At 35.1% G+C, this 70,732-nt stretch overlaps 8 protein-coding genes across 9 annotated transcripts; 5 read left to right on the forward strand and 3 right to left on the reverse strand.

The window, feature by feature from the left end:
* The first annotated feature begins 8,634 nt into the window (after positions 1–8,634).
* Positions 8,635–11,256, forward strand: LOC106408934 (protein EDS1B). The gene is made up of 4 exons (XM_013849617.3): positions 8,635–8,777; positions 8,893–9,250; positions 9,322–10,071; positions 10,320–11,256. Exons 1-4 carry the CDS (start codon positions 8,650–8,652, stop codon positions 11,052–11,054), a joined length of 1,971 nt encoding a protein of 656 aa, XP_013705071.2. The 5' UTR covers positions 8,635–8,649; the 3' UTR covers positions 11,055–11,256.
* Positions 11,257–13,986: 2,730 nt separating this feature from the next.
* On the reverse strand, positions 13,987–15,583 carry LOC106408935. 2 transcript variants are annotated; one of them, XM_013849618.3, is made up of 3 exons: positions 15,302–15,583; positions 15,162–15,228; positions 13,987–15,089 (listed from the first exon to the last, which is right to left on the reverse strand). In XM_013849618.3, the coding sequence occupies exons 1-3, from the start codon at positions 15,374–15,376 to the stop codon at positions 14,284–14,286; spliced, it is 948 nt and encodes a 315-aa protein (XP_013705072.2). In that variant the 5' UTR covers positions 15,377–15,583; the 3' UTR covers positions 13,987–14,283. The 2 variants fall into 2 exon arrangements, with proteins under 2 accessions (XP_013705072.2, XP_022567820.2); XM_022712099.2 differs by having other exon boundaries at positions 13,987–15,071; positions 15,302–15,562.
* A 5,585-nt stretch (positions 15,584–21,168) lies between these two features.
* Positions 21,169–22,021, reverse strand: LOC106408940. The gene has a single exon (XM_013849622.3). It carries the CDS (start codon positions 22,019–22,021, stop codon positions 21,485–21,487), a length of 537 nt encoding a protein of 178 aa, XP_013705076.2. The 3' UTR covers positions 21,169–21,484.
* A 203-nt stretch (positions 22,022–22,224) lies between these two features.
* On the forward strand, positions 22,225–25,570 carry LOC125610304 (probable cyclic nucleotide-gated ion channel 16). Its single transcript, XM_048782645.1, has 7 exons — positions 22,225–23,032; positions 23,362–23,577; positions 23,652–23,968; positions 24,066–24,177; positions 24,320–24,556; positions 24,641–25,035; positions 25,106–25,570. The coding sequence occupies exons 1-7, from the start codon at positions 22,550–22,552 to the stop codon at positions 25,464–25,466; spliced, it is 2,121 nt and encodes a 706-aa protein (XP_048638602.1). The 5' UTR covers positions 22,225–22,549; the 3' UTR covers positions 25,467–25,570.
* Positions 25,571–26,321: 751 nt separating this feature from the next.
* On the forward strand, positions 26,322–29,451 carry LOC106408937 (aldehyde dehydrogenase family 2 member B4, mitochondrial). The gene is made up of 11 exons (XM_013849620.3): positions 26,322–26,609; positions 26,850–26,987; positions 27,123–27,265; positions 27,348–27,501; positions 27,583–27,812; positions 27,885–27,974; positions 28,055–28,228; positions 28,314–28,451; positions 28,539–28,676; positions 28,764–28,825; positions 29,030–29,451. The coding sequence occupies exons 1-11, from the start codon at positions 26,531–26,533 to the stop codon at positions 29,301–29,303; spliced, it is 1,620 nt and encodes a 539-aa protein (XP_013705074.1). The 5' UTR covers positions 26,322–26,530; the 3' UTR covers positions 29,304–29,451.
* A 371-nt stretch (positions 29,452–29,822) lies between these two features.
* On the forward strand, positions 29,823–32,629 carry LOC106408939 (E3 ubiquitin-protein ligase SIS3). Its single transcript, XM_013849621.3, has 10 exons — positions 29,823–30,070; positions 30,163–30,201; positions 30,458–30,524; positions 30,634–30,707; positions 30,953–31,091; positions 31,176–31,268; positions 31,339–31,404; positions 31,492–31,611; positions 31,810–31,923; positions 32,047–32,629. Exons 1-10 carry the CDS (start codon positions 30,042–30,044, stop codon positions 32,371–32,373), a joined length of 1,068 nt encoding a protein of 355 aa, XP_013705075.2. The 5' UTR covers positions 29,823–30,041; the 3' UTR covers positions 32,374–32,629.
* A 199-nt stretch (positions 32,630–32,828) lies between these two features.
* LOC125610305 lies at positions 32,829–34,797 on the forward strand. The gene is made up of 4 exons (XM_048782646.1): positions 32,829–33,940; positions 34,016–34,106; positions 34,176–34,300; positions 34,363–34,797. Exons 1-4 carry the CDS (start codon positions 33,676–33,678, stop codon positions 34,461–34,463), a joined length of 582 nt encoding a protein of 193 aa, XP_048638603.1. The 5' UTR covers positions 32,829–33,675; the 3' UTR covers positions 34,464–34,797.
* Positions 34,798–37,433: 2,636 nt separating this feature from the next.
* LOC106408581 lies at positions 37,434–40,070 on the reverse strand. The gene is made up of 5 exons (XM_013849323.3): positions 39,631–40,070; positions 38,790–38,923; positions 38,524–38,671; positions 37,589–37,695; positions 37,434–37,475 (listed from the first exon to the last, which is right to left on the reverse strand). Exons 1-5 carry the CDS (start codon positions 39,968–39,970, stop codon positions 37,434–37,436), a joined length of 771 nt encoding a protein of 256 aa, XP_013704777.2. The 5' UTR covers positions 39,971–40,070.
* Positions 40,071–70,732: the final 30,662 nt, after the last annotated feature.

The following is a 70,732-nucleotide window of genomic DNA, read 5'->3' on the forward strand; positions in this document are numbered from 1 at the left end:
TTACTTTGCTTGCAAGCTTAATGGCAAAGGCTTATAAAGAATGATTTCTTCTTTGCATTAGAAGGTTTTCTTTATTACAGTACATGTTATTTATTAATTAGTATTCAATTTTGTACTTTTTTGTTGTTGTACATTTCTTTCATACGGAAGATTCGAGAAATTATTTTTTTATCGAAAATGTACAAATACAATACAAATACAAAATCAAAGTTGCATGATCCGAACAATAATCGAGAGAGATCGTCCTGATACGTTTTCCTATTCGATCTTCTTTTTTCTGCCCTCCCAGAATATCCAAAGATTACTTTCACCACTAAGGATATTATTTGACTATTCTTAGAAAAACAATAATATAAAAACTCAATCACTTTTGATTTTATTTTGCCCGAAAACTTTATTACCAAGGATTTCATTTTATTTTATATATGGTTTTGCCAGATTTGAATATGACTCTTTGGAAACAGAATAAACAAATAATTCTCTACGTACATGCAAAATCTCACAGATATGCAAAGATCTCTCTCGATATCATAATTTCCCTCTCTTTTTTCCTTTTTCCACTCTTCCTTATAAATCCCTAACCTCCACTCCAAATCCTCCATCACGTTTGCAAAATCATATATACACTCATATTCTCTCTCCCTATCCCTTGAGATCCTTTTGTTTCCAGAGATCGTTGATATGGCGGAGGTTATGCGTTCTGAGACGTTAAACATATCCAACAACACTTCCTCCTTAGCATCGCCGGAGCTTCTTCATGTTCTCGCCGTTGACGATAGCATCGTCGATCGGAAGTTCATCGAACGGCTACTCAGAGTCTCTTCGTGTAAAGGTAAACGACATGTTTCGGTTCAACGTTTTCGTTTTGTGGAATCTGTCTGACGTTCAAAATCTGACAGTTTTGATTTTATTATATATTCAGTTACTGTTGTCGATAGTGTTAAACTATATAATCTAATCTCTCCTTGATACATTTACATAAGTTAGTTATTTATGTTATTACACAAAGAGTTGTAACTCTTCAAGTTGTGTCCTTTAGTATAAAGAGTTGTGTCTCTTATACTTGTATTGATTCGATCTCTATATAAAGATCAATCATCTGTTGTAAACTTAATAACCGAATCTCAATAATACAAAAGTATTTTCAGAAAAGTTTATAAGCCTGAAACGTCTATCTTATTCTTTCTCTCGAACTCGTGTGTAACACACTGTGATCGTTGTGTAACACAAGCGGTTGGTAAAAGATTAACATGGTATCAGAGCTTTACGTTTGAGAGGACAAAGGAAAAAGCACTAGTAAGAGAAACACTTGGCGTGGAGAAAAGGAGGCTAGAGGATTTTGTCATACGATTTCGGAATCACTCGAAACGATGAAGAATCAAGTAATCCCCATATTTGATGGAGAGAAGTACGACTTCTGGAGCATCAAGATGACAACCATTCTCAAGACCAGGAAGTTATGGTCTGTGGTTGAAGAAGGCGTAGCAGCCCCACCAGCACAAGTGGATGAAACCCCTGAAACAGCAAGGGCAAGATCGCTTAGAGAAGAAGCGATGATGAACGATACATTGGCTTTGCAAATCTTGCAAACTGCTGTATCGGATCATATATTCTCACGGATTGCAGCAGCATCAACATCCAAAGAGGCGTGGGATGCATTGAAGGAGGAGTATGAAGGCTCTCCTCAAGTTCGTTTGATTAAACTTCAAACATTGCGAAGGGAGTATGAGAATCTGAAGATGTATGAGAATGAAGACATTAAGGTCTTCACAGATAAGATAGTTGAATTGGCAAATCAATTAACTTATCATGGTGAACAGAAGTCAGATGTTCAACTCATACAGAAGATACTCATCTCTCTCCCAGCCAAGTTCGATAGCATAGTCAGTGTGTTGGAGCAAACAAGCGATTTGACTTCAACAAAGATGACAGAGTTGATCGGGATCTTGAAGGCTCATGAAGCAAGGCTGGCTGCAAGAGAAGAAAGCACCAGTGAAGGAGCATTCGATGCTCGTGTTAAACACAAAAATTCTGGTGTTACACAAGACAACTCAAAGCGCCAAGGAGGCAAGAAGTGGTGCGGTTTCTGCAAGAGAAACAACCACAATGAGAGCGAGTGTTGGAGGAAACAGAAGAAGGAAGATCCAAAGAAGGATCACAGAAGTAACAAGGAGTGTTACAATTGTGGCAAGTTAGGCCACTTTGCAAATCAGTGCTACTCAAAGAAGAAAGAGAAGGCACATGTGAGTCTCGAAGAAGATTCAAATGAAGATCACATGTTGTTCAGTGCGAGCGAAGCAGCAACAACAGTGATGGAAGATGTCTGGTTAGTAGACAGTGGAGCAACTAATCATATGACAAAGGAGGAGAGTTACTTCTCAAAGCTTGATAGGAGTATCAAGGTTCCAATAAAGATTGGAAATGGAAGCACAGTCATGACAGCCGGTAAAGGAGACATTACCGTCATGACCAAAGGTGGCAAGAAGACCATCAGAAATGTATTCTTGGTTCCGGGTTTGGCAAAAAATTTGTTGAGTGTTCCACAAATTGTTTCAAGCGGATACCGGGTGAGTTTCCAAGAGAAGAGATGCATCATAGATGATGCAAAAGGAAGGAGGATAATGGATATCCCAATGACTCACAAAAGCTATCGAATCAGGATGAGTTCGGCTCAGGTAGAAGAGGCCTTGAGCGCTAGTGAGCAAGGAAAGATGGAGACATGGCACAAAAGACTTGGTCATGTAGGCGACAAAAGGTTGCAACAAATGCAAGACAAAGACTTGGTAAAGGGATTACCAAAGTTTAAAGTCAAGAAGGAAGCATGTGAGGCGTGTAGACTTGGAAAGCAATCACGCAAAAGCTTCCCAAAGGAATCTCAAACTAAGACAAGAGAGAAGCTTGAGATTGTACATACGGATGTATGTGGGCCGATGCAGCACCAGTCTGTTGATGGAAGCCGATACTTTTTGCTATTCTTGGATGATCATACTCACATGTGTTGGGTATACTTCATGAAGCAAAAGTCAGAGACATTCTCACTGTTCAAGAAGTTCAAAGCAATGGTGGAGAAGCAGTCGGATTGTACCATCAAGACACTGAGATCAGATGGAGGTGGTGAGTTCACTTCACGAGAATTCAACCGGTTCTGTGAAGAAGAAGGAATCAATAAGCAAGTCACCTTGCCTTATTCACCACAACAAAATGGTGCAGCGGAGCGCATGAATAGGACCTTGGTGGAGATGGCTAGATCGATGTTGGCAGAGCAAGACTTACCGCTCAAGTTATGGGCAGAAGCGGTATACACTGCCTCATATCTTCAAAACCGTCTGCCATCAAAGGCAATAGAAGAAGATGTCACTCCTATAGAGAAGTGGTGTGGACACAAGCCAGATGTGTCACACATGAGAATGTTTGGTAGCATATGCTACATACATATCCCAAATCAAAAGAGGAGGAAGCTAGACGTCAAGGCAAAGCGTGGAGTCTTTGTTGGATATAGCAACCAATCCAAAGGCTATAGAGTTCTCATTTTGGAGAATGAGAAGATTGAAGTATCAAGAGATGTCGAGTTTGAAGAAGGAAAGAAGTGGGATTGGAAAAGGCAAGAAGAAGTGAGGAAGACATTGGAGTTGTCTATGGAAGACTCTCACTCGCCTGAGGATCAAACCGAAGGTGCATCCAGTCCTGAGGAACAAACCGAAGGTGCATCCAGTCCTGAGGAACAATTTGGAGGTACTTTCAGTCCTATTTCTTTTCAAAATGATGATCATGATACTAGTAGTGGAGATGAAGAAACTTCTGAGGCACCAAGGAAGTTCAAGTCCATGGTTGATATCATGGAAAGGGCACCGAGAGTAGAGCTTGATGAAGCGGCTCAAGCTATAGAAGCTTGTCTTCATGCAAATGAAGAACCATACACTTATGATGAAGCGTGTGGTACCAAGGAATGGAGAGAAGCAATGAATGAGGAGATAGCCATGATTGAGAAGAACAAGACGTGGGAACTAGTGGACAAGCCAAAGAAGAAGAATGTGATAAGTGTGAAGTGGATCTACAAGATCAAGACCGATGCAAACGGCAATCACATCAAGCACAAGGCGCGGCTAGTTGCAAGAGGGTTCTCTCAAGAGTATGGTGTTGACTACCTTGAGACGTTTGCTCCTGTCTCAAGACATGATACAATACGAGCCATACTTGCCTATGCGGCTCAGATGAAGTGGCGATTGTATCAGATGGATGTGAAGTCAGCCTTTCTCAATGGCGACCTCAAGGAAGAAGTGTATGTCACACAACCGCCTGGGTATGTGACACACGGGAAGGAACACAAGGTGTTAAGGCTACACAAAGCTTTATATGGTTTAAAGCAAGCCCCAAGGGCATGGTATGGAAGGATAGATTCATACTTTCTTCAAAACGGTTTTGAGAGGAGTATGAATGATGCGGCCTTATACATCATGAAGCAAGGAGGAGATGTGTTGATCGTGAGTCTATATGTGGATGATATAATCATCACAGGAAGCAACATTCAGAGCATCAACACATTCAAGGAGAACATGAAGAAAGAATTCGAGATGGTGGATCTTGGATTGTTGAACTACTTTCTTGGAATGGAAGTAATTCAAGACAATGGAGGCATATTTCTTTCACAAGAAAAGTATGCAAACAAACTTGTAGACAAGTTTGGGATGCGAGACAGCAAGAGTGTAAGCAACCCACTTACACCACAAGGAAAAGGAGTTGAGGATGACAAGGAGTATGGAGATCCGACTAAGTATAGAAGCATCATTGGAGGGCTTTTGTACTTGTGTGCATCAAGACCTGATGTGATGTATGCAAGCGCCTATCTCTCAAGATACATGTCATCACCTCGCATGAAGCACTACCAAGAAGCCAAGAGGGTGTTAAGATATGTCAAAGGAACATCAAACTTTGGAGTGTACTTCACAAGCGTGAAAGAACCAAGACTTCTAGGCTACACGGACAGCGATTGGGGTGGTTCTAAGGAAGACAAGAAAAGCACTTCAGGTTATGTGTTTACTCTTGGATCAGCCATGTTTTGTTGGCAGTCAAGCAAGCAACAAACAGTGGCGCAATCAACGGCTGAGGCAGAGTACATAGCCGTGTGTGCAGCAGCAAATCAAGCAGTGTGGTTACAAAGACTATTTGAAGACTTTGGTCAGAAGTTTGAAGGAGGCATTCCGATCTTATGTGACAACAAATCAGCAATAGCAATTGGGAAGAATCCGGTGCAACACAGAAGGACGAAGCACATAGAGATCAAGTACCATTTCGTGAGGGAAGCTGAGCAAAAGGGAATCATTGAACTGAAGTATTGCAAAGGGGATGATCAACTCGCAGACATTCTCACAAAGGCATTGGGTGGTTCAAGATTTGAAGATCTAAGGAAGCAGCTTGGAGTCAAGTCGAGATATGATTAAGGAGGAGTGTTAAACTATATAATCTAATCTCTCCTTGATACATTTACATAAGTTAGTTATTTATGTTATTACACAAAGAGTTGTAACTCTTCAAGTTGTGTCCTTTAGTATAAAGAGTTGTGTCTCTTATACTTGTATTGATTCGATCTCTATATAAAGATCAATCATCTGTTGTAAACTTAATAACCGAATCTCAATAATACAAAAGTATTTTCAGAAAAGTTTATAAGCCTGAAACGTCTATCTTATTCTTTCTCTCGAACTCGTGTGTAACACACTGTGATCGTTGTGTAACACAAGCGGTTGGTAAAAGATTAACAGATAGCGCGACAAGAGCTTTGCAATACCTTGGATTAGATGGAGACAACAACTCGGTTGGATTTGAGGTAATAGATCTGATGATAGCAGTTTTTTTTTTCTTCTTCTTAAAATCTTTTCCGTATTGAAGATTTTCGAAATTTTCAGGATCTCAAGATTAATCTGATAATGACGGATTACTCTATGCCTGGGATGACTGGATATGAACTACTCAAGAAGATCAAAGTATGTTTATCTAATTTGTTTCATTCAATCGATCTCATATCAGCAAATACAATGAAAGTTTTGTACTAATTGGTTTTATGAAATTTGAATTTTTTATAGGAATCATCAGCTTTCAGAGAAATTCCAGTTGTCATTATGTCCTCAGAGAACATCTTGCCTCGTATTGATAGGTATGTTCTGTTTTCCTGTTATCTTAATCACGATCCTTAATCTTTGTTTAAGTTCATAATCATGTAAGATTATGAATTACCAATAATAGTAATTCTATTAGATTTTGTGCATTTATTACTTCAGGAGATTCGGATGATTAAAAGGGTTTTGTTTAGGGTAACTTTTAAGTAATCAAACTACTGTACTCTTTTTTTTTTAATACAGTTAGCCGATATGTATTGACCAAATTACATTGTTTATAATCGTATGAGACTCACTTGCATGATAAAAGTATTACTACTTTGGTGTGGTGGTGATCGAGCTAAGATTTGGTGTTACTTTCGTGGGTCCTTTAACAAAATTTTCTAGAGGATATTAGGAATATATAATAAACCATAAATTGTTTCTTGTGTCCACAAAATAAGTGAAGAATAATCCATCATAAGTTAAGCAATATCTTCTCTTGAGATTTGATTCTGTTGCCGGGGATGTGTTAATAACCCCAAAACTGTATAATACTATGCTTTTGATATGTTTTTTTCGTAATCTTTGGTAGGGTCATTTATAAATCTCATCCTCGTGTTAGACACCCCACATGCTTTTTGCTTATTATTAAAGAACCATCATTTACCAAAAAATAAGTCTAGTAATGTGATTGCCTATTATTATTATGAGCTGGCCATTTTGTGGATCCAAAGCTATCATCTTTGTGGAATAAGATCACTGATATTTGATTCTCTATTTGTGGATTCAGATGTCTTGAAGAAGGTGCTGAAGATTTCTTACTGAAGCCTGTGAAATTGGCTGATGTGAAAAGATTAAGAGATTCTTTGCTGAAAGCTGAGGAAAGAGTTTTCAAGAACATTATGCACAAAAGAGAGCTAGAAGCTAATGATATCTTCTCACAGCTAAAACGCGCAAAGATCTGAGTTTTTCTTTTCATATTCCATGATATGATCTTTAAAAAGCTCCTGTATAAAAAGGCTCAAAACGATTCACACACACTTAAGCATGTTCTGATTCTTTCGGCTTACGTTTTTGGAACTTTTACAGCCTTTTTGCTGATAGAACCAGTGAGGACTGATGAAGGTTTTTCTCTCATCAAATAGAAATGTAAATTTTAGACCGAAGGAAATTGAGATTCATTAGAGATGACATACATTTTTTTTTTGTTTCTTTGCATTAGATATGTACAATGTTGTTAATCGTGGAAATTTACTACTAGAAACTTTGTGCTTTTTGGGCCTTCACTTTACGTGGAAAAAGCGTTATTTACTTATGAGTTATTACTTATTATGACACACCCAAATAAAAATAGAACCATAAAAATGTATGATAATTGTCGAGAAAACTTACAGAAATGATTTAGAAATGGATTAGTACCAACTTGCATTACATAAAGTCAAGATAACCTTTTGTCTAATTAAATTAAGCTGTAAACATGGTACGAGTCCAGCGAGATCAATTACTTAAAATGTTGGACCACAAGTGGCTTTTCCTAGAAATTTCCCAAGTTGGGCTTTGTAATAAGACCAAGATGATCCCAGTTTCCTACCCTTTTCCATCTGTAACCAAGTATTTGTAATTTTGTGTAGTTTCTCTTGGTTGATAAAAAAAAAGTATAGTTTCTCTTGTTTTGACGTGTATAGCTAAAGGAAAAAAAAGAAGATGCAAATAACGTGTATCAAAATTCTAAAGATTTTTGCAATTCGGTTGTACTTAAACTATAACCAAAATTCTAAAGACTGTATGATAAATGATCGACAAAAGAACTGATTATCATATTACTATTTCGTAACTCATCTGTGAAACTTTTAAATTTAACTTTGAATTCTCGGACCACCACCACCACCACCTCCCCCCAGGCCCCCACCCAAAAAAAAACTCTTTTCAGTTCTATACTGTTTTAAATATACTGAAAATGAAAACAAATAAAAATAAAATTGAATTACGGATCCTTTTTTTTGCTGGAAACTCAAAACAGAACCCAACCGAATAAAATTTGATTATAGTCATGTTAGTTTGTATAAAAAGTCAAATCAAACGACCGGACAAAACAGTCGTTCTGAATTCTGAACGCAAACCGGTATAGACAAGGAACTCGAGAGAAGGTTGCTGTGGTTTAGACAGTTTATAGGCCAGTTGAAAGAAATTGAACTGGTTCGATATGTGGAAAGCTATCCGGTTTACTTCCGGATAAGATTTTTGAAAAAAGAAACAGAGGGTAAAGCAGAGTTCTACTAGCAGACAAAGAGACTTTAAAATCTGGTATGGAAACCAAGTCAAGCGACAATAACTACTTATTTTCCCAAGAAGATACAAACTTTCCTCGCCCAAAAAAAAAGCATATAAAAATAGAAATTTCCGACAAAAAAATATGAATATCTATGAGTTCCTGTATAATCGCACCAATGTCGATTGAACAAGAATTACAGCCAAAATCAGGAGAGGCTATTGGAGACGAAGACAACACAAGTCAAGTTTTTTTTTTTGGTAAAAGCTTACGGACAAAAGCCGAATGATTTGTCTTGAAGAAAATTTCTGCGAAACTCCAGTCATGTCGGAACGTACAGACAGAACTATTACTTTAGAGAACCATCCACGTAGACGGCTAAGATTCGTGAACGTAAAGTCTCCAATCATAAAGTAAAGATAAATCTTAAAATATTCCCAAAAAACAATGCTGCAGTAAATCAGCTCACAATTTCGATGGGGGTACTTTAGGTAATTAAATCTCTGTATTTATATTTCAACCCCGCAGAGAAGAAGAAAGACCAAGACAAAGAGAGAAAAGTCAAGCAATGGCGTTAGAAGCTCTTGCCGGAATCAGTAACGATCTAATCACCAGAGCATGGATGGCATCGACCAGAGCTTACAACACCGACCACTTTCACAAAGAAGAAGAAAGGGAAACCGTCTTTGTCGCTGTCAGACCATCTTTCTTGGAGAAAGATTGGTTTGCTCCGGAGAATAAGTCTCCCTTTGGAGAAACCAATATGAAGCGTGCTCAATTCCCTTGTATGAGGAGCATCGGCAACGACGTTGACGCCACTGTTAACGAATCTTTCCTTGAGAATTTTCAAGTTCTCACTTCTCCAACAACCTCATTTTGTGATTATGTAAGTAAATCTTTTAGACTTTTTCCCACTTCAATTGAGTACATATTTATGTCTGAAACTTGCCTTTTCAGGTCAAAACGGTTGTGGACAGCCGACAAAGTCAACGGATAGTGTTCACAGGACATTCCACAGGAGGTGCTACTGCAATCTTAGCAACAGTTTGGTATTTGGAGACATACTTCAAGAAGCCACGTGGTGGTTTCCCTCTCCCCGAGCCTCTTTGTATGACGTTTGGAGCTCCTTTGGTCGGTGACTACGTCTTCAAGCACGCCCTTGGGAGAGAGAACTGGAGCCGGTTCTTCGTCAACTTCGTCACAAGATTCGATATTGTCCCTCGGATAATGCTTGCTGGAAAAGAATCAACAAAGCAAGCTCTGCCTCACGTTCTTTCCCAGTTGGATCCTAGAGTTGCTATCCAAGAAAACGACCAGAGCATTCCAGGGTTCTACACAACGGTGATGAAAGAGACAGCAACTGTTGCTCACCAAGCTGTCTGTGAACTGATTGGATATGGAGATGCGTTTCTGGAAACTTTTTCCAGCTTCCTTGACCTGAGTCCTTACAGACCAGCAGGCATTTTTGTATTCTCTACAGGGACAGGATTGGTCTCAGTGAGCAACTCAGACGCCATTCTTCAGATTCTGTTTTACGCTTCTCAGTCCAGCAACCAGGACGAGCTGTCTTTAGTTCCATTTCAAAGCATAAAAGATCATCGTAGCTATGAAGAAATGGTACACTCAATGGCCATGAAACCGTTGAACCATCTGGATTTGCATCACTTGCCTTTAGATGGAGATCCTATCCTCCGTGACCTCGGACTGGTAAAATCTCTCTCTCTTTTCTCTCCATAGCTTGTCATTTGTAGTAGCAACATTTAGGGCCGGGTGAAATACCCGAACCGAATCCGACCCAAAAAGTTATCCCGATCTAAAAAGTTGTACCACACCCGATTCGTATCTGAAGCTGGTAAAATATCCGAATGGATCCAAAATTTTGGTATGTAAAGAAGTGAAACCGAACCCGGCCCGGAATATTTCGCTAACATTGATGTTTCTTTCTTCTTTTGCAGAGCACAAGAGCGAGACAATGCGTCTGTGCTGCATTTGAGGCAGAGAAGCAACGAGTTGATAACCAGACCAAGATCTACAACAAACTGCCAAAAATAGTAGAGAAGCTGACGTGGATAGAGGATGAATACAAGCCGAGGTGTAAAACTCATAAAAACGGGTACTATGATTCCTTCAAGTATTCTAATGAGGAGAAAGACTTCAAAGCCAACGTCAGTAGAGCTGAGTTAGCTGGTCTTTTTGACGAGGTGCTCGGTTTAGTGAAGAAAGGTCTACTTCCTGATGGATTTGAAGGTCACAGAGAGTGGATCGAGTTATCAACTCGCTACCGCATATTAATCGAACCACTTGATATTTCAAACTACCACAGACACTTAAAGAATGAAGACACTGGGCCTTATATGCGTAAAGGAAGACCAAACCGATACAAACACGCTCAGAGAGGGTACGAGCATGAACTATTGAAGGCGGGAAAGAGTGCAGAGGAGATAAAGGAATCTGGTTGCGGATCTTGCTTTTGGGCTGACGTTGAAGAACTCAAGGGAAAAGCATATGAAAGTGTTGAGGTTAAAAGGTTTGAAAAGTTAGTTGAAGGGTGGATCACAAACAGGGAGATAGATGATGAGCAAATATTTCTGGAGGGTTCAACATTTAGAAAGTGGTGGCATTCACTTCCTGAGGAACACAAACGCTCTTCTCTGCTGCGAGAACGTATGGGTGAAACAAGATCCACTTGAACCTGAAAGTTCTCAGATTGTTCAACTATTGTAACTTACTTGTTTACATTTGTGCAATAAAGTGATGTAATAGCTCTCTGTTCTAATGTTTTAGAGTTCGATTTCCACATCAGGATGATCTTAGAGATAAGAAACATGTCCTAAGATCATCGTGAAATAATGTAATAGCTCTCTGTTCTAATGTCAAATTTGATTTCTACTTTACAGTGATCTTAGAATGTATAAGCATGACTCTTAAGACTAAAGCATATCACATAGCATGAACCAGCAGCACATAACCTTCCTTGGCGTTGACAGAGGAAAATATCTATAATATTAAAAAAATTACCTAAATATAATTACATATATTTTTCTCAAAAATTTCCATGATTTTTTTTTAAATTTTACTTTATTTTTTCTTTATATTATTTCTAGATAAAATCTATAATAAAAATAAAAAAACTAGCAAAGGAAACACTTAATTTTAAAAACGAAAATATATATTACACATATTGTGATTTCATTACAAGGAAAGTTCACAAAAAGGTAATTTTGATATTAAAAATAATTTTACTTTTGAATATAATCATAAATAATAACATAATATATATTTATATCAATCTAAATAATTTAAAATAATTTAAATAACATAAACGGAAATGAGAAAATATTTGAAAAGTTAATTGAAAGGTGGATCACAGACATGGAGATAGATGAGGAGCAAATATTTCTGGAGGGTATAACATTTAGAAAGTGGTGGCATTCACTTCCTGAGGAACACAAACGCTCTTCTCTGCTGCAAGAACGTATGGGTGAAACAAGATCCACTTGAACCTGAAAGTTGTCAGATTGTTCAACTATTGTAACTTCCCTGTTTATTTGTGCAATAAAGTGATGTAATAGCTCTTTGTTCTAATGTTTTAGAGTTCGATTTCCACATCAGGATGATCTTGGAAATAAGAAACATGTCCTAAGATCATCGTGAAATAATGTAATAGCTCTCTGTTCTAATGTCAAATTTGATTTCTACTTTACAATGATCTTAGAATATATAAACATGACTCTTAAGCCTAAAGCCATATCACATAGCATGAACCAGCATCACATATCTTAAGATCAAATAACTAATTAAAAATATTCAAAGTGATATGAACCGTACATTGCAAACTGAAAGAATAAAAACTTATTGTGCAACTCTGGAGTGATCCGAATCTCAATATTTTCTCTCTTAAATTTAGTCCAAAAATATATATATCAAATTAAACATAATTTTATAAATATACACTTACAAATATAAGACGAAAATTAAATTAAATGAAACAAATAAATTAATAATATATATCCTAACTAAAACTTAAAACAATTATATTTCAGGATTTGTTGTAATTCAATATGTGAAAATTAATATCCATATATGTGCATGTAATTTCAGGATATCTATGGTTATATATGCATGCAACTTAAAACCCAACAATACTTTATTTCTAAAATAACACATATCCAACTGTACATAATTTTATAAAAGTGTATTTACAAATCTACAAAGATAAACATAATTAAAATCAATTAAAATATTTGATCTCAATTTAATTATAATGAAAAATTATGATTTAGTTGAAAATAATGGATGCAATCCCCAATATACAAAAACAAATAAATGGAGACCTAAATTACTATATCTAAAACTATGTACTTATCTAACTTATTAGAAAAAAAAAACATTACAATATATATTTATTTATATATATATATATAGATTTTAAATGTTTTAAATAAATGAAAGTGAAATTTAATCAATTATTACAATTTGATTACTTATACAAAATTTATATTTGTGAATGAGCACGAACGAGTCATCTAATATATAGTTTAGTGAGAACCAAACAATTTTTTTTTTCCTCAAAGACATATTGAGGTGTTATTGGTTTATATATTTTGATTGATTTAGAAATTCATATAGTATTTATAAATCCAAGTAAAATATGTAAATCCGGAGGTTTTCCCTCGGATTTGAGTCTTTGTATTTTTAACTAAAAAATCCAAACAAATCCATTCAAATCCATTATAAAATCAAATATATTAGTAAATCCGTACGATTGAATAACACTTGATTTGATGTAGAATTTATGAATCATTAAACCAATAACACCTGATTTTAATACAGATTTGAAAATCACAGAACCAATAACACTAGATTTAGTTCGGATTTTCAAATCCATTAAAATACAACAACCAATAACCCCTACTTATCTTTATCAGTGAAACACAGGTTCTTACACTGACCAGCCATATCAACCTAGATAGCATATGACTTCTAAACCGCATATACAAGAATCAGACAGAGGAAGGAAATTACAAAAAATGACTCCTTCTCAAACAAATGTAAGGACTAAACAAAGGATCTCACTTTCTCAATAATACTGCCCAAAGCTTGGTAGAGAGGCACTTTTGGGTTTTGGCAATGAGAACCAAACAATATTATTCAGAAAGAAGGCGGAGGTTAATACAAATTGGTTATAGCATTGCTAACCTCTAAACGCTCCGAGTTCTAGCTGGTAGAATAATTTAAAGAAGAAGGGAACAAAACTCAACCCATAGAACTTCAATTTTCCTTTCTGATGCTAGTTTCATTGATGAAAGCTTGGCTCAAGTGTATGTATGTTTTCATAAACTCAAGTAAAGTAAGGTTTCATATTACCAAAAGGTTCCTACCAGATTCGCGTTCCATCAGAATCCTGCACTGGTACAATCAATTCAAGGATGCATAACATACTGCAAAAGTTGACGTAAATCAACAAAACCAGACCATAACAATAGCAAAATAATCTTCAATTTGCTGTGTTTCCGTCTCTCAACAGAGAATCAAGCAGAAAAAATATAACATTGGTGGTCCATTCTAGTAAGATACCAGAAGGTATAAACCTTTAGAATATTACAGATAAGCAGAGGCAAGGGAAAAGAGACATATTGCAACTTTATGTATTTGAAGTTCGTGTACCACTTTATGTACTGACACACACCACTCTACATCACCACCACCACCACCAACACATGTTTCAGAGGAAGAAGAGTCACTGACATAGAAGAACATACATCATAGTTCTTAGGTGCCAAAAGACAAATCCTATACCCATATCTAAAGAGTTTTTAAAGACATGTAAAAAAACATAGAACATGCGAGGGAAAGAAAAGACGAAGTGAGAGAAAAGACAAACAGACACAGTTTGAGAAAAGACACATCCTCTTTACTTCATGACCTGCAAAACATGCTAGAGGAACGAGCAAGCCGAATAGTCAGACCACCATTTTGAACACTGGTCTCAACCTTGATTGTGTTCTTTTCATATGGCTTCCTGCAACCTGGACAACGCCCATCTCCGTCGCAGATCGTCTTGTGGCAGAAAAGACAGAGCCGGAATCCACAAGGACACGGCAAGAAATTAGAGTCTGTCAAGTCCAGATCTTCGTAGCAAATGGGGCATGAAGATGGCACCGCCGCAGAACTAAAATGCAAGTTCATGACCGGAAAGCTACGCTGCTTTCCCAAATTAGGCAGACCCTGGGGACGGAGCTTATCGTCAGCCCTCCACGCCTGGTTGCTCTTTTGCTTCCTTGACGGCTTCACATCCCTTACAGCCACATTAGATCCACTGACTGAATCCCTAAGAGAAGCTGATTGCTTGACACTCACATGCTCTTCAGGAGGATTCTCCTTCTTCTTCTCATGCTTTTCATCATCAGCTGCTAAAGCATCAGCAAAAGCCTCCCAGTCATCCAAACAACCGTCATCATCAGCAGCATCCTCTTCCTCTGTTATATTACCAGAGCAAGAGCCACCACTCCCACTGCTACTGCCGCTGCAGAAATTGGGGATTGAGTTTATACCACTCAGGGTACTGTTGGGGCTGTTCGAAAGCGACTCTATAAAGCTCTCGTGATGATGTGCTTCTCCTTCTCCACGCTGCTCATTTAACTTCTCAACGGGAAGATCTCTCTGAACAACGGTTTTCCGATTGGGAACCGTCTCCTCCTTATCCCCTTTGTTGATCATCGCAACTGATGGTAAGACCCAAAATCAATATACACATCCCAAATTGAAGATAAAGATTGGATCTTTAAGGATCATACCTTGAGAAAGCCATTGCTCACGGCGGAGACCTAGCTTGCTCTGTTTCAATTTGGCCGCCCTGTTGGTCTGCGACCCAAATGCAATGAGAAACCCCACAAAAAGGAATCGAATTGAGAATTGATCAAAACATTATTATTACCCTTTTCTTCTTCCCCATGTCCCTCGCGCTTGGGGCTGCAGAAGCAGATGCGTTGGTGATCGAATCAGAAATCATCTCTTGCAGCTGATTCCAAAATCGCAAATTCAAACACAAAAGCTGTAAAGATTCTCAAAAACCCTAATCAGATTCGTCGCGCGAGAAGGAACGTGCGGTTTTTTTTTTCTATTTGTCTGTCTTTCTTTTGTTTGTTGTGTCTGTGAAGAGAAAGAGAGGAGAGAGAGATAAAGAGATAACGGAAACTCCTCGTCTCCGCTCATAACTTTCTCGTGACGATAATACCCCTGTATTTGACTTTTGTACACCCTCGAAGGGAGGGGCTGTTTTGTAATCCTAAGGATCTCATACGTGTGAGTTTCTTCTCACCGGCAAAACGGTGACGTATGGTGGACTATTACACGTGAGGAAAGTTCATATGATTCACATATAATAAGAGAGTGGAAAAACAAACAGAGAGAGTTTCTAGATGTTTCTTCTTGTTACAAATCTGCAACAGATATTTTCTCTTTCTGTCGAGCAACAGAGATTAAATGAACACACGGAAAAGTCAAAAAGTATTTACAGATTCCGACCAAACACAATTTTTTTCTAATTTTGGTGACATGAAGCATGTCTGCGACTAGAAAAATATCAAAATATATTTAACATAAATTATTACATATACGAGATGTTAATTTTCCAAATCAAACCAGGTCCTACCTCTTTCATTAAGCTATTTTTCGAGCAGAACAAACTTGATCCCAGAGTTAACCAAACGCATATATGTTTAATACCAAAGATTGAGAACCCTAACACGATTAGGGACTACAGAGCAATCAACTTAGCTAATGATGTCTATAAAGCTATATCTAAGATATTAGCTGAGCGTTTGAAACCGTGGTTGAATAGTATAATTTCAGAAAACCAATCAGCTTTCATCTCGGAAAGGTTCATCACTTATAACATCCTTGTGGGTCATGAATTAATGCATTCCTTCCATACTAAGAGCTTTAAAAACAAATTTATGGCATTAAAGCTTGATATTGCTAAGGCTTTTGAGTGGTTGAATGAGAATTTATAGATACAGTGATGGAGAGAATGGGCTTATGTCAACAATGGAGGAGATGGATCATGAAATGTATCACTACAGTTACATACTCGGTGTTGATCAATGGAATCCCTCAAGAATCATCAAGCCATCACGTGGTCTTCGCCAAAGTGATCCAGTTTCTCCATATCTATACATTATATGCACAGAAGGTCTCTCTAGGCTATTAAACAAAATATACATAAGTGAAAATATCCATGGCTTCAAAGCATCAAGGAGTGGTCCTGCTGTTTCACATTTACTTTTTGCAGACGATTCCCTTGTCTTCTGTAAAGCAACTGAGGAGGAAGGTCGTAATCTATCTTCTATTCTTGCCGCATACCAAAAAGCATCAGGGCATGAAGTTAATTACACAAAATCAGCCATTGCGTTTGGTAAAGGTACTCCTTCTTTGTTGCAAACTAGTATCTCTAACATCTTTGGTATTACAAAAGTGGGTGGATTTGGAAAATATCTGGGGTTACCAGAACATATAGAGAAAAGAAAGAAAGAGGTTTTCCAGTTTATTGTGCAAAGCCAGTTTATTGTGCAAAAAGTAAAAAACAAGTTGGATAGCTGGTATACTAAGCTCCTCTCACCGGCTGGTAAAGAAATCTTACTGAAATCTGTTATCACCGCTCTACCAACATACACAATGTCTTGTTTTTTGCTGCCTAAGGTTTTGATTCAGGAGATTACAAAAGCTATGAGGAAATTTTGGTGGTCGTCGGTTCGTGATCAACGCTCTATTCCATGGATAGCTTGGAGCAAGATAACAACCGCTAAGACAGAGGGTAGACTTGGGATTAGAGATATGATGGCCTTCAACAAAGCCCTTTTAGAAAAACAAACATGGAGACTAATCACCTGTCCTACGTCGCTTTTGGCTAGAGTCTACAGGGAAAAATATTACAGGAAATCAGATTTTTTAGAAGCCAAATGCTACCTGACTTCAAGCTTTGCATGGAGGAGCATATTGCAAGCTAGACCAATAATTCAGGAAGGAATGCACTGGGCGCTTGGGAAAGGAACTCAAATACGAGTATGGCAAGATAACTGGCTGTTGGGAGGAACAAGAGCTACACCATCAGGGCCAGGAATGCTTATCCATCCTAATCTTAGAGTAAAGGATCTTTTTGCTATAGGATCATCCTCATGGAATCTCCCACTACTACAACAGCTATTTCAAGAAGAGGATGTACATCGAATCTTGCGTCTTCGTTCCAGTATAACAGGAGGTGACGACATACTTTATTGGAGGCATAGCACAACCGGGAAATATACAGTCAAGTCTGGTTACCACATACAAATGCAGTTGGATGACGAAGATGCACACCCCAATCAGGTTCTGTCTCTCTCTTCTAATCAAATGCAGAGTCAAATAGTCAAGAAATTGTGGACACTAAATATACCACCTAAGATTAAAATCTTTTGGTGGAAAGTGCTCCACAATGCTCTACCAGTGGCGACTAATTTTGTGAGAAGGGTTTGTAGAATAAATGCTGATTGTCAGCTCTGTGGAGAAGGACTTGAATCCTTATCTCATCTGCTTTATGATTGTAGAGTAACTAGAGATATATTGGATTTAGCTTGTCCTGAAGTATCACAGAGCCTTAGATTGAATAATGATCTCTTGCAAGTTACACAACACATAATTCTGGATGGTGCAAGAGAAAACCATGGTTCTCTGCCCTTGTTTTTGGGATGGTGGGTATGGAAAATGCGTAATAAGCTGCTGTTTGAAAACACCAGGGTTCATATAGTGCAGGTTATCAAAACAGCGATCATGGATCAGCAGCTATGGAGGGAGGCCTTGCTCCATGATGAACCTGCTGTTACTCATACAAATGTTACTCCCATCCAGTCAATAGATGATATACCCCCGCAAGAACCATGTTTCTATTGCATTGCTGATGCTTCTTGGAAGTCTCCTAATGAAAACGCTGGGATAGGGTGGTCCTTACACAGTTGATAAGGCACCCTTATTATCCAAGGAAGCTCGGCAATTGCTCCAACAAATTCAGCACTTGAAGCTGAGGCAATGGCGGTCTTGCTAGCGGTTCAACAAATGCATCACCCGCAGTACGATAATATAACTTTTCTGGGAGACAATACGCAACTCTATAAGAGCTTACAGCACCAGAAGGAAAGGAGAAGTCATAACTACTACTGCAGTGAAGCCTTGACAATGATTCAAGACATCATTAACCTGTCTAAGCTCAGCAAATTTTCTTTCAGAAAAGTCCCTAGAAACTTAGTACAAGGTGTTGATCTGTTAGCAAAAAGAGCCAGGCTATTGAATCACCAATATGTAATCTCATGGCTCAACTGAACATTGTACTCTTTTTTCAGGTTAACGAAAATGTTGCCAAAAAAAAATTCCAAATCATTTGGGTATTAATAGAAGCGAGCCCAGTGGACTTTTTTTTTTGTTCGGACCCTTTCAAGTCCATCAACCCGACCCATTTCATACTCGTTCCCTCGTAGTGTCTGGCGAAGAACAAGACACGCGTGACTTCTTTTTCATTAATACCTTTACGCTCTAATTTTGATTTCCTTCTCCTCCTTTTCATTGATTCATTCATTCTCTCCTAACCGAGAAAGAAGATGAGTGGGATAGAACCAGACATGGAAGATCTGTTCCAGGAGAAGAAGCGTGTCAGGAATCCTCTCGTTCCTCTCGGTTTGTCTTCTCTTTCACATCTCTCTCTTTCGATCTCGTTTACCAAATCGAACATTTCTTTTCGAATCCTGCTATAGAGAGGGTTGCTGATTTCTACATATGTCCGATCTCTGAACACAAGAACTTGTTCTCTTTGATCCATAATAAAATGGTTTCCAAATATCTCCTCTACTCCTTCTAAGCTATGAAATTGAGTTACAATTGTGGATTTTCTTTTTCACATTTGTATGATTATAGTTTTTTTCTATTGCTTTAGAGATACTCAAGTTTCACATTGTATAAAACTCTTATTTCGTAATATATGTAAAGAAATTGTTCTTGGATCTTCAAACAACTTCGTTTATGATATCAATTACTCTTTCACTTGGATCTCATCTAGCAATTCCATATTTTATCCAATTATAAAGACTTGTTCTTTCAATGTTTCGATCAAATTCATGCTTCCACTAATAGCCCCTATAGGCCGGTTTATCTATGTGGGACGTGTTTGGATGAGAAACTAGTTCGCTCTTCATAAGGCTTTTTTTTAAATTATTGAGGGTTTCTAAAGTTTGAACATTTGTTTATTATCTTCTCCACTTTTTGTTTCCTTGCTCAAGAAAAACTGATCATTTCTTGCGGATGATACGCATTGCAGGTGCACTTGCTACTGCGGGAGTGCTCACGGCTGGGCTGATTAGTTTCAGAAGAGGGAATTCTCAGTTGGGTCAGGTTTTGATGAGAGCTAGAGTGGTCGTCCAAGGTGCCACTGTTGCTCTAATGGTTGGAACAGCTTACTACTACGGTGATAATCCCTGGAAGAAATGAGCTGCAGCTACTTGTGAGATGACACTCCCGGAAGAAGAGGTATGTGCTTCTCTTTTTGAGCGTCTGAGAAGTCTTCCGTCTTGTTAGGATTTACAACTTGCAAGGATACACATCAAATGAGTTTGAATAATTAAGAACCAAAAAAGTTGTTTTGTTTCTTGATCAATTTGATTATATTGATTCTGAGGGAATTTTCAGAAACCCATCTTTACTCTTATTACCTATCCAAATCTATATTATTATTAGTATTTTCAGCCGACGATCTATGTGATTTATTTGCTCACTCATATGCTTGAGTTTCGACTTCTTGAAAGCTCTATTGTGAAACAATGGAACAATGAATCATCACATACTTATCTACATAGACTCTATTTTCAAGGTTTAAAACGAGTTGGGAATGAAATATTATGAATTAAAAGGCAAGGGCATAACTAATGATTTTAAGGACATTGAACTGTATGAGAATGGTGAGCCTAATAGAGTTTTGTTTTCCATAGGTCAAGTTTATTCGTAATATCCTTGTTTTTTTTTTCTATCAGCTTATTACGCTTCTTGATCCTCGAAATGCGAAACTCTTATCACAGTTATGTTTTCTAGCCATGAACAATGATTAAGAAGGTTTAGCTAATGGTCATGTCGCCAACACTTACAGAGGGACAATGGGAAGCTTTTGAAATGAAGCAGTTTTGAAACGTGTCTTGATGTGTGAAATCTCTCGTGGCTATATTTTAAAGAGACTGATCACTGAACTAAACTCAAAACTGTTTCTTCTTTTCAAACACCAAAATGTGTAGGATTACTTTGTCTGAAACCCATGGAACAGAAGCTCTTTCACCTGATCTTCATCCGCAGCAATAATAGCTCGTTTGAAATAATCCATCTTCGAGCTCTGTAATCTCTGTATTATGCTTGGTTATCTCTGCTCTTGCTCTTACCATCGTCTTCCTAGGTATCCTCTACTTAGTTTTCAATCCAAAAGTCCTCAACTTTACTCCGAACTCACATTTTCAACACCAACACATACATCTCTTACTCCTTTCCCACAGGCTCCAGCACCTCTTCTTCCTCCATGACTCTGGTCTACTCCTCGGATGCTAAAGCGCTTCCTTGCTAGGAAAATGAAAAAAAATGAAAGCACATATATATATATATATTTTTTTTTTTTGATAAAAAAATGTTGAAATTTAGTATCTTTTCTATTTTATACAGAAATACATAAATTAATATTGGTAACGAAAGAATTTAAGCAAAAACATTAGCTACACAACACCGGAAACTAACGGAAAACATAAATTGGTAACAAACATAAACCATGTTCAATACTCACTTATTCATATGTTCTTACTACAAACTATTAATATATGATATATCTAACAATAAAACAAATCATCCATGGATAAAATAAAACTTGCACAATGGAAAATACTAGACCCTCGTTATACATTCACGTGATACATACAAAGAGGCATAACTTTCAACGATGGACAAATCAAAACAAACTTGACGTATAGAAATCAACAAAGGAAACGCCAAACTCATGACGCAAGAGACTTTTTCAACGCGGCCGCCACAAACTTAACAACACAGAACATGCCCTAAGAGATTCATACTATTTCACGGAGTCAACGCTGATAACAGCCGGAGGTTTTCCAAAAACAACGGGAACAGAAGCGTAGCGCATAGAGAAGCTCCGATACCCTCCGAATCCAGCTTCATCGTCCTCTTCGTCCTCCCCTTCATCCTTAAAATTCAATTTATAACTCGAAGTATCGTACTTATGTCTGGCGCTGTTGTCCCAGGCGCGGCCACGGCGTTGATCGCGGTTAAACTGACGGATAAAAGTCTTCCACCGTGGCCCAGCTACGATCTCCGACCACTCTCGGATCTTCAGAATCGCACGTATCCACCACCGTGGCTCGTGATGGTGGTTGCTGTGTAAATCAGTCGTCTTCCGCTGCCACCAGGAGGAACCCACGGCGAGGCAGGAACAGCAAGGAGAGTTACCGAGAAGCGGATCCGAGGTAGTCTCTGGCTCGGGAGCTGCTCGCAAAACTTCCATACCAAAAGGGTCGTAACAGAGTTGAAAACGTTTTGGTCGTATATATAAGCCAATTACGGCATTGTCGTTAGCTGTAATAAAAACCATTGTTTATATATATATATATTTTAAAAAAATATTTATTTTAGCTAGTCACAAACAGGATACTTTTCTAGCAAGTCACATGTTTATAAATATTTTGTCTAAACAGATAATAATTAATATTGTGAGTTTTAGCAACTTACCCAATAAATCAAATAAACGATAAGATGATATCAACAGAGTCAAATAGAGCAAATCATACCAATCAAAGAAACAATCAGATGATGATAGTCGTTAAGAAAATAACACTTTTAGTTTTCATAATTATTTATCTAGTTTTCATATTTAACTTGCAAATATATCTGTGAACATAGTTTTTCAAATTAAGAAAAAAATAATCCAAACCGTGTTTTCATTTCACCTTTTTAATTATTAAATTTAAAACTACATTTCATAAAGCATAGTCAAACCGATGTTTGATAGTTCGTAGATACACAACTCTCTCCTCTCCTTAATTGTCTCCAGTATTTTACGTCATTCTTCCACTCCCACAAATGTCTCCCTTCCATAACTTCAAACACACGTAACCAAAAAATGAGCAACCTCCACCTCCACACCTCCGCACGCTTCCGCAATTTCCCGACGGCTTTCTCCCGTCGCCACCATAACAACAACGACCTCCAAAACCAACGCGGCCGATCCGTTTTCTCCGAGCTAGGTGACACAACCCTCGACCCAAGCGGTGACCTAATCACGAGATGGAACCACATCTTCCTTATAACCTGCCTCCTCGCGCTCTTCCTCGACCCTCTCTACTTTTATCTCCCTATTGTCCAAGCCGGAACGGCCTGTATGTCCATCGACATCGGTTTCGGCATCCTCGTCACCTTCTTCCGTACCCTAGCCGATTTCTCCTTCCTCATTCACATTCTCCTCAAATTTAAAACTGCTTTTGTCTCCAAATCGTCTAGAGTCTTTGGTCGCGGCGAGCTTGTCATTGACCGCCGTGAAATCGCCATCCGTTACCTTAAATCTGAGTTCATTATTGACCTCGCTGCCACGCTTCCTCTTCCTCAGGTTCCACTCATTTTCTTTACTTCTCTAAAGATCCGATACGTAACAATGGCAGAATCGTATTATGTGTAATCATGAAACACACAAATGTCTGCGTTATCAATTGTGGAATCATGGAATTGCATAATCTAATCAATTTGGAAAGAAAATTTAAACATGTCTTGATCAGCATGCTTGTCTAATCTCAAAAAAAAAACTTAAACACAAATTTGTATTTTAAATTAACCATTAAAATCCTGTGAAATTTTGAAACCATTTTGCTATTCCTCATATTACAAAATCAGAGTCTGGATTTATTGCTGATGTGCTATATTTTTTATTTTTTTTCACAGATAATGATTTGGTTTGTGATCCCAAATGCGGGAGAATTCAGATACGCAGCACATCAGAACCACACACTTTCCTTGGTCGTCCTGATACAGTACGTGCCTCGCATCCTCGTCATGCTTCCACTAAACCGTAGGATCATTAAAGCCACTGGAGTTGCAGCCAAAACAGCCTGGTCCGGTGCAGCCTACAATCTCGTGCTCTACTTACTTGTGAGCCACGTAAGTATATAATCCTTTTGTCTTCCTCCACATGAAAATTTCTTCTGTTTCACAGTTTTGGTTTCCACCTTTAGGTTCTTGGTTCGGTTTGGTACGTTTTATCGATCCAGAGACAGCACGAATGCTGGAGAAGAGAATGCATTAAGGAGATGAACGCAACGCATTCACCGTCTTGTAATCTCTTGTTTCTAGACTGTGGATCGTTGCGGGATCCAGGCAGACAAGCTTGGATGCGCATCACTCGGGTTCTCTCTAACTGCGATGCACGTAATGATGATGACCAACATTTTCAGTTTGGTATGTTTGGTGATGCCTTCACTAATGATGTCACTTCTTCTCCTTTCTTTGATAAATACTTCTACTGTCTTTGGTGGGGTCTCCGAAATCTCAGGTTAGCTTAATCTGAAATCAAATCAAAACCACCACCGTTAGTTTTTTTTTTGCTATTTCAGTACTGATGGTTCCTTGCTTTAATTTGGTTTGTTTAGTTCTTATGGACAGAGTCTTGCAGCTAGTACATTGAGTAGTGAGACTTTATTCAGTTGTTTCATCTGTGTTGCTGGCCTTGTTTTCTTCTCTCATCTCATTGGCAATGTTCAGGTAATTTTTGTGCATCTAATTCATATAGTTTTTGATACATTATTTATGTTAAGATGTTGGTCAGGTGGATATCATTTTTTTTCCTTATGCATATTCTAGAGCTTAACAAGGGAGACTTAAATTGATTTTTACTTTCTTGAAGAACTATCTGCAATCGACAACGGCTAGGTTAGATGAATGGAGAGTGAGAAGAAGAGATACAGAGGAATGGATGCGACACAGGCAATTGCCACAGGAGTTACAAGAGCGTGTGAGGCGGTTCGTCCAATACAAATGGTTAACCACTCGTGGAGTCGATGAAGAAGCCATCCTCCGTGCTCTACCATTGGATCTTCGTAGACAGATCCAACGTCATCTCTGTCTCGCTCTAGTTCGCCGTGTAAGCCACCATATTTTCATTACTTTCCTATTCAAGTAATAAGTCCTAATTCTACATTTTTATTTTATTTTATTTTGTAATCAGGTGCCATTCTTTGCACAGATGGACGACCAGCTCATAGACGCAATATGCGAGCGTTTAGTTCCATCGTTGAACACGAAAGATACATACGTGACACGGGAAGGCGATCCTGTAAACGAGATGCTTTTCATAATTAGAGGTCAGATGGAAAGTTCGACTACAGATGGTGGACGGTCAGGATTCTTTAACTCAATCACGCTCAGACCAGGAGATTTCTGTGGTGAAGAGCTCTTAACTTGGGCTTTAATGCCAAACATTAACCAGAATCTCCCCTTGTCCACGAGAACCGTGAGAACTCTCTCTGAAGTAGAAGCTTTCGCTCTCAGAGCAGAGGACTTAAAGTTTGTAGCTAACCAATTCAGACGCCTCCACAGCAAGAAACTCCAACATGCTTTCAGGTAATAGTAAAATACAATTAAAATTTCTTGCTTCACACGCTAATATTAATGATGTTTTGACTATGATCAGATACTATTCGCATCAGTGGAGAGCTTGGGGAACTGGTTTTATACAAGCTGCATGGAGACGATACATGAAGAGGAAGTTAGCTATGGAGTTAGCTAGGCAAGAGGAAGGAGACGATTACTATTATGATGATGATGATGATGATCAATACGGAGGAGAGGACATGCCTGAAAGTAGCAACAACGTAGACGACAACAGCAGCAACAATCAGAATTTGAGTGCGACGATATTAGCGTCTAAGTTTGCAGCTAATACGAAGAGAGGTGTTTTAGGGAACCAAAGAGGGTCTTCCAGAATTGATCCTGATGATCCAACTTTGAAGATGCCTAAAATGTTTAAACCAGAGGATCCAGGATTCTTCTGAATTTTTTTTTTTTTTTCTTTTGTGAAAAAAATGAATTTAGGATATTTTCAGAGACTGACTTGATTTGCTGTAAGCAACAATTTAATCAGACATATAAATAAACATCATTACAGATTAAAGTAATTGTGTCTGGTGTTGATTTATATCCAGCGCATACTTAGCTCCTACGGCTTTTAACACCGCTTTTATTGGTGTATGGACTTATCTTGTGATAGTTGTAGCCTAGTTAGGTTTTCACATTTGAATTAAGTTATGATTTTGATATATAGTTTATTTTCTCAAACATGTATAGAGTTATTTTGTTAGGCTTAATTTATATATGAATTTACTAATTTAAAAATGAAAATAATAAAAACTCGGTAATAATTCTGATTAGTGAGAAATTATCAATAAAGATTATTAGATGGGAAAGAAAACTCTAGTAATTTATAAGAAAATAATAATTTTTGTTCATCTATGGAAAACATTCAACGGACTACAACATCACCAAAGTGACCTACGTCATTTACAAGAAAAGATGAAAAAACATATAGAAGAGATGCCCCAACTACCGCACATAGAAAACGACACCACATCCTAACATGCAACTATTGCATTTGTATATTTCTTTTGATTATGATTTGATTTGATAATTTCCAAGCTATATCCACAATTAATTAGTATTCTTTTTGCAGATGGAGGTAAAAATGGAAGAGATAAAATATTGGTAGATAAGAGTTCATGCCAACTAATAGGCATAGCTCTTTGTCTTACTCTTATCTTTCAGAATAAGAAACATATATTTTCTTGATTATTACAATATTTACTGCCTTTCTTATCTTTCATTTTCTAATTTATTGAAAAACGGACAATATGGCTTAGTTGTCAATGGCCATTCAATGTACGGCAACGCACACCAAGAGAGTGCAACTTAGCGACATGTGTGAGAGATACTGCGTGAGATCTTAACCGTTGGATTCCTTCCTTCTCCTTCAAATCATAATATAAATTTCATTTGACCGAAGAGGAAGAAAATCCCAAGGAAAAAGATAAGAAACTTGAAGTTTCAAAGCAGTTTAGCATCCATGGCGGCTCGTAGTAGAGTGTCTTCTCTATTGTCACGATCCTTTTCAGCTTCCTCTCCCTTTCTCTCTCGTTCTCAAGGTATAACTCACACATACGAAACACAACAGTAATCTCCGAAACTATCTTCATGTTTTAACATATTTTTCTTGGAATAAAAAGATTAAAGTATGTTATGTCCTTCGATTTTCAAGAAATATCGAAGATGGCAATATATATCGTAATTAACCAATAAAATAGATCGAATAATTTAGATTTATATGCCTGGATCTTTGGTGAAATATTGGTTATGATGCATTAAAATTTGAACATATTTTTCAGGAAAAAATTTGAATAATGGAAGTAGGATCGTACGGAGATTTGGAACCTCTTCTGCAGCTGAAGAAGTCATAAGCCCATCGGTTCAAGTTTCTTACACAAAGCTCCTCATCGATGGGAACTTTGTAGACGCTGCTTCTGGTGAGTGAAGTTTTCATCTTTAAATCTTCCTCAAGAAACAAAGAGTTCTGTTCGGAAATAGAGTAATAAAGAAGGAACAACATGAGTATCTCTATTTAATCGTTGGTTTTTTTTTTAAAAAAATTGGGGATTTAGGTAAGACGTTCCCGACTCTTGATCCACGCACAGGGGAAGTCATTGCGCACGTAGCTGAAGGTGATGCTGAAGATATCAACCGGGCTGTGAAAGCTGCAAGGAAGGCCTTTGATGAAGGACCTTGGCCTAAGATGACTGCTTATGTATGTAGTGAATACCGTTCTTTGAGTTTTTAAATGTATAAATGGTCCTCATCTTGGTTATGATGTGGGTTTGGATTTTCAGGAAAGGTCGAGGGTCATGTTGAGATTCGCAGATTTGGTCGAGAAACACAGCGAAGAGCTCGCTGCTCTAGAGTCATGGGACAATGGGAAGACTTATGAACAAGCACTAACAGCAGAGATTCCAATGGTCGCCAGATTGTTCCGTTACTATGCTGGTATCAAATCGTTTAGAAATGTTCCTGGTCTTGCTGCTAGTTTCTGTGAATGAACGTTCTTGGTTTCGGTTTAATGTGTAGGGTGGGCGGATAAGATTCATGGGCTTACAGTTCCAGCTGACGGAAACTATCATGTTCAGACACTGCATGAACCCATAGGAGTTGCTGGACAGATCATTCCATGGAACTTTCCTCTTTTGATGTTTGCTTGGAAAGTTGGTCCTGCTCTTGCTTGTGGTAACACCATTGTCCTCAAAACCGCTGAACAGACTCCTCTCACTGCTTTCTACGTTGGCAAACTTTTCCTTGAAGTAAGTAAGATACATGCAATAGATTCTCTTCTTGAAGATGAGAAATACAAGTAACAATGTTTCTTGTGATAGGCGGGTCTTCCTCCTGGTGTTCTGAATATGGTTTCTGGATTTGGTGCAACCGCTGGTGCGTCTCTCGCAAGTCACATGGACGTTGACAAGGTGGAGATATCTATTTGCTTCCTCTTCTTAACTTCTTGAAGAGGCTAAATTTATGTTGCATTGTTCTTTTTTTCCTCCAGCTTGCTTTCACAGGATCGACTGATACTGGTAAAGTTATACTTGGACTGGCTGCTAACAGCAATCTCAAGCCGGTGACTCTGGAACTTGGAGGGAAGTCACCCTTCATCGTATTCGAAGATGCTGATATTGATAAGGCTGTGGAGCTTGCTCACTTTGCTCTCTTCTTTAACCAGGTTTTGTCAATAGTATAATATATACATTGAGATTGGTTACTCAGTTTATTAGTTAGTTCTTGAGATTGAGATAATGTTTTTGTAGGGGCAATGTTGCTGCGCGGGGTCTCGTACATATGTTCACGAGAAAGTGTATGATGAGTTCGTTGAGAAAGCAAAGGCACGCGCTTTAAAACGTGTGGTTGGTGATCCTTTCAAGAAAGGCATTGAACAGGGTCCTCAGGTTACACATATATACACCACACCCTCCTTGTATTAAAAGGAGTTTTTTTTTTATCTTTTGTTTATTTTGTTGATTTGTTTTGTGTAGATCGACTCAAAGCAATTCGAGAAAGTGATGAAGTACATAAGGTCGGGAGTGGAAAGCAATGCTACTCTTGAATGTGGTGGTGGTCAAGTTGGAGACAAAGGTTACTTCATCCAACCTACAGTCTTTTCTAATGTTAAGGTATAATAAACAACTCGTCCAAGTTAAGACTCCTTCATTGTTGGTTTATACCAATTCACTAAAAAAATTGACCGCTGTTTATTACAGGACGACATGCTTATAGCTCAAGACGAGATTTTCGGTCCAGTCCAGTCCATCTTGAAGTTCAGGTACATAGAGCTAGCTCTACCAATAAACTTGAAGTTATACTTACCCCTTCACTAGTGATCGGATGTGTGATTAGCCTGAATGTTTAAACTGGTCTAGTAACCAAATAAAACACAATTTTGGTTAAAATGGTGATTAATGATGTATTCATTTTAAAAGCTTAAACCATACAATTTTGATGTGGGGCCTATTGATGTTGGATTCAGTGATGTTGATGAGGTGATAAAGAGGGCGAACGACACCAGGTACGGGCTAGCCGCAGGGGTTTTCACAAAGAGCCTGGACACTGCAAATAGGGTGTCGAGGGCTTTGAAAGCTGGCACCGTTTGGGTCAACTGTTTCGATGTCTTTGATGCAGCCATCCCCTTTGGTGGTTACAAGATGAGCGGCAACGGCAGAGAGAAAGGTATTTACAGTCTCAACAACTACTTGCAGGTCAAGGCAGTCGTCACTCCCCTTAATAACCCTGCATGGATCTGATCAAAACAAAGACTCTTAAAAGCTTAAAAATAAAAATAAGGCCATGGTTTGTTACTTGGAAAGATTGTGAACACTGTGTGTGTGTAATCAAGTTCTCACTGTTTGTTTTTCTCATGTTACATAAGGTTACATTGATCCGTTTACAACTTCTGGTCATTTGTTTTTTTTTTTGCGTGATTAATTGAAAATGCAACATTACCGAAATTTGTCGTAAATTATTTAGAAATTCTATCAAAAATATCCTAACATTTGAGTTTAAAACTTAGTAAAATAGGATTAAATTTACAATTCAATTTCTACAAATAATTTATAAATATTTGTAAATAATGTTAAAAGGTTACTTTAATTTTTTTTTTTAATTTTAAAAGGTTACTTTAATGTTTTTTTCATTGAAAACTTAAAATATTTAGAATAGTTATGTTTAAAGGTAAATTAAAAAAGGTAGAGTATCAAAAGATTTGTAGTAAAATTAAAAATGTTAATGATGACCAAAGCTGGAATCCTTCTAACCGAGGGAGAGGTTCCCTTTTTCTCAAAATGATATTATTAGTCGAGAGATTACTTAGGCTTCAAAACTCCTACCCTCTTTTCTCATTTCTCTCCTAAATCCGCTAGATACTCCTTGCTCATCCGCATCAGCTGAGAAATCTGAGTCCCGCCGCTTGGGATTCGATTCAACCCTTTCCGATCTCGAAACTCTCTCCTTCTCTCAGATCTTAGTTCTCCTCTACCTCTCTAATGGCGATGAGAGGTGTCGATTTCAAGTGGTGAGCTATCTTCAATCTTTCATTTGGGTCCATTATAAAGGACACGACTTTCGATTCCGTGGGTATCTGATTTGTACTGGGTAACGTTGCAGGTACGATGGGTTCTTCTTGTCGATGCTTGCCACCAGTGTGTATCCTTTTTTATATATATATCTCTCTCTGCTTGTTGGTTTCTGCAAATTTTGTTTTTTCTTTTGGTCGTATTGTTCTTGCTTGGATCGAGCTGAATGTTGTCAATCCGGATGAAAAGGAGAGTAGTTTTACTCCTAAAGATCCAATTTTTATTGTCTTCTCATGGAATTGAGGAACTATAATAATTTTGTTCTAGGGGGTTTAAGGTTGATTTGGATGACCTCTCTATTTCGTTTCCTTAATCTGTCTTTGTAGAATCATTGTTGCTATCAATTGGAAGAGGTATAGTTCGTGCGATTACCCTTTGCATATTTGGATTGTGGTTGGTGCCTTCTCACTTCAGCTTCTTCTTTTCTTACCTCTTTATCTATGAGCTTCACTTCTTTTGTGTTCCTTTCCTCATTGATTTGCTCGTCTCTTAACTTCTTCAGGTCGATTACACCACCGTCTTTATCTTCCGCGTTTTTATGTTTGTTGACAATGGTCTTGCTGCTGGACTTGGCTTGTAAGTTTTATCTAAAGCTCCTACTCCTAGAGTTACTGTGAATTTTTGAAGCCTTTGCCATTTGTGGAATCTTCATGGTTTCCTAGACTTGTTATTGAAAGAAGAGCTGTTTGTTTTGTTACTCATTGAAAAGGATTAGGATTATGAAAAATATATTTATATATATGGTAATATCAACCTTCTCCTTGTTATTTATATGAATTGTCTGGTTCATTTATTTAACATTGAATTCTTGTATATATTAGGGATTTTGGAAGTCAACAACGGAACATTGGGTTTTGGGGGAGAGTGGTGGTGCTATCTGTCCTATCTCTGCTGCTGTATCCATTTCTGTGGGCTTGGACTGTTATCGGTACTATATGGTTTACAAAGGCAAAAAGCTGTGTAAGCAGTTCTTATCATCATGTCTTAAGGATTATTCTTGTTGCAAATCCTGTTTCTGAGCTTTATGTATTTCGCTTGCCATAGTTACCTGAAGATGGCCAAAAATGGGGTTTCCTCATATGGCTCATGTTCAGCTACTGTGGCCTCCTCTGCATTGCTTGCATCTGTGTCGGAAAGGTAAGGCTCTCATCAAATTTTTTTTGCTGGTCTGAAGAGGACACCTCGCTAATATGAGTTTGCTTGACAGTGGCTGGCGCGAAGACAGGTGCACTCACTGCGTGCGCAGCAGGGAATTCCGAGTTCAGAGTTTGGTGTAAGTTTCATTTTAGTATTTCTTTCTGACCCTCATCTGAGTATATATATTTTACTTTTTATCAATGTCTGTTTTTCTTGTGTCTAGATTGTGGTTGACATGATCAGGGTACCGGACTGGGCATTTGAAGCGGCAGGCCAAGAGATGAGAAGCATGAGTCAAGATGCTGCTACTTACCATCCTGGACTTTACTTGACTCCGGCTCAGGCAAGTCCTCTCTTTTTGTTCTCAGTACGTTAAGCATTTAGTAACTTGGTCCTTTAACATGTATATGACTCGAACCTTCTCTATCCTTGGTTTCAATCTCACATACTGGGTAGTTATGTTCTGACTTCTGATGGACATATTCTGTGGATAAGAAATTTTCATTGCCAAATATCTGATGCTTGATGCTTTGAAAAACAGACAGAAGCTGTTGAGGCACTCATTCAAGAACTTCCAAAGTTCAGGCTAAAAGCTGTCCCAGATGATTGCGGCGAATGCTTAATCTGCTTAGAGGAGTTCCAAATTGGGCATGAGGTACTTTACATCTCTGTTCTAAATTGTCTCCATTGCTAGGGATTAATAAACACTAGGCGTTCGGTACAATACTGTGCTTGCGTGCTTTCCATAGATGAGCCGAAATTGTCTAAATTTTTGCAGGTTAGAGGATTACCATGCGCCCATAATTTCCATGTGGAGTGCATAGACCAGTGGCTGCGTTTGAACGTCAAATGTCCTCGGTGCCGGAGCTCGGTCTTTCCAGACCTTGATCTCAGCGCATTATCCAACCTCCAGAGCTCAGAAGCACAACACCCCTCACAAGGGAATACAGAAGCTCGGTACATAAGAAGCCAACCACAAAGCGAGAGCTATTTCTTGAGACTTCAACCCGTAATTCACCCTGTCCACACAGACATAGCTCTGGAGACTGCAGAGAATGTTGGAGTTCCTCCTTTCTTGGCCGGTGGATCTCAGTCTAGGAGATGAGAAAAATAAGTGCGAGTCTGAAATTCTACTCATTACTAACTCTTTAACTGATCGAAGGGTAGAAAAAAAAACACATTTGGAATCTACCCCGATCCCCTTCAAAAAATACATGAAGAATTGTTTGTACAGGCTATGTTCATATATCTTTTCCTCAGTTATGGTTTCTGGTTGACAACAATTTTCTATTTTGTTTACCCAAATCATGTGAATTGGTTTCATTAACACGTTATATATGTGAAAGTTAATATGCATCATATACATATCGATTTTGTACTAATCCTTTCATAAAACCTGCACTCAAAATTCAATGACGAGAGGTTTTTGAAAGGGTTGGTAAGGTGATTACGAATATGGTCTTAGAGTTTGATTTTTGTCTATTTATACAACTTTTTCGTGCATAACCTTTAACATTGTTGAAGGATTTTGGAGATAAGATAGTGGTATAATCGTCTTTAAGTAGTCATTAGATAGAACCTAGATAGATTTTACTGAATCCCACTATATAAAAGCTACTAATTTTAGATGTTATAAAGGATGCCACATAGGTAAAATATTCTCAGCCATTCATTCTGCCACGTCACTGGTAACCCAGACTAACAAATCGTAATTGCAGCCCAGCCCGTTAACCGGTTTCGCTCACGAAATTGCTGTCTCCGTCTCTTTGCTGTTGGGCCAGATTAAAAATTTTTCCAGCCCATCCCATTACTTATTTCAACTGTCAAACTATTTTCTTTTGCATTTTCTATTATTTCAGACAATTTTTTATTTCAACTGTTTTCTATAACAATGTGCAAACCGCCTAAGTTCCCTTTGATCTTAAAATAGTACGCCCAAGATAACAAAACCCCCTCATTTCACACACAGTCCCTGTAAATTTCTATAAAAAACTAAATTCTACTATCAAACCCACCCAACAAATTTACTACTACCACCTATAATTATGGCCCGGCCTACTTAAACTTTTAAAAAAACCATGACAATACTTAAAAAAAACACACCCTAACTATGTTCACTTCAAAAAAAAAAATTTAAACAAAATTGCCAAAAAAATACTAATTCTCATTCTTATCTATGTAGCACATGCACCACAAGATCAAAGCAATTAGGACAACACCCTCGAACCTCATCCAATAATCGTTAGGATCCTTAGGGTCTGGCCCATCACAAATCACAAAAATAAAGATGCTTTCCTAGGGACAACTTTCATATGTCTTGACATCCAGGTTTGTCTAAAATTCATATTTTTAATTATTCCAACTATATTTCAAATGATTGCTTCTAACCACTAAACAGGAACAAAAAATGGAGGGGAAGGTACCTATTTCTACGTCTGACACAATGTACCAACGCTTCGAAGAAGAGAAAATTTATCACATTAGATATTTTAATCTCCTCCCCAATAACCAACGTTACAGGCTTACCGATCAACCATACATAATCAATATCAAAGAAACAACAACTATTACACTGATTCAAGAAAACATTGCACCGATTCCTTCATACATATTCCGGCCACAACGCTACACCCAGTTGATCAGCTTAGCAAGTGAAACCAACTTCCTACCAGGTAAAAAAAAACAAAAACTCTCTCACACAAAAATAAATCCTAATTTTTTTCCAAACAACCAAATTATTCCTACAGATGTTGTTGGCCGCATTTGCCTCATCCAAGGAAGTGATTTATATAACCACTACACAGATTCAAAAATCATCATTGGATTACGTTTAGACAGGTACAAACTTTTTATTAAGTAATAATTGGTTTACAACTAAACAAAATCTAATACAATAATTATTTGTAGATCGAAATTGGTACGTCTAACTTTATGGGACAAGAAGGCATCTAATTTCAGGGAGTTAAATCGCATATCAACAAGGAAAAAACAAGTCGTAATCATCACAAGTATCATTCCACGGATACATGAAGGTAATAAACTAAACATAAACTTTACAAAAAACTAAATGCTAACAAATATTTGCCTTTTTCAGAAAAACTATCACTCACAGCAACACCTGGAACGCGCTTCTACTTTAACAACGAAATTGATATCATTCAACGCTTCCAAAAGAGGAATAAACTGCTATCTTAAGCCTCATAGCAAACACCACCAGTCAACTTTTAAAACATTTACGTTACCACTTCCTACATCAATTAAATTGTCACACACAAAGATTATTTTCTCATTCAAATATCGAATTCCTCAAAACTATTTATTATTCATACTTACAGTTGTTTTTTAAAAAAAAAAAGATCACCGTTTCGAACTTCTCCCCTGTATAAAAAAACAAAACTTAACTTATCCTTTCAGAAACCAAAAAACACACAATTTTAATTCACCTGATTTTTATTAAACATGTAATCCGCGCGCAGCGCGGACGCCGGCCCTAGTCTCTATAATATTATTTAAAAAATCAATTTTCTACGTGGCGTACTCACGTTAACTCTCACGGTGGTTGATTACATAGCTTAATGAACTAAAAATATTATATATGATTGATATTAATAATATATTTCCTTTTTTCATAATAAGATTTAGTTAACTTTTTAATTTAATTTTCCCTTTAAAAACACACATAAATAAAAAAGAAACTATTTATAAAATATAAACATACAAATATTTATATATAAACGAAGTTTGATTACTTTTCTAAATTTTCCTAAAATCAATATAAATAAAAAAGGAAAATATATAAACTTTTAATATATATATATAACGTAGCTTCACAAAAAATTATAAATATAAATTCTTTTTAAAATCTTCTTCTAAGAGATAATAATATTTTTACTTTGAATATATTAACTTTATTATATTTTATTGTTAACTTTTTAGTTTAATTTTTCTTTTTGATAAACACATAAATAGAACATTAGATATTCATAAAGTATTTAGATATTACAGAATTATTTAGATATTTGGTGTCCGAATATCCACAAAATTTCATTTTAACCGGATATCCTATTCGATTCGTATAAACTAAAAACTAAAAAAATAATAAAAATTCAAAAATAATAAAATTCTTATAACAAAGTAATTTTTTACCTTTTAAAACTTCAATAAAAAATGATCAATGTAATACATTAAAGCATTATAAGACTTACATAAAATATAATAATTTTATAGTTTATATATATAATTCTTTAAATATACATATATGCTTATAACAGATATCTTTGTTTCCCAAACCTATAGTGAGTTACAAACAAAGTTTGGATATATATTGCTAAAATATTAGTATTTGTAATTTGATTTGTTTTACGAATATTTTATATCAGTATTTGTTTTGATTTGTGGAATTACAAATATTCAGATTCTTAGTGTTTGCACCAAAACAGAGTATGAATAGGATCAAAATTTACTGGTATTTTATGCAGTCATGTACATTTACATTTTACCAAATAAAGTAATATATATGTGGAAGATAATTATCTTTTTGATTAACCTGGATATCACAGATCTATTGAAGAGCCTAAACAATTCTTAAAGGGAAATGTATCCACATATAGGGTCTAACTGGGGACCATTATAAGAACATTATGAATGAGTAGGGAAAAATGCAGAGAAATAAAATTAAGGAATGGAAATGAAGATTATTCTTTATCAATTTTGAGAAGGAATAAATTTGTTGTCTATTCCTTTAGAATAAAAAGAATGAGATGGAATGGAAAGGAAAAACTATTATTTGTAAATGTTAAAAAAAGAAGAATAGTAAGGGGTGCATTATTCCTTTTTATTCATTGGTCACCAGTTAGGTCTGACTGGTGACCATTCGGGAATCAAGAGGAACGAATAAAAAATGAATGTACGGGAACAAAATATCAGGAACGAAAAGGAATGACTGTTCCTTATCAAATTTAACAAGGAATCATTTTGGGTATGAATGGTGACCAGGGAACGGTGAGGAATAATGCATTCCCTAACGTTCCTAAAAAAAATCACCATTCACAAGGAATAATAATTCTTTCTCATTCCCTTTCATTCCCTTTTTTGTAGAGAATTTAAGAACAAAATGATTTCTTGTTAAATTTGATAAGGAACAGCCATTCCTTTTCGTTCCTGATATTTTGTTCCCGTACATTCCTTTTTTATTCGTTCCTCTTGATTCCCGAATGGTCACCAGTCAGACCCTTTGTTCTTAAATTCTCTACAAAAAAGGGAATGAAAGGGAATGAGAAGAAATTATTATTCCTTGTGAATGGTGATTTTTTTTAGGAACGTTAGGGAATGCATTATTCCTCACCGTTCCCTGGTCACCATTCATACCCATAGACTCCTTCTCTTGTTGTGCAAATGGGTTGAGAGGAAGGGTTTATATTCGTGTGATTTTTCATAAGCAATGTGACTTAGTTTTTATGAATCAAACCTGAAGTGTGTTGGTATCCAAATCCGTCTCCTAATTACCACTCGACCACAAGTTCTGGACAATTATTTTTGACACAAAAACTTTCATATCAACAATGTCTAGCTATGATTATAACCATATTTAAATGATTATCACAAACTTTTCTCTGAACAATCGTATAAACAACTAGTGGGCTAGCTAGATATGTCGGAAATCCTAAAACTCTTAAAAACCTCACCGTACGTGAGTTTCTACTTTGAACATCTGGAGTTTATGATCACCATCACAAAAACAAGATATTCCATTGAAGCATATTTTTATAGGTCAAGACACAATCTACATTCTACCGTGTGTATCTATATTTTTATAGGTCAAGAAACCGTCTATATTCCATTGAAGCATATTTTTGTACGATGATATATATATACGCAATATCTTTATATCTTATCAAGAGAAAATATATAAGCAATATCGTTTCTCTAGAATAATTGAGCTCAACGTAAAAAACAGAAACTGAAAGAAGTATAAATAACAAGCTTTGTAGGCATGTGTATGTGTATATATTATAAATATAGGATACGAATATGTCTACCATCTACCATAAACGTTTATAATGAATAAAGAATCTGCACATGATCTCCCCCACCATACCACTCCCCCACCATACCAATATGTGTGTATACTTACGTATAAACACGTGCATGTTCCATTTCCATTCGTCAAAATTTCAAGTTTTCCTTCAAGTAACACACGATCTCTTGCTGCAAAGTTTAAAACATATCTAATCAAATAATCTCAGAGCATGAAAACAATTTCTAAATAAATATATTTATATTGGAGTTGAAATTAAGAAGGTAAAGTAGGGAGGGATTACGAGGAAGCAGAGGACGATACAAGCGGCTGCACCTGGGAATAGTACGTACCAAAAGCTCAACTTTTGTAACTTCGCTCCGTCAATGAACATCAGTGGCAAACTCGCCGCTGTTTTTTCAGATATTAAATCATATGAAATGATTAATCAAATATTAATTTTGTAAGAAAAGGTACAAACACAATGATAGAAATTATATATATACACATTTATAAATTAATAATGTCGGAACTACCAAAACTATAATTTTTTTATTAATTTATAGAGATATTAATTTATCGATATATTAATTGAACCAAAAACTCAATTTGAGGCTATAAAATTATATTATTTTATAAAGATTTTTAGTGTATATTAATTTATAGAATATTAATTTAAAGATGTTATACTATATATATATAAGAAAATGGAATTTATAGAACTTATCTATTTCACTCACGAGGCCGTTTTCCACTTTAATATCTCCGTTTTATAGAACTCTAACGCAATATGCATGCTTCATATATAACGAGGAATCTAGTATTGAAATCCAAACTAGTTTCCGGAATACAATGTTTCTAGATGGGACTGTATATCTATATCCATAAAACATATGCGTTATTTGTAAGCTACTACGTACTGGAACTCTTTTACTACTTTTGTATTCATATCTCCACAATTCTCACATTGCATATGGAATATGATTTTAGTTGAGGTAATTTCATTTTCCGCACGGGAGGAATTTGATGTTCCAGATTTACCCATTCATGTTAAGCGTGGGAATTTGTAGATCCTGTTCTATATATATTTCTCACATGTCTAACTCTTATTACAATAGACTATAAGAAAATCTAGTTTTGTTTTGCTAGGATGATTAGATAAGTACAAAATTCTAGTAATGAAAAATTTATAAACTTTTGTCAAAATGGACAACATCTCTAAAAGTAGGAATCAGTTACCAGGCGGATGATTAGCACGAGCAATGACCATAAACGCGATGGAAGCCGCGAGGGCGGTGCTGCGGGAGAGCCAACCGGGCCCGAGGATGGAAAACGCCAACACTCCAATGGCTGCACAACCTATTTGAGCCATGAATATATTGTATTTCTGAAATAAATACACATGCACCCATCACAGTTTTGATCAACAGTAGCTAGCATTTAATGGTTGCATTAAAAAAAATAGCGTCTCAATCAAAAGAAAGGAAAAGCGTTTAAGAAATTACCCTAGCAGCAGGGGCAGAAGGAGTGGTGAAAAGAATGGCAGAGACGGCACCAAGTGGTGCAACCGACATTGAGATACCTTTAGGGTTTAATATATGATCTATCCTTCCCAGTATCGCCATTGCCGCAAACGCTCCTGTTCGTACCAGAAAATATATCAACAAAACACTTCAACCCAAAATACGTGACTAGTCTGGATCACTTCTGTAAGGGGGAGGCAGGATACCTCTGTATAATTCAAAAAAAAAAATATTTAACCCAAAATAAAAAAAAACATTTAAAATATTTTTAATACATCCGTACATGTATACTTATTTTATCAACTCGGTCATACATTCAAGGTTAAAAACACATATGAGAAGACCTATAGTTAATCAAGTAACTTCATTTATTTTGCATGCATACATGATACATGTTCGTAAATTAAAATGCATGATGATCACATACTACTATAGCTATTTCCTTTCATTTTTGATAACAATATACAAAACGATAAAACCAATTAAACAATTTAGGCCTCTGTTCAAGGATTGGCATAGACAATGACGATTTGCGAATGATATGTATAATCTTGATAAATTGAAAACCATATTTGTTTCTACGAGTAAAGGTTATGCGAGTTAATTTAGAAAATTAATAATCATGATTTTTTATTTCTTACTAAATTCAGGATATGGTCAACTCATGCAGTTATTATCAATACTCAATAGCCATTTGGTCACTGGAAGAGACACGATCTCTCTGTCTCTCTCTTCCCTTGTCTTCGGACAAAAGAAATTTGCTGTCTGATATTGTGTTTTCATTTTCTTTGTGAGCATATTTTTCAATTAAAAAAAGACTAACCTGCTGCAGGCCAAATGACGTCACTCAGCGACGGAACCACCGTAGTCTTCTCAGGCTTCCAAGAATCCCAAGAAACCGCAGGTAAATCTTCAGCAGAAGCTACCGGCATAGATACGCCGGGGCTTTTGCTTACTCGCCGGCGAGTGCTCCAAGACCTAAGATTTCTCATATGCCTCACAGATTCATAGATACATATATCATAAGATGAGAGTCCTAAGAAATGATGGTGTTTGAAAGAGGCTGAAACCATTGACTGAGCTCTTGGAACCGTTGGAGTAATATTCCGGAGAAGAAGCTGTAAGCGTCCGAAAGGTAGAGGCTTCACCGGAACCGAAGCCATGGTTGTTGGGAGTGGGAGGGCTTCTTGATGTAAGTATCTCAACAAAGACTCAAAAACATGTTCGCCTCTTTCTAATTACATAAATACTCAGATTTACAGTGGTGGACAATTATATCATTCTAACATTTTTTTTTTTACATAAAAAATGTCACTTTAAAATTTCAATGCATTTTATTCATTTTTTTAATCTGTGTGAAAAATGTTTAAGTGACATTTATTTAGAAACGGATGAAGTATTTACAAACACAGATTTTTGTGCATAAAGAATAATATATATATTATTTTCACAAGTTAAAATGAAGTGTACAGTAAAGGTCTTGCAAACAATAAAAGATGGACAATTTTTACATTAGTAAATTAAGGGCTTGTAACCAAATATTGAACGGAACTATAACTGTTTATTTTAACTATAACTAGAGTTTATCCCGCACATCGTGCGGATATATTTTCATTTTATAAATATTTAATTTTGATATTATTATATAAATTTAAATATACAATTTATATCTTAGTGTTATATATTTTATAACTTTTTAATTTTATTGTTTAGGTTTCTTATTACTTTATTAATGTAGGGGTTTGTTTTATACATTTTACTTTTTTTATTACGTTTTTGAGTTTTCATAATTTGAAATAATCAAATAAAAAATATTCTTCAACATATGATTTTTGAAAATATATAGCTGTAGAAATAAATTTTTAACATATGTTAATAACTTCATTTGTATAAAAAAAATCTGACATGATTAACAAATTTGAACCCGCTTTAGTGGTAGATGATAATTTATTTAAATGAAAGCATTATATTACTTAATTATGAAATTAATTAATGCAATATTTAATAAAAAATATTTAAAAATTTAGTAGGATTTTGTTAGATTTTTCTAAACAGATTTGTTATAACTGAAAATAAAATTCAAATCTATAGTTAAAATTAATTTATTATTAATATTCCTATTAATTATTATGTCATATTATGTGATTAACGAAATGGTCCTAGTAGACTTCTAAATAGTAGATAAAAATGGTATTGTTTAGTATATAGTATAAATATAGCGCAGTTTACATTTTTGTCAACCATGTTGATTTCTTGGTTATATATACAACTTCTACGAAATATTTACTTTCTTTCAATAAAATATTTATTGACTATTCAGTATTCTATGAATCAAACCTGATGACCGAGTTCTAAGAAAATCATAAACAAGATATTCGTATATTTCTTGTTATTTTGTTTTTTTTCCTTAAACTACAAACTTAGTATATTTGCGTTCGTTAAAAACAAAAAATTGCGTTCGTTATATATTGTTTTTTCGTTATATATTCACTTGAAAAACAACTAAAACGACATCTTGTTTTTTTCGACCAAATTATTCATTCAGTTGATTCTAGATACTTGAAACTATTGGATATTTATACTGCTTATTTAACTGAAGAAGAAAAAGGACCTACATGTATTATATTAATAGTTAACGAAGGAATGACTTTTGATTTTAAAATGATAGATGCGAATGGATATTGCCAAAATAGCAGTGCCCGTATAAGAGGTGGATGGGGTTCAAAGGCAAGCCTCTTTGATCAGTCGAAAGGTCATTGGATGACAGTAGTGCCTTCATCTAATACTTAAATTATTATCTTACTCCTCGTTATTTCAATTTCGTTCAATATGTTAACAGAGATTTGTATTTTTATTTCTGTGATATATGGAAGCTGTCGCCTACACATGCATACACATGTTCCATGTTTCTAATCGTGAACACCAATCATAAAAGTATAATATTGGTAGATAATATAAACAGGTGATTGACATAACCTAATTTTGTGTCCTCTCAAAGACGAACGAATCTTCGATTAACGGTTAAAAGGTCGATTATTGATTAGTTCTCACTTCTCACACATTATAACTTTTGTTTTATACATTACAAAGTACTTCACTTGTGTAATAAGATTGGTGCTGATTTGGACAAAGCTGAAAAGGGCAAGTCTTTGGGTTTCGTACCGTCAATCTCATATCAATCAAATAACAAATAAACAATCTTACCTACAATGCGAAGTAAAACCAAGCTATTAAAATAAGTATGCTAATTTTCATCTTTAAAAAGTGACTTTGAGTCCCAAGATTCTTCTGCTTGTTTACACAATCGATTTTTTTGTTAATTTATTTATGATATATATCTTCTCGGTTTACTTGGTTACATGTATAGATTAGTTGTACCAATGAACTAACTCTTATTTAGGTTGGATTGTTGTATATATATAAACTAGGTTAAGACCCGCGCCTTGCGCGAAATGAATATTATATATAAATTATTTTAAGTATTATATTTTTTACATATTATGAATTAATAAATATATATTGAATAATTAAAAATTTAGTAACTATTACGTATATAATTAAATTAGTACAAATACTTAAATATGTTATAAAATTAAGTTTAAATGATATTAACATAGATATATAGTCCACTTTTAATATTGACATTTGTTACAAAAATATTTTATACTCATAATATTTTTGATCATTTGTATTTATTTATAACAAAAAATTTAAATCAATGATAACAATAAAAAATTTGTGGGATGTTTAATAGTTTTAGTAATTTATAATTTTAAAAACATTCAATGCCAAGTTTAAAATCTAAATATTAAGTTGTCAATAATTGTTCAAAATGTTTATCAAAAAAATTCAAAGCTAATTAGAAATTAAAATACTTATGTATTTTATATGGTATATAATTTATTTAAAAAAATATTAATATACATATATATAATTTTTATTAAATGAGACTTCCTACTTATGTAATTTCGTAATCATTTGTATCTTGTTATAACATAAATTTTAAATCATGGATCACAAAAATTTCAATGTGAAATTTTTAACAACTTTAGTCGTTTATATTCGTTTTTAAAAATTCAAAATATAACATATACAAAAAATCTAAATTTTTATTATATAATCATTTATATTCGTTGTTTAATTTATTTTAATAAGTTAAAATTTTAAAAAATGATAGAGAATAGACTATTTTTTATCAAATATTTATTATTCAAAATCATTAATTGTCATATATACTTTAGCCACATTAGGTAATTATGTGATTTTTGTTTAAGGAAACAATGAAGAACATTTATGATTAATTTATGACTAGGTGACCGGTCCGCACTCTGTGCGGGCATAAGAATATGACTGGCCCGTACTCTGTGTTCTCTCTCGGTCCGTACCTCACGAGAGGGAACACAATAACGTCAGTATGAAGAGGCGGATATTGTGTGTATGTATAATTGCAACGTCACAAAATATTTTGTGTGTTTACGAAGATACTTTCATTCAAAAAATGAAATAAATAGTGTATAGTTTTAGAAGCAACATATTTTATATTATCATTAATTAGAATTGTATTGTATATGTTTTGTAATTCTTTATTTTAGGTGAATAATATTATTTTTCCATAAATAATAAACAAACATTTATGTAGACATATTAAAAGAAAATATAATAAAAATCAAAATATTATCCATAAATAATATAAATTATGAAGTACATTTCTCGACAAAGAAAGCAAATTCAATTAGAAACTTGTAAAAAATTAAATAAATTTTGTAAGCAATTTGACGGGTTAACATTATTTGATAGATTTATAAATTTTCTTGAACATGAAATAATATTAAATTGACATACCGTCATCGGTCTCCTAACTCATCATAACCCATCTAGCAAATACAAAAAATAAATAATTGCAACAGTTTATTTATTTTAAAATTTGTATTTGAAAAAAAAAGTAGATTAAAATTACGTACCGTGACTACGGAATATTCTGAAAACTTGTTTGTAGACAACATTCAATATTTTTGTATGCGGCTTCCCTTCTTTACCAGTTATTAGGATTTTTAATCCAGATCTCGACTTAACTCTTGAAAGTGCAACTTTGCCTTGCATTTTGTAAGCATTTTATAAATTATTTTAAAATTATGATAAATTTATTCTTTAAACAATGATAAATAATTTAAAAATAATATTAATAAACATTTTTGGTTTTTTTAATATTTAAAATAGTTATTATATAATTATATTCAAACACAATTCATCAAGTAGAGTATAAAACAATTATAATTATCTTATATAAATTCCGTTCATTGTATTTTATAGTTTATAAATATTAAAAGTAATAAATAAAACATTGTTAATCTTTCTATAATTTTGAGAATTACTTTCCATAAATTGTCATTTGTAATATTCGTTAGATTATATGGCAAGTGATGTTAAATGATTTTAGACTTATCTTAAATTTTTAGATCTAAATTAAATAAATAAAAATTAAAAACAATCGACCAATCAAATTATAAAAATTTCTTGAAACTTCACCTATGAACCCCAATCTGCGATAGATCAGTCCACGAGATTCACAAAAAAAATCTAAATCCCTTACAGGTTGGGTTACTTAAACGTAGATTTGTCAATTTGACATATATGCACCATGTTGGTAAGTTGACCACGATTATTGGTGGAACTAATATCCGGTCTAATAAAAAAAGGTAGCTGGTTCGATTATTAATTTTCTAGGTTTTTTGACTGCTTTGAAAATGACCTCATGAATTAAATAAAAAATGCATAATGCTAGCTTACTTATAAGATAGTATATTCAACAAAAAAAATCCTATAAAATAGTATTACTAAATGATACTATGTAATTTTTTCCCGGACTATATTCAACAAAAAAAGAGAAAGTACTAAAGAACCTCTTCAATAACTGCTTTCACTTGGCGAAGCTTCTCAGCATGTTCAAGGTCTTCTGGATCACTATCACTCTCACGACCTGGTCTACATATAAAAAAAGGAAGACTATATTGTCATTACCAGTATTCAACACATGGAAATGATAGATCAGGCATGCTTTTTGGAGACAAGACACAAATAGTTGAGTTCATGGTTCTACCTTGTACGGGGAACTAACAATCTTGTTGCATCTAATAGGTCTTGCAACTGGACTGCACTTTTTAGTTTTGTCTACCAAAAGAAAAAAAAATATAAAATGAATCAAGGCTCTGATAAAAGATGGATGATAGAAAAGCTGGAGACTCTCGCACCTCAGCTCTTGGCTTTCCACCATTGTACTTCAGCATCAAGTTTAACAGTTTCTCCTCTGTAACATTTAGTTTCACCTTCTTTTTTGGAGTTCGATCGCCACTGTCATGTAATAACAAAATTTTAACAGATAGAGTATAGAGGAGATAAAGGTGATTTATATGCTAAGAAAACATACTGTCGAATAACAGCAATGACACAACGTAGCTCTTATGAGTTCCCATTGCCTTGGCGGGTTAGTCCTTTATTAGGTTGTACATGTTTATTGAAATTCCAAGGCAAAGTAGGTGGCAGAGTCGATGAAAGATGAGGTGCGTTTGCGTCTAAACACATTTTTCTTAGCACACAAGCAGCATCGTCGTAATACCTTAATAGTATGAGAGGAGAGATTTGTGAATAATACTTTAAAGAATGAAAAGTGAATGTTTGTATTTTAAGACCTTAGGTGTCTCCTATATATATACAGTCGATTTATTTCTCATATTAATGACGCACAATATTTTGCACAATAAATAATGAAATCGTTTAAAGAAAGATATTAAATGTGTATTGTCAGAAAATGATTTGCATATGATATGATTTTAACTTGCGTAAGTAATCCATATTAAAAATGTAAGTTATTAAAAACAAACAACCTAATTAGAAACATTAAAATATTTTGTAAGCAATGTAATAAATATGATATCTACATGCGCAAGCTTATCGTTTGAATAATAAGAAAAGTTTTTAATATTTGTCTTAATTCTAAATCTTGCCCAAGGGTAAACTAAATCGATAATATTTAATAATTTCAACTTGTGCAAGTAATCCATATTGTGAATAAGTGATTTGCATATTTAATGATTTCAACTTGCGCAAGTAATCCATATTAGAAAGGTAAGTTATTAAAAACAAATTTTGTCAATAAGTTATTTGCATATTTAATGATTTCAACTTGCGCAAGTAATCCATATTAGAAAGGTAAGTTATTAAAACAAACAACCTAATTAGTAGGGGTGGACACTTTACCCGATATCTGAAGTGGCACCCGAACCCGATCTGAAAATGCTTGTCAAGTTTTTTATTTAAAAAATTAACAAAAAGTTACATCCAATTTTTTTTTTAAAAATAACTAAATTAATGCCTTTTTAGTTTTAAATTTTTATGTCCAAATCTATTAACCATTCAATCTATTAAAAATAAAAAATTAGTTAACTGAAAGTTATATTTTTAAATATAAGAAACTAGACAAATGAAAATTATAATTTTTTTTTTCAAAATCTAAATATCCGAACCCCATCTGAAATAACCAAATCCGAACTAAAAATACTCGAACCCGACCCGAAGTACAGACATACCCGAACGGGTTCTACACCTCTATAACGAAATACTCGAAAATCCAAAATACCCGACCCGAACCCGAACGGGTACCCGAAACATTAAAATATTTTCTAAGCAAATGTAATTAATATGATATCAACGTGCATAAGTTTACTGTTTGAATAATAGGAAAAGTTTTTAATATTTGTCTTAAATCTAAATCTTGCCCAAGGCTAAACTAAATTGATAATTATTATCTCCTAGCTATATATGGGCTTAACGAAATCGACAATAGTTTTGGGCTTGTCTACATAAGCGATTGATTAAAATAAATGAAACATAAAATTCAAAAAAATCGACCAATAGAATTATAACAATTTTTCTGAGAAGCTCTATATTAATGTCATGTCAACAGAAATCACTAAAGTGACTTCTCTTTTAATGTATAGAAGGATTAGTTTAATGCAAAACTTATTATATATTTATATGGACCGATATATTTTTCTAAGGATTTTAAGAAGGATTGTGGTGATGACACGTGGCTACAAAAATATGTTGTAATGGTTCTCTTTTAATATATAGGGGATCTGATGTAATCACTTTCCTGATTAAGAAGATATATTTTATTTACTTCCATACTGTATCATAGCCAAAACAATTTTTTTTCTTCCACTTCACCAAAATTCATCTTTTTCGTTCGATCTCTTATAAAATTTGAGCTCAAGAAGCAATATTGATGAGCGTTTCTCACCTCCGTTTGATCATCATCTTTGTCATTGAACTTCTTGAGTTCATTTTGGATATTTGTCATTTTTTCTCTTTCGTTTGAGCTGCGACTGACTTTGGATTCATGTTATATTCACTGATTGTATTCACTGATTCGTCAATATTTTTGCTTAATCATCATATTTTTTGTTCGTTTCTACTTGATCTATGAGTTTGCATCCGGTAAATCCACAGTTCTTAGCTCAGTATGAGAATCATTTCTTCATACATAACTCTTATCACGCTGGCTTGGTTTAGGTTTCTGATCGCTTAACATCCAATTCTAAATTTCATTCTTGGCGTCGTTCGGTTTGTCTTGCCTTATATGTTAGAAATAATCTCGGGTTCATAGACGAAACAAATCCAAAACCTGTTGAAAATCAGTACGAGCTTAAGGGCTCCCATACTGCTTGTAGGGCACGGCGCATAGATGCCAAAGAAAGTATAGAGATGAAACTGGTTCTTGGTCACGGTGTAAAGATGTGGTAGCTACTTGGCTGATGGATTCGGTATCAAAAAAGATAGCTCAAAGTCTTCTTTTCATGTCAACTTCTGAATCGATTTGGAAGAATTTATTGACTAAATTTATTCAAGATGATGCACCAAGAACATAATTTGAGTAGTTTTTAGTAAGGTTCAATGGATTACTACGTACTACATTGATTTAGTGACTCTTTGGGAGGAATAAAAGATCTATGTTAAGTTACTAGTTTGTACATATGACCGCCGAGAGTGTAATACAGTTTTCCTATGGGAACAACTGCAATAGAGGAATTGTGTGACTAAGTTTTTAATGGGACTCAGTGAATTCCATGATTCTAGTTGAAGACACATCCTGATCTTGGATGTATTCAACATGATTACTCAGGATGAAAGGAATAAATACATTAAACATTTTAAGAAGTTGGATAATGTAGTTTTCAACACTACTGGTTCTTAGTTTGGTTATGATGAGCAACAAGAGAATTCTGCGTTTGCAACTTAGAATCATAATAATTACATGACAAAAGAGAGACTTTGTGTAATAACTATGGGATGCTTGTACATGTTATGCAAAAGTGTTTCAAGCTACACGAATGTCCTCTTGGTCATAAGTTTCACCAGTTCAATGGTGGTTTATCTAAAGGCACCAATCAAACATGTTTTGTTCCTCGTAAACATGAAAGTCACTCACACAATCAGTTTGTCTCCATGCCTACAACTCAGAACGCATCTCACATACCAAAGACTAATATTAGTGCGAATGTCATGAGTAGTTTTAGATCACTACATAAGCCCTTTCTTGCTACGTAGAAATGCCATCAATCTGGATCTAAGTCATCAACTAAGATCAACAACTACAATTTTAGATTCAACCTTTTCAGAGCATGCGGTCCCTCAACGTGCTTCTATAACTTAGAATGGTCACATGGCTGCACAGTCATCTTCTGGTAATTTACCGCTATACAACTCTCTTTCATTTCAACGTCACTGTTTATCCTCTACTTCTAATCCTCTTCCCATTGATTCTTGGATAATTAACAGTGGGGAAAGTTCACAGGTTTGTTCTGATTTGGAAAATTTCAGTGTTCTCTATTTTGTTACTGGAGTAACATTCTCATTACTTAATGGCATTAGAGAACCAATCACTCATACATGGACTGTAAGAATTTCATCGTTTCTTGTTTTTTATAATGTGTTTCATGTACCTTATTTCATGTTTAACCTCATTAGTGTGAGTAGTTTGCTTCATGTGAATAACTTTGATGCTCACTTTCATCCGACTTTTTGTGTTATCTAAAAATATATTCAGGGACTGATGATTGGTTAAGGAATTCTTATCAACAATATCTATATACTTGAGCCAGACATCATCCCTGCTTTTATCAAATTTTGTGGATCCTTGCCTGCAGATGGACATCTTTGGCATCAACGCCTTGGACATCAATCACATGTCAAGTTAAAGCTATTTCTGGTATATTACATTTGTCTTAAGTCTAGTTATGTTGAGTCTGATCATTGTTAATTTTTTCCTCTTAACAAATAAAAATGATTACCATATACCTGTTGTAATTATTTGTCTTCTTAACCAGTTGATTTGATTGATTTACATATATGGGTCTATTCTCTATTGAATCTTATAGAAGGATATAAATATTTCTTAACAATAGTTGAGGATTGTACTTGTGTCACTTGGATTTACATGTTGAGAAATAAATACGATGTTTCTACTGTTTTTCATGTTTTTATTCAACATGTTAAGACTCAATATCATTCTGAAATAACGATCATTCCTACTGATGATGCTCCAGAACTTATATTTGCTACAATTTTTAAAAAATCATGGTTTAGTTCATTGATTCCCTTGTGCTTATATGCCTCAAGAGAACTTTATTGTTGAGCTTAAACATCAACATCAATTAAATTTTGTCCGAGCTTTACTATTTCAATCCAATGTTTCATTAGAATGTATGCATTTATACTGACCTGTTTCTCATCAATAAACCACCATCTTATGTTTTTTACAACAAGTCACCATATGAATTGCTTGCTAAGAAACTAAATGATTACATTTTTTCCCTGTTTATCTGGATGTTCGTGCCATGTATCTGCTTTTCTTAAGGATAGACATAATTTTACTCCATGTGCTGACAATGTGTGCTTCTTGGTTACAATTAGGATTTCAAAGGTTATAAGGTTCTCCATCTTGAAACTTGCAACATCATTTATCATGAAATTATCTTTTCCACTGAGGAACCGAGTTCTTAGATTTCATGGACATATTTAATAAAACCATATTACCAATGTATACTCATCTGGTTTCAGATTCTACTGTCTCTGATAATACACATGCATTTCCATCTGATAACAGTCCTATCTCTAATGCCCCATCTACATCTTATGAGGCTGTTACAACAAGTACAAAACAAAGTCGCTTGATCATTGCCATACCAATACGGAATGCTAAAGCCCCATGTTAAAAGCCTTACTATCATTTTTTTCTTCTATTTCTCCTGTCATTTCGAATCCCTAGCTTATATCTAATATCTTATGTTCATATACTTCCGCATTTTTCTCCATTTTATCAGTCAAATATTTTTCCTTATTCTCTTGACACTGAGCATACTACTTTCAAGCAAGCCATGTTATCACTTCAGTTTAAGAAGACTACGAATGATGAACTTCATACTATGGATTGAATAATCAAATGAGTAAGAAATATAGAAATATAATATATTTCTGTGTTTAAAAAAAAACAACTAATAAATAGTCGGCTTAGAATTAGTTAGGGAATGTAATATTATTATAGGTTGAGTAAATCTAATCGTATATTTTTATTTTGAATATTACCATAATTAGGCTAGATTCTAGGATCAGTAATTATTAATATTAAATGTTAGGCGAAAATGTAAAAATAACTAGACCCTGACCCGCGCGCCAGCGCGGATATGAATTTTTGGTTTTTGGTTATTTATTTAACTAAATGATGTATTTGTAATATTTGATGTATTATATTTACCAAGTAAATAATTTTTTTGGCGTCTTAAACCATCTATTTATGACGAATATTCGATATCATATAAAAAATTGAACAAATAGACGTAATTAGAGAATTGTAGACGATATATAAAAATAATAGTTATTAATGTATAATATGAAGAAATATTATATTATGACTTAGTATGGCATAAAAGATTATAAATTAGTTATAAATGTTTAAAGAAAATACAATAATTTTTAAACTTCTATGAAAAGTTTAATTCATAAAAAATGGCGATGAATTAGTCATCAAAGTGTAAATAATTTCATAATTTTATTAATAATAAATTATTTATAGTCTTTGTTTTGTGTCAAGATAATTATTAAATGATATGTTAAAAGACCATATTATGAAAGCGCATATTGTAACTGTTTCTTTTCGGGAAGTGTAACAAAAAAATTGTCTTTAACTCTTTGTTTTTTTTAAATTCTGTGTCGGTAATAGATAAAAAAAAATCTCTTTATTTTTCAATGTTCAATTTGAAGCTTATTATACGAAAATCATACGCAAATATAGGCAATTGGTTGGAATCTTTGTATCTTTATATTCTTACAAATTTTAAATTTATTGTTTCCTCTTCTGCAAGCAAATCGATTACCGAAGTAATAGATCAATTGGTTGGAATCAAATCTATTCTTATAATTAATGTAATTATGGTTACAGTTTCTATATTTAATAAGTATATTAAAGATACGACACTAAAGATATTATGTTTTGATTAATAGAAGATATTGGATTTTGAGTTTGTATTTATTGATTTGTTTTTTATAAAGCTTAGAAAATCAATAGGTGGTTTGAATATTGTACATCGATCGGTGCATGATGTAAGTTGACTATATAAAACTTGAGCATGATCATTTCAAACTAAAGTATAGGTAGATTATATGCATTTGTTATATTGTAGTTAATATATTTTAAATATTATATACATCAAGTGATTCACGTTATCGTAAAAATAAAATTCAAGTTCATTATTGGGCCATACTCGTCCGTAATAAGCTACGCTTAATATGATGAATTTTTAGGTTCATTTAAGTTTAAATTTGATTAAGGAAAAATCATTAATTTAACTGAAAAATATAAGCATTAAAATAGGTAGGTTCATTTAATGATATTAAGTTTAAATTTGATTAAGAAAAACTCATTAATTTAATTGGAAAAGACAAGCATTAAAATAGATAGTTTAATTTAATTTTCAGTGGCATGAAAGTGTAAATAAGTTAGAAAACTTAGGGATATTTTTTAATGGGTACTTCTGTTTTAATAATATAGATATAGGGTATAGTTTTTTAATTATTCTACCTAGAATCAAGGTTATGTCCAAAGTTGTGTTTCTGTTTTAATAGTATTGATATGGTAATTTTTCATTTTTATAGTTAATATCCATTTAACCAACAACTAAGTTATTGTCTTATGATTATATTATATTTCATTCGTAATTAATTTGCAATTTATTTGATTACATGATACCTAATATACATGATATTTTATTGATAGGTAAAGTCATTTTCAAATAAAATGAATATAAAATGGGTTGACATTTATGCTTATTAATATATGTTGAAAAGTATGCATAACAGTAATGCATAGCTATGCATGCATAAAGATTGTTTTATGTTATGCAAGATGTGTGTGTTTTTTTGTTAACAACTTTTACATGTATAGAAATTGTTTTTACTTTTTAGTCATCTAAACCATTGGTTGTATAATATTTTGTACAATAAAAAAAAGATGGATTATATTATTTGGTTGATAAAAATATTAGTAAGGTGTAGGTTAGTATTTGTTAATATAATATAACATGACTAGTTACCTTACTCAATTAAATCCTTAATATTTAAAAACCAGTTATGCAATATATAGAGTTTGTCAAAATATTTTTTTGTATATATATCAATAATCGTATGTATGTTTTTCTAAATAAATAGTGTATTAACTCAAAATTTATTATACTCTCAATTTACTTTTGATGTAAAACTTTAGCAAATGAATGAAAACCGTATGCAGTGTAAAATGATTAAGAACCTGAAAAACCATCGAAAATGAATGAAAATAATTAGACACCTTTAGATGGATCAACTGATACTATGATGGGTGCAATGTCTATTCGCAGGAGTTTATCACCTTTACATGCTGAATGTGAAGCTTTGATATGGGCGATGGAGTGCATTAAGACCTTACAAATCTCAGAGGTGGTGTTTGCAACAGACTGTTCTCAATTGGTGAAGATGGTGTCTACACCGACAGAATGGCCGGCGTTCACTACACACATGGAGGAGTTTCTGCGATGTAAGGAATTTTTTCTCAACTTTACTATCCAGCATATACCAAGGGTGCAAAATACTCTGGCGGACAAGCTGGCACGAGGTACTAGAACTTTGCCATCTGCTATGGTTTATGTTGACTCAGTTCCTCCGAGGTGGCTCTCGGATCAGGAATCTTCTTAGTTTCTTAGCCTTTTGTTGTAAAAAAAAAATTATTAAAATATATGATGATTAAGATTGTTTAAGATCTTTAATATTTTTTTGATTTGGTTAGATAATATGTTTGCTATTATTATGTTTATGATACATGTCAACCTTAGTTGGACCATTAAAATTTGTTTTTGTAAATGTTTTGATAATTCAAAAATAAGTCGATAAAATAAATTTATTTTAATATAGTACATTTAATAAAACGTAATGAAACATATTTTAATATTTGGTGTGACTATATAATCTCGGAGTCTCATCAGAATTGGTGATATACCATGTTTTTACCACTTTTTGACCATGGTATAATTCTTATATAGTTTTCTATATTCGTTTGGAATCTATTTTATAATATATTTAAGTTCATGTATGCTTTGCGGAACTTTGAAGATTTTGGAGCTATTTGAGCTGCGTAATTGTTCAGTCGCATCAAAATTTTAGAAACGGATGGAGGATAACCCATGATCTTCTGAAGTTCATATTTTGACACAAGAGTTGTGCTTGTTTTACTGAAATATGGTCCGTCTGATGTGCGAGAGGGGGCTGTCGAGGTTTTAGTCTAGTGTCGACCAAAACCACCTTGGTATCGATAACACTCCTTCGGACCTGCTTCTGACGAGTTTATCCGCTTCCGAAAAATGTAGTTTAGTCCTAAAGTTTTATTTATTTACAAAATTTCCCATGACGTGATATAACCTATACATATATACATTCCAACCACTTTTAGGCTAATTTTTGTTTTGAGATTTGGAGAGAAGAGAAGAACTCTTCAGGGAGTCTTCTTGAAACTCTTGTGAAATTATCTATTATATCTATTCAGTATTTGGTTTTTGTTTCTTTAATCTTGTCTTCATATTGTTAAGATTTAGGGATTTTCTAGGGCTTATGATGAACTGATGATTGATTGAATTGCTAGGGTTTTATTTTATTATAATATTCATAGGATTTTTTTTTTTAAACACTCATAGGAACTGAATTCTGCTGAGTTAAGTTGATAGACTTAACAAGATTTGGCCTAGGAAACTTAGTGAAGAAATCGAATTGGAACGTTAATGTTTGTCTAGAATCATTAGTTCCACAATGAGGGCTAGCGTCTGATCGAATAACACTCCTTCGGACCTGCTTCTGACGAGTTTATCCGCTTCCGAAAATTGTAGTTTGGTCCTAAAGTTTTATTTATTTACAAAATTGCCCATGACGTGATATAACCTATACATATATATATATATATATATATATATATATATATATATATATATATTCCAACCACTTTTAGGCTAATTTTTGTTTTAAGATTTGGAGAGAAGAGAAGAACTCTTCAGGGAGTCTTCTTGAAACTCTTGTGAAATTATCTATTATATCTATTCAGTATTTGGTTTTTGTTTCTTTAATCTTGTCTTCATATTATTAAGATTTAGGGATTTTCTAGGGCTTATGATGAACTGATGATTGATTGAATTGCTAGGGCTTTATTTTATTATAATATTCATAGGATTGTTTTTTTTTTGAAACACTCATAGGAACTGAATTCTGCTGAGTTAAGTGGATAGACTTAACAAAATTTGGCCTAGGAAACTTAGTGAAGAAATCGAATTGGAACGTTAATGTTTGTCTAGAATCATTAGTTCCACAATGACGGCTAGCGTCTGATAGTTTAGGCATCTGATTCGACTCGCAGAGAGAGAGAGAGAGAGAGAGAGAGAGAGAGAGAGAGAGAGAGAGAGAGAGAGAGAGAGAGAGAGAGAGAGAGAGAGAGAGAGAGAGAGAGAGAGAGAGAGAGAGAGAGAGAGAGAGAGAGAGAGAGAGAGAGAGAGAGAGAGAGAGAGAGAGAGTTGGTTATCTTAATTTTGAATTCGAGTTCTAGAATTGCTCTTTATAAAACCTTGGTACCTATTGACTGAATTTTTGAATCACCTGTTTTATTTTCCTAAGTCGAGCGCTTTCTTAACGGTTTCACAACCTATCTATCTATCTATCTATTTACTTTACGCATTTTTTACTGTTTTCATATATATAGCTTACTTTATTTTGAAACCGTAAGTCTATTGTGTGATTTTCTGTCTGCGTGGATCCGATCCTTAAATGCTATGTTACCACTTTTGTTCTTTAATTTTTTTTTTGAGCATATCAGTTGGCCTAAGTAGTTCAGTTCGGTCAGAAGTTTGGTAAACAATTTGCTCTTTCAGAAGCAGGTAGGTGTTGTTCACATAACCGACCCATCTGGGATATTAGTTTAGATAGTTTTCTTATATTTTTACCATTTATAAAATTAGAAATTTATAAAAATGAAAAATTTCTGTAAAAGTAATTTTCTTTTATTTTTATCCTTTTACAACCCTATATTTGCAAATTTGCAGTGAAGGTAGGGTATTCTTAGATTGTGAACATGAACATGATAGCCGTCGAAACAAAAAAGAACATGAATGTTACACATTATTGTAACGAAGCCCATTAAAACATCCAGCTAATTATCTTGTTTTAAACCAACTCACAAAACTCATTACAACCATTTACAGAATCGATTTTATCAAACTTTATTGAGTAGACCCCTTTTAATTGTCCTTCCAACTAGAGGTGGACAATTTACCCGATACACAAAACTCGTATCCGAACTCGTTCTGAAAAATCCGAACTGAAATTTGAACCGATGTAGCAAAATACCGAACGGGTATTGAATTAGGAGAGATTGGATATCCGAACGGGTAATATCTGAACCCGAATGGATATCTGAAGATAACTAAATATATGTATTACTAACCTTATATTTCTAGTTTATATCTCTCATTTTATTTAAAATATTTATATTGAGTTGGATATCTTAATTTTGAATTCGAGTTCTAGAATTGTTCTTTATAAAACCTTGGTACCTATTGACTGAATTTTTGAATCACCTGTTTTATTTTCCTAAGTCTAGCGCTTTTTTTAACGGTTTCATAACCTATTTATCTGTCTATCTATCTATCTATTTACTTTACGCATGTTTTACTGTTTTCATATATATAGCTTACTTTATTTTGAAACCGTAAGTCTATTGTGTGATTTTCTGTCCGCGTGGATCCGATCCTTAAATGCTACGTTAACACTTTTGTTCTTTATTTTTTTTTTGAGCATATCAGTTGGCCTAAGTAGTTCAGTTCGGTCAGAAGTTTGGTAAACAATTTGCTCTTTCAGAAGCAGGTTGGTGTTGTTCACATAACCGACTCATCTGGGATATTAGTTTAGATAGTTTTCTTATATTTTTACCGTTTATAAAATTAGAAATTTATAAAAATGGAAAATTTCGGTATAAAAGTAATTTTCTTTTATTTACCCTATATTTGCAAATTTGCAATGAAGGTAGGGTATTCTTAGATTGTGAACATGAACATGATAGCCGTCGAAACAAAAAGAACATGAATGTGACACATTATTGTAACGAAGCCCATTAAAACATCCAGCTAATTATCTTGTTTTAAACCAACTCACAAAACTCATTACAACCATTTACAGAATCGATTTTATCAAACTTTATTGAGTAGACCCCCTTTAATTGTACTTCCAACTAGGGGTAGCCATTTTACCCGATACACGAACCCGTATCCAAACTCGATCCAAAAATCCAAACCGAAATAGAAAAATATCGAACAGGGATTGAATTAGGAGAGATTGAATATCCGAATCCGAACGGATAATATCCGAACCCGAATGGATATCCGAAGATAACCAAACATATGTATTACTAACCTTATATTTCTAGTTTATATCTCTCATTTTATTTTAAATATTTATATTGATCCTACACATACTTTAAGTTCATATAATATACATATAATTACATAGGAAATGATTTACTACTCACTTTCACTTAAAATGCATGTCAAGTTTTTTTGTTTCAAAAATTAACAAAAGTTACAACAGAAATTTTAAAACAATAACCAAATTAGTGTCTTTTTAGTTTTAAAATGTTATGTCCAAATCTATTAATCATTCAATCTATTAGAAAATAAAAAAAATCTGTCAAGTGAAAGTTATATTTTTAAATACAAGAAACTTGAAAAATGAAATTTAAATTTTTTTTTTTCAAAATCTTAATATCCGCACCCGATCCGAATTAACCAAATCCGAACTAAAAATACCCGAACCCGGTCCGAAGTACAGAAATACCCGAACGGGTTCTATACCTCTATATCGAAATACCCAAAAAATCGAAATACCCGATCCGAATCCGAACGAGTATCCGAACTCTCACCCCTGCTTCGAATTTCGAAGGCTGATATATAATCCTAACAGTTGGGCTTATGCTGTTAAAACTTGGATTGATAGTGGATTATTAGGCTTGGGTATTCGGATCCTTGGATCGGGTTCGGGTCGGGTCGTTGTGGGTCAAGTCTTTCGGGTTTAAGAGTTTAGGACCCGATACTCCGATAGGGTAATTTGAAATTCTCGGTTCGGGTGTTCTTGGGTCTGGGTCGGGTTAGGTTTTAGATAGTTGGACCCAAAAGGATAATTAGAGTAGTCGATTCGAATTCGTTCGGTTACGGATCGGGTTCGGTTTAGGTCATGTCGGGTCCAACAAAAAATAAAATCTAAAACACACAAAAATACCTTAAAATATTTAAATACTCAAAAAATATGAATTTTTTTTTTATCTAAAATCTAATCCAAGGACATGAAAAATTTCTGAAATTTTATCTGATTATCCGAATTATACTTTTGAAAATCTAAATTTTTATCTGAAACCCAAAACCATACCCAAAAACTAAAATTTGAAACTTAAAAAATATCCATAATACCAAAAATAAACTGAAACACTCATATGTACCTAATATATACTTGAAGTTTTAGGTTTTAGGGTATCTCATTCGGGTCTTGGGTTCGGTCGGGTCGAGTCCACGACCCGCAAGTCCTTCACAACAAGACCCGATAGGGTAAAAAGATCGAGCCGGTTTCGGATCGGTCGGGATTTTTCAGATCGGTTTCGGGTCGGGTCCTCGTGTGTGGTAAAATGCCCAGGCCTATGGATTATGTTCAGTTTAGAGACGAATTTTCGTTCTAAAGTGGCTCTTTTTTTCCTCTCTTTTGTAACATCTAAAGTGGCTATTATCAATCACTACACTGCTGGCTCGAATCCTCAGAAATTAGTGATGATTAGCAAACAATCATGATCGCTATGATTTGTCAATAATAAGAGTAAACAAATCATAGTGATCATTGTTGAAGGTTATCTCATTGTATTTACTCCTTTTTACTTTGGTTTCCTCCCGTTTCGGTGATTAAACATTTGGTTTAAACGGTTTTTGGCTTAAATTAATAGAAGTGTTTCCTTACGCACATGTAAAATAAAGTTACTCTTGCTTATTCATCTGCCTGATCCAACTTCATTGTTGACCATCCAAAGAGACAAAAGAAACGAATGTAATTTGGAGCTTGGATTTGAACTGATTTATAGGATTGCTGGTGGGTCCATCTCAGCGAATATAGTTGTCTTTCGTTTTAGGAGAGGAGGTGAGTTGCGCAAAAAAAAGGGAGAGGAGGTGAATGCTGGATAAAAATCGGAATGTCTATTGTTTTTTTTTTTTTTTGCTTTACTTTAGCAATCCATTCAACGCAAGGACAAGCAGTTCTAAGCTCGAAAATAGCACAAATTGTAATGAGAGACAAGTTTCGGTTCAAAGAGGTGTGGCAGAGATTCTAGAATTTTGATTGATAGAAATGCAGGAACCAAAATCGACATCTAATGGTGACTTCTTGATATGGAGTAGATGTGACTCTTGAGGACAGATGAACGAAAGGAACTTTTAATACTATCTTTCTCAGCACTTAACAATAGCAGATTACATATGGTTATGTATCTACATAATGATCTAGAATGACGTTAGCTGTTACATTGTGTCAATCATTTATGATGAGAGAGTATCAAATTTTTATACTTCAGCGTTTTTTCGTTTCGTGCTTTTCCTTTGTCCTTGTAAGTTGTAAATACACTGAAGATGACCGTTGGTGGCGTGTTCTGCTTTCTGGTTGCTTTGTTCATTAATGGGTTCTGTATTTGGGCTTGAGCATGCTTGAACATTTGAACTTGTCCTTGTTGAGTTGTTGCTCTCACAGTTGAGAGAGAAAATATCATAAAATAACGTGTTATTCTTGGGTTTACCCATAGGCTGAATCTATAGGTTCACCAACCAATAAGAATTAGTATATTCAGTAGCTTAAAAAAAACAAAATATTGTCAATTTATATCATAATTTTAAAATATTTTAACACCGTCAACAAAACACTAAACCCTAAATCCTAAACATTTGAGTAAACCCTAAACCTTTGGGTATACGATAAAACTTGGATAAATCCTAAACCCTAAATAAAAAACAATAAACAATAAATCTTAAAAACACTAAACCCTTAATCCTAACCTTAAACCCTTGGATTTAGTATTTAAAGATTTAGTGTTTAGTGTTTTTGATTTAGGGTTCAGAATCTATCCAAGAGTTTATAGTTTATCCAAGGGTTTAGGGTTTATCCAAGGGTTTAGGGTTTATTCAAAGGTTTATCCAAAGGTTTATGGTTTACGATTTAGGGTTTAGTATTTTGCTGATGGCGTTAAAAATATTTTTTTTTAATATTTTTTTGTAACTAGTATTCTTTTTTATTTAGTTTTACTTTGTTATTTTAAAATCATGATATAAATTGATAATATTTTGTTTTATTTTTTAAAAATACTAAATAAAAAATAATTAATTCCTATTGTTTGGTAAACCTATAGGTTCACCCTAGGGGGTGAACCCAAAAATAACTCTAAAATAATTAAGACTTATTCTGGGATTCATCAACCAATAGTATTGTATTATTTTATATTCGATATTTTTTAAAAAAAGAAACAAAATATTATCAAATTATATTATATTTTAAATAAAAATATATATTAGTAATTACAAAAAAAATATATTTTTAACGTCGTCTGCTAAACACTAAATCTTAATCTCTAAACCCTAAATTCTAAACCCTAAACCTTTGGATAAACCCTAAACCTTTGGATAAATCTTAAACTCTAAATAAAAAACACTAAACACTAAAATACTCAAGGGTTTAGGATTTAGTGTTTAGCGTTTTTGATTTAGAGTTTAGAATTTATCCAATGGTTTAGGGTTTACGCAAGGGTTTAGGGTTTAAGATTTAAGGTCGAGGGTTTAATATCATGAAGGATATATGTTTGCACTGTAGGGTTGCAAATAGACATAAGGATGAATATAATCTATTACTTTAGAGTTTTATTTGAAAATTACAATGATATACTTTTTTTAAATTTATTGGACATGTTGGGACTAAATATAAAAACATGATTCATATACAATTTTTTATGGTAACCAATATACTATATTTTTAAAGAGTTATTCTTGGGTTCAACCTACAGGTTCACCGGCCAATAGGAAATTGCTATTTCATATTCAGTATCTTTTGAAAAAAGAAATAAAATATTGTGAGGGTATATTATATTTTCAAAATAAAAAAGTAAAAATAAATAAAAAATAGTACTAGTTGCAAGAAAACATATTTTTTAAAAATATTTTTTACGCCATCAGCAAAACACTAAACTCTAAACCCTAAACTCTAAACTCTAAATCAAAAACACTAAACACTAAATCTTTGAAACCCTAAACCCTTAATCATAACCCTTAAAAGTTAAACCCTTGGACAAATCCTAAACCCTAGAAGTTATGGTTTATCCAAGGGTTAGAGTTTAATGTTTAGTATTTAAGGTTTAGTGTTTTGCCGACGGCATTAAAAATATTTTAAAATATTTTATTTTTTATCAACTACTATTTTTTATTTATTTTTATCCAAGGGTTTAGGGGTTAGGATTAAGGGTTTAGGGTTTTTAGGATCTAGTGTTTAGTGTTTTTGATTTAGGGTTTAAGATTTATTCAAGGATTTAGGTTTTCTCCAAAGATTTAAGGTTTAGGATTTAGAGTTTACGGTTTAGTGTTTTGGTGAAAGTGTTAAAAATATTTAAAAAAAAAATTCTTTTATTTGGATCTATTATTTTTTTGATTTTTTTATCTTTTTTTTTTGAAAACATAATATAATTTTACAATATATATATATATATATATATTTTTAAAGATATTGAATATGAATAAAAAAAATTCCTATTGGTTGGTGCTGACTCTACTCCTCTTTTTTTTTGCGATCCTAATGATTTCGCTAAGGTAAGCCGATCAAGTCTAATTTTCTGTCATCAATATCGGTTGTAATTAGCTGTTGGTGGGCTAGGGTTTGCTTGAGACTTTACCAAATTTTACTTTTATGTCGGCTTCCTTATCGAATTACGAAAGGAATATGTATTTAGTTAACTTACCGGACCCAATTCAATAAAAATGGGAGGAGAAAGTGTCAATTTCAGAGCATGTCTGGTGGGGCTTATTGTAGGCTCGAGCACTGGCCTCAGAATACCTATATTGACATGCTGTGTGTTTTCCCTGTCTGCATCACCATTGCCATGAAGTATGCGGAGCCCCGAGGTATATTCTTCATGTTTTTGACCCTTGAATATAATTTGTGCTGTTTTCCAGAAATACACCATGGGTAAAAGGGAATGACATAGTATAAAATAGTTTTGTTCTCTCCTATTCCAATTCGATGTCTAGCATGATTAGGTAGGGGACCTTTGTTTTGATTAACCTTGGTAATCTTCCGTAACGTATCAGTAGAGATCCAAAACTTGCTAGTGGATCTTTCTGATCATCTCTTTAGTAGCATATATCTTTGGTTTACATACTTCATAAGGATCTTGTCCCGAAGAACATTATAGTATGTTGGAACTTGGAAGTAATAAAACTACTGATTTGATTTTTGTGTTTTCATATCTATGGTTTTAGTTTGTTTTATAGTGCTGTAATGAAAATTACTCAATTGATTTGTATGCTTTCTATCATTTTCACAATTGTGGGCACTTTAAATAGAAACGAAAAGGCTATTCCATCTTTTAGATGCCCAAATGGTAAACGTTTCGCATTGTTTGTTGCTTTTGGTTAGAACAATGACCTTTGATGTTTTAGAGACAAAAGGCGAAAAGAGTATCATAACCACTCACTAAGATCTTGATCTTGATAGTGTAAACAAGTACTTGAGAAAACTTGGATACAATATGTAGTTGATTCACTCTTACTTGATATGCATTGCGTGCTGTGATTGATTTCTCCTTCTATGTTTCTAAATAGGATATCGAGGATGTTATTGTAATCTATAAACTATGGAAAATCTTCGGCTATCACCGCTAAGACAACTAGACAAGGTAGGTTTAAGTTGCCACTGTCAGGGAAGTCTACTCCAAGGGAAGCACCTACATTTTGTGAGAGAGTTCATTCAGGTCGAACTCCATGTAGAGATGGCAGATATGTGATGGAGCTGTTCAGTGTTTCGAAAATAACCAGTGAACATCATTGAATTTTTAAGTCTGAGAAGAATTAACCTACAATATACCTTCATATCTGATACTAAATTGAAGTCATCCAAGTTAAGCAGCTCGACAGGTTTGCAACACGCTGCATCAACATACTCTGTCTCCACTAGCTCCTCATGTCTTTACTTCAGAATCATTGCTTTGACTTTTTAACAGCTACATAAGTAATTAACGTTTCAGAAACTACTTCGACCGGATTCTTTTATGCATCACCACTTTAATTATCCTCCTTTTCAGTTTGAACCATTGTATCAAAAACAGCTACGGGTGAATCGTCCAATCATTCTTCGTTAGTCACTTGAACACACATGATCTCTTCCATGGTTACATCTGAGCTTTGATACACATAAAAATGAAAAATGCTTGTGCATGTATCTATAAAAATAAAAAACACCCGTACAAGTCTGCGTGTCGATATCTAGTATAGGGTTAATTAATGTTGGGATTATTGAATTGTAAGAGTATCATTTCCATCTATCTATATACACTATCATGTGTATATGCGCTGCAACTACTCTTTTGGTTATTTTTAATGTGAATTGGTGAGATATCGATGTTCATAGTAGTTTGTTAATTATAATTTTTTATGGCCAGTGTTGCCAATTTCCTATTTTTAACATTATCTTTTGGTTATTACACATTTATAGCTTTTGTTTATCTAATGAATTCTATGCATCGAAAGTAAGAAAGCTTTTGAATACTTATGATATGGTTTCTTCAAGAAGCGGATATGATTTTTTTAGTTCGAGTCGGAATTGACTATATCCCATATTTGTTGATAGAGGTGGGCACTTTACCCGATATCCGAAGTGGCACCCGAATCCGATCCGAAACACCCGAACCGAAATCCGAACCGAAGTAGCAAAATACCCGAACGGGTATTGAATTAGGAGAGATTGGATACCCGAACCCGAATGGATAATATCCGAACCCGAATGGATATCCGAAGATAACCGAACATATGTATAATTAACCTTATATTTCTAGTTTACATCTCTCATTTTATATAAAATATTTATATTAATACTATACATACTTTAAGTTCATATGATATACATGTAATTACGGAAAAAAATGATTTGTTACTCACTTAAAAAGCATGTCAAGTTTTTTTATTTCAAAAATTAACAAAAAGTTACCTCCAAAATTTAAAAATAATAAATAAATTAATGCATTTTTAGTTTTAAAATGTTATGTCCAAATCTATTAACCATTTAATCTATTAAAAAAAGTTAAGTAAAATTTATATTCTTAAATACAAGAAATTTAAGAAATGAAAAAATTAATTTTTTTTTCAAAATCTAAATATCCGAACCCGATCTGAAATAACCGAATCCGAACTAAAAATACCCGAATCCGACCCGAAATATAGAAATACCCGAACGGGTTCTACACCTCTATACCGAAATACCCGAAAATCCGAAATACCCGATCCGAACCCGAACGGGTACCCGAACGCCCACCCCTATTTGTTGAGACCAAGAAAGATTACAAAACATCGTTTGCAAAAAGTTGAGTTTCTGTAATATGTATCGAGAAACATTATATACTCTATCAAAGGCTTCTCGAAAAAGAAAAAGGAAAAACTTCAACCGCAAACCATTCAGACCCTACCACTGTGAAACCACAAAAAATAACCAACCATCCAATTCTCAATTTACTCCATCAAAGGCTTCTCGAAAAAATCAGAAACGGTACCAACCTGTTACTAGAGTTGCTCAAGCAGAGTCTTCCCTAGCTGATTCCACCACCAAAGAACCTCCTACTCCCACTCCCACCCTTCAAACTAATTCCACACCCGCTCCTCAAACTCAATCCACTTCCATCATCACCTTCTCCTCCCCTGCTCCAAACCATAAACCCTCCTTAAAACGCTCCCGCTCCTCACCTATCCTATCCTCTCCCTCCTCCACTACTGCCAACCCATTCACAGAAAACCATCCTCTCTTTCCTCCTGATACAGTCCCTAGCTTAAATTCCCTACCACTGCCTAAACCTTTTGATCTTAACTCTCTAAGAACTTTTACTTCCTCTGGTGCTCGAGGTCCTCCCTTACAAGAGGATCTTTCTAACCCCCCCCTCCTCCCCCCCCAATGAGTGTCAAGTTCTTTTTTTAGAACGTCCGAGGCCTAAATGACCCGGATAATCACAAACATTTGTAGATTGGCTATATATTCAAAAGCTTCTTTTTGGTGCCTTTTTAGAAACTCATATAAAAGAACCGTTCTTAAACCCTATTCTTACTAATATTTGCCCTGATTGGAAGTACCTATCGAACCATCTATCCTGATGGGAGAATTGTACTTATCTGGAAAGACCCGCTTGTAGTCACACCCATAACCCAGTCTAGACAGCACCTAACCTGCTTGATTACCCTTCCAAGCCTTTCTCCTATCTACTACACGGCTATTTCGCTTCAAATCAAAGTGATGAGAGAGCTGACCTGTGGAATGAACTCCTCCAAAACTATCAGACTCTGAATCTTGAATGTGAAAATTGGGTTGTGGGAGGCGATATGAACCAGATCATGTTCCCTCTTGAGCACTCCAGCCCCTCTGTAGACCACACAGACTATCTCATGTATCAAATGCAGGACTGCTTTCTTCAAGCGGGACTATTCGATCTCCGATACCTAGGGCCTTGTCACACATGGACAAACAATCAACCCGACAGCTCCATAGCGAAGAAACTTGACCGTCTGCTAGTCAACAACACCACCATCTCAGCCTACCCCCCACGCAGTTGCATCCTTCCTTCCCCCTGGCCTATCTGACCACACCCTCTATCTCATAAACCTGGCCTTAACCCTCCCCAAAGCTGGTACCTTCCCCTACAAGTTTCCCAATTACCTCACCAAACACCCGGGGTTCACTCAGTTGATCAAAGACGTCTGGATTCATGCTGAAAATGCTTGTCAAACCTTCTCCCAATTGTGCTGGAAATTGAAACAAATAAAGAGTGAATTAAAGACAATAAACAGAGAAAACTATTCTAAGATTCAAGAGAGAGTAACTGAGACTCACAGTTTGCTTCAAATTGTGCAGGTACAGGCTTTACAAGATCCTAGCTCCCAAAACTTCCAAGCAGAAAGAGATCTACACCAGAAATGGAATTTCCTAAGGGAAATTGGAGAAATGTACTTTAGACAGAGATCAAGGATCAATTGGTTGCGGGAAGGGGATCTTAATACCACTTACTTCTTCAGGATTTGTCAAGTTAGATCAAGCTATAATGCGATCAGAGCGTTCTTGAATGGCTCTGGAGTGTGGATAACAGACCCTGAAGAAATGAATGCTCTCGCAGTCTCTCACTGCTGCTCTGTATGGGACCTACCTACTTGCCCCCTGCCATGCTCTCTTCACAAGAATGGTTCTGTGGGCTTCTCAATCACATGGACACTCCTGCTCAGAGCGTACAGATGTTGCTGCTCCCAAATCCTGAAGAGATAAGATCGATGATGTTCATACTTAATCCAAACAAGGCGCCTGGGCCTGATGGCCTAACGTCTGGCTTCTTAAAGGCTGTGTGGGAATCGGTTGGAGATGATGTCATAAACGGAATCACTCACTTCTTCACATCTGGTTTTTTGCCGTCAGCTACTAATGTCACAATCCTAACGTTGGTCCCCAAGTTCCCTGGTGCATCAAAATTGACAGAATTCAGACCTATCTAGTGCCTCAATACCATCTACAAAGTCATCTCAAGATTATTGGTCAAGAAACTGAAGCCTATTCTGCCTGCTCTAATTCTACCTAGTCAAACCGCATTTGTGCAGGGGAGACTACTCCTAGAGAACACTGTCCTTGCAAGCGAGCTATATAGTGGATATAGCAAAGGCCTTTGATACCCTCTCCTGGGATTTCTTGTTCTCCTGTCTCAAAAGCATAGGAATCCCTGACATGTTCCTGCATTGGCTAAGCTCATGTATCTGCACAACAAGGTTCATGGTCGGTTACAATGGCACTGTAAACGGGTATTTCAAAGGACCCAGAGGACTGCGGCAAGGGGATCCACTATCCCCTTACCTCTTTGTGATTGCAATGAATTGCTTATCCCACATGTTAAATGAAGTAGCATCAAGTTCAAGACTGAAGTACCACAGTAAATGTAAGAAAATCAAACTTACGCACCTTTCTTTTGCGGATGATTTGCTCATCTTCATAGAAGGCAATATAGAGTCGGTTCAGTGTGTACTTCAAGTGTTGAAAGAATTTGAGGAACGATCAGGATTAGCTGTGAGCATTCAGAAGACGAGTTTCTTTGCGTCAGGAATGACAGAAGAAGAAATAAACACGATTCAAGCCTCTACGGGAATGTCTTGTGGCAACTTGCCACTTCGATACCTAGGAGTGCCGATGAACTCAAGGAAGCTTTCTCTATCGAGCTGTGAACCACTCCTGCACCAGATAAAAACTCACTTTTCCTCATGGTCAACAAAAACTTTATCATTCTCTGGAAGGCTATTACTCATTAAAACGGTGATCTCGGGCATTATCAATTTTTGGTGCTCCTCATTTGTGCTTCCAAAGGTTTGTGTTGCGATAATAAATTCCATGTGTAGTGTGTTCTTGTGGCGAGGGAACCTTGAAGCACATAATACGGCAAGAGTGGCTTGGGGAATTGTGGTGAAGACTAAGAAGGAAGGTGGATTGGGCGTGAAGGAGCTACTGCTATGGAATAAGGCATGCTGTTTGCGTCTGATATGGCTCCTCTTCTTCAGGCCGAACTCGGTGTGGGTGTCCTGGTTCAAAGAAGTCATATTGGAAGGATCACTTTCAAACTATTGGACAATCAGACCATCACAAAACTATTCTTGGATGACAAACAAACTGTTGAAGATGAAAGAGGTAGCCTACCAGTTTATACATCTGCGAGTTCAGAATGGAGAAAGCTGTAGGTTTTGGAGTGATAATTGGAGTCCTTATGGGAAGCTTCATGACTACTTAGATGCGGGAAGATCTCGACTTGGAATTCCTAAAAATGCAACCTTGGCCTCGTTACAGCGAAATGGATCATGACAACTTCCAGCAGCAAGAACGGAGCGCCAACTACAGGTCTTGTCCTATATCACCACCATTCAGTTTAATGAGGAACCAGATTATTATCAATGGGAGATCTCAGGGAAGATTAGCAATAAGTACAACACTGGAGATATTTACCATTTCATGAGAGGCCCTGTGGAGGAAGCAGAGTGGACAAAGGCAGTCTGGACCCCGAGAAGCATACCACGACAAAGCTTCCATGCTTGGTTAGTGGCACTAAACAGGATCCCAACACGCGATAGACTACTCAATTGGGAGCTGCAGGTACCTTCCTTATGCCTTCTCTGTAACTCGGTTGATGAAACCAGAGATCATCTATTTTGGGAGTGTGGTTACTCGTTCGCTCTCTGGTCCCAAGTGGCAAGTAGATGTAGGATCAACCCACTTAGGAGATGGGAAGACTCGATAGAACAGATGACTACTCTCTCTTCTCCAGCAACTGCTCGATCATTAACCCTTCTCGCATGGCAATCTACTCTTTACTGGATCTGGAATGAACGAAATCAAAGGTTGCATTCAAACCAATTTCGCTCAATTGATTCTCTCTTTTCCATTGTTGATCACCAAATAAGGAACAAGATACAGAGCTTCAGAGGCACTAACCCTACTCAATCATCTGGAATGATGCAGCTTTGGATTCGGTGATCTGGTTATCGTCACATTCGAACCTCTCTTGATCATTAACTCTCCATCGCTCTCTCTCCCGACACATCATCAACTGATTGGGCTTTACAACTGGGCCATCTCAACTAGGTTTTTTGGGTTCTAATATATGAGTTTATGGGCTATGCCCTAACACTAGGGCTTGGGCCTTTGTAAAATATTTTCATTTTTTCTGCATTTATATAAGAAAGTCTGTTTAAAAAAAAACATTATATACTAGGTTAAAACCCGCGCCTTGCGGAGGATGAACGTTATATATATATATATATTTAATAATTAAAAAGTCTGTAATTATTACATATACAATTAAATTAGTATGAATATATAAATAAATTTTATTAATCCATACAATATTTTTACTTGATATGATATATAATTAAATTTAAATGATATTAACATATAGTATATTTTTAATATAAATGTATATTAAATGAAGTTTCGCTATACTCAACTCGCCGTTCATAAAACAACGAGATGAAATCCACTCGTAAGAGATCGTGACTCAAGAATAATCTCCAAACGAAATGAATCAAGAGAATTACAGAGTTGTATCAAGGTTTAAGAAAGTTTTAACAACTAAATTTCTGAATGCATGAATCTAAAGATCTCTCATCTCTTTATATTGTCGTTGAAACTAACGAGTTACTGAGTCGACCCGCCACAACTCGTTAGTTTCGAATACTCCACGTGTCTTCTTCTCATAAGCTCCCTTTCCCTCCGTAACAACTTCTTAACTACCAATCTCCACAAGCCAGCTGGTTCTTCATTTATTCTGTATCAAATCTCCCTGCTCGGAAAGAACTTGTCCACAAGTTCTAAACGTCAAACGAAGGAAACTTCCTCTGCAAGTCATATAACCATTCCCACGTCGCCTCTTCCTCTGTCTCATTTACCCATTTGATCAAAACCATAGTAGCTGCCTTATCATGTCGTTTCACCATCTTTCTTCCCAAGCAACTCTCAGGGACACGTACTTGATCATCACGTACTACCGAAGGTAACTGTGTCGCCACTGTCACATTACCAACCGGTCCTTTGAGCTGAGAGACATGAAACACAGGATGTATCTGAGAACTTGCTGGTAACTCCAATTTGTAAGCCACAGTTCCATGACGATCCAACACCTTGTAAGGTCCATAGTACTTAGGAGAAATCTTCTGATTAGTACGACCAACTACTGACTTTTGCCGATAAGGTTGCAGCTTCACATACACAAAATCTCCAATTTCAAATGACCTCTCACTTCTATGCTCGTCTGCCTGTTGTTTCATACGGTGTTGAACACGCATCAAATGAAACTTAAGGAGCAACAGCATCTTCTCACGTTCTTCCAAACTCTTCGCAACCACTTCCACCTTTGATTCACCCGATAAATAGGGTAAATGGACTGGTGGTGCTTGACCATACACAACCTCGTACGGAGTAGTCTGAATGGCCGTATGAAAGTTGGTATTATATCAATACTCCGCCAAAGGAAGCCATTTCGACCACATATGAGGTTTCTCACTCGTCATACAACGCAAATATGTCTCAACACACCGATTCACCACCTCCGTTTGACCGTCACTTTGGGGATGATAGGCTGTAGAAGTGTTCAAAGAACAACCTTGTAGCTTAAACAGATCCTGCCAGAACTCACTTAAGAGCACCTTATCTCGATCACTCACCACGGAACGGGGAAACCCATGAAGCTTGTACACATTATCCAAAAACACTTGCGCAACTGAGAATGTCGTATAAGGATGAGATAGCGCCATAAAGTGGGCCGCTTTACTCATGCGATCAACTACCACTAATATCACCGTCTTCCCATACAACGTTGGCAAGCCATCTATGAAATCCATAGAGATGTCAACCCACACCGCTTCAGGAATTGGAAGAGGTTGTAGTAAGCCGGGGTAAGCAGCTGTATCATATTTGCATCTCTGACAGACACCACAGTTTCGCAAATATGTTTGTATGTCCTTCGCCATCCCCTTCCAGTAAAAAACACCTTTCACCCTCTGCATTGTAACATCTCGTCCTGAGTGTCCTCCTTAACCCGAACTATGCAACCACTCCAGTATTAAATCTTTAAGCTCTGTCACAGCTGGAACAACAATCTTACTCTTCCGTCTCAAAACTCCTTGCGTCCAAGAGAAATGCTTCCTCCCATTTGGTTTATCTCTCAACTCATCAATTATTTGTTTTACCGCTCCATCAGTTACATATGCTTCCTTAATCTTTTGCATCAAATCACATTCAAGGACAGTCATTGCCATATGTAACACTTCCGAACCTTCCACTCTAGACAATGCATCTGCAGCTACACTGTCTTTGCCTTGTTTATACTGAATTTCATAATCAAATTCCAAAAGCTTAGGCAACCACTGTTGTTGTATTGGAGTATTGAGCCGCTGTTCGAGCAAGTACTTGAGGCTTCTTTGATCAGTCTTGCTTATGAAGTGACTCGTCAGTAGGTAGTGTCTCCACTTCTGAACTGC

Source organism: Brassica napus, chromosome A6 (assembly GCF_020379485.1).
Source record: "Brassica napus cultivar Da-Ae chromosome A6, Da-Ae, whole genome shotgun sequence".
Classification (NCBI taxonomy): Eukaryota; Viridiplantae; Streptophyta; class Magnoliopsida; order Brassicales; family Brassicaceae; genus Brassica; species Brassica napus.

Excerpts from the sequence above, each read along its gene's own strand:
- LOC106408940 (XM_013849622.3), bottom strand. The coding sequence starts at position 22,021 with ATGGTTTTTATTACAGCTAACGACAATGCCGTAATTGGCTTATATATA.
- LOC106408935 (XM_013849618.3), bottom strand. The coding sequence starts at position 15,376 with ATGATTTCTGATTCGATCACCAACGCATCTGCTTCTGCAGCCCCAAGC. Across the intron at positions 15,229-15,301 it reads ACATGGGGAAGAAGAAAAGG|ACCAACAGGGCGGCCAAATT; the intron begins GTAATAATAATG and ends TTTGGGTCGCAG. Across the intron at positions 15,090-15,161 it reads TGAGCAATGGCTTTCTCAAG|TTGCGATGATCAACAAAGGG; the intron begins GTATGATCCTTA and ends TCTTACCATCAG.
- LOC125610304 (XM_048782645.1), top strand. The coding sequence starts at position 22,550 with ATGAGCAACCTCCACCTCCACACCTCCGCACGCTTCCGCAATTTCCCG. Across the intron at positions 23,578-23,651 it reads TCTACTTACTTGTGAGCCAC|GTTCTTGGTTCGGTTTGGTA; the intron begins GTAAGTATATAA and ends TTCCACCTTTAG. Across the intron at positions 24,178-24,319 it reads ATCTCATTGGCAATGTTCAG|AACTATCTGCAATCGACAAC; the intron begins GTAATTTTTGTG and ends ACTTTCTTGAAG.
- LOC106408581 (XM_013849323.3), bottom strand. The coding sequence starts at position 39,970 with ATGGCTTCGGTTCCGGTGAAGCCTCTACCTTTCGGACGCTTACAGCTT. Across the intron at positions 38,672-38,789 it reads CTTCTGCCCCTGCTGCTAGG|AAATACAATATATTCATGGC; the intron begins GTAATTTCTTAA and ends TATTTATTTCAG. Across the intron at positions 37,476-37,588 it reads GTATCGTCCTCTGCTTCCTC|CAAGAGATCGTGTGTTACTT; the intron begins GTAATCCCTCCC and ends TAAACTTTGCAG.
- LOC125610305 (XM_048782646.1), top strand. The coding sequence starts at position 33,676 with ATGGAGGGGAAGGTACCTATTTCTACGTCTGACACAATGTACCAACGC. Across the intron at positions 33,941-34,015 it reads TGAAACCAACTTCCTACCAG|ATGTTGTTGGCCGCATTTGC; the intron begins GTAAAAAAAAAC and ends TTATTCCTACAG. Across the intron at positions 34,301-34,362 it reads CATTCCACGGATACATGAAG|AAAAACTATCACTCACAGCA; the intron begins GTAATAAACTAA and ends TGCCTTTTTCAG.
- LOC106408934 (XM_013849617.3), top strand. The coding sequence starts at position 8,650 with ATGATTTGTCTTGAAGAAAATTTCTGCGAAACTCCAGTCATGTCGGAA. Across the intron at positions 8,778-8,892 it reads GTAAAGTCTCCAATCATAAA|AGAAGAAGAAAGACCAAGAC; the intron begins GTAAAGATAAAT and ends TCAACCCCGCAG. Across the intron at positions 10,072-10,319 it reads TCCTCCGTGACCTCGGACTG|AGCACAAGAGCGAGACAATG; the intron begins GTAAAATCTCTC and ends CTTCTTTTGCAG.
- LOC106408939 (XM_013849621.3), top strand. The coding sequence starts at position 30,042 with ATGGCGATGAGAGGTGTCGATTTCAAGTG. Across the intron at positions 30,202-30,457 it reads TCGATGCTTGCCACCAGTGT|AATCATTGTTGCTATCAATT; the intron begins GTATCCTTTTTT and ends CTGTCTTTGTAG. Across the intron at positions 30,525-30,633 it reads CTTTGCATATTTGGATTGTG|GTCGATTACACCACCGTCTT; the intron begins GTTGGTGCCTTC and ends TAACTTCTTCAG.
- LOC106408937 (XM_013849620.3), top strand. The coding sequence starts at position 26,531 with ATGGCGGCTCGTAGTAGAGTGTCTTCTCTATTGTCACGATCCTTTTCA. Across the intron at positions 27,813-27,884 it reads TTGGCAAACTTTTCCTTGAA|GCGGGTCTTCCTCCTGGTGT; the intron begins GTAAGTAAGATA and ends TTCTTGTGATAG. Across the intron at positions 27,975-28,054 it reads GTCACATGGACGTTGACAAG|CTTGCTTTCACAGGATCGAC; the intron begins GTGGAGATATCT and ends TTTTTCCTCCAG.